Consider the following 72,089-nt stretch of genomic DNA (forward strand, 5'->3'; position numbering starts at 1 on the left):
TAGATGTTATCTCACAGAAATGTGGGAAATCTATTAAGCTGTCTAATTTTGAAAAATTATTTGGTTTTAGTGATGATAAATTTCTGACCTATTATATTTTTGCTTTTGAAATATTATATTTATACCTGCAAGCTTAAAAACGGTCTTCCCAATTTCATTGCATTCAAATGCTTTGTAAGGAAACAAAAAGATATTGAGTATTTCTCAGCTAAAAAGAGAAACAAATTACAACTTCACTTCAAGAAATGGCGATTCGATCTATGATTTTTTTTTAATGTTTCCTGACCATTCCGCATATGAAAATGAATTATTACTAAGCTGTAGATATTGATTTTGTGTTATTTATGTTCTGTATTTTCCAGTTGTCATAATTAATGTACAACACTATTGTATAGCGTACTGATGTATTTGTCATATGTTTCAGAGAGCCCAATCTCTCTCCTTGCACACTCTCAATTCACCTTTGTGCTGAAATAATTATTTTGTTCATGTCTGTGTTGGTTTACTTCTGCAACCCTCGACAATAGTTTCTTGTGCAATAACAAAGTGTATTCACGTTCACTGTGATACTGGTATTCCTCATGTTCCAGGGCGACCTCCAAGATTAACCTCTCGAACCACAACGTCGTTAACTATTCACTCTATGAAGTTTAATATAACTTCTCTGATTATTTTTCACACAGATTTTTGCTCATGGATTTGACGAGAAGAGGTTGTAGTGTGATTTTCCTCTGATGTGTTTGTGGATTCTATAGTGTTAGAGAGTGTGTGAGAGAGAGAGAGAGGGAGAGAGAGAGAGAGAGAGTGAGTTTAGGAGTTAGATAGGGGTGGGGGTGGGGGTGGGGGGGGGGGATCGATGTGGAGCTTGTTGGGTGTGCTAAGTTTGATGGTATATAATATACATGGATCGCCCAGCATCCCTGCATCGTCTTTTCCAATCTGGCAAATATATCTTAGAAAAAATGTTGTACAAAACAAAATGAAATGTATTTTGTTTTGCTTTGTTTGTTACTATCTCCAAAAACATAGCTCGGAGTGTCGTTCCTGGAGTCCTGAAGGGATCATTATTGTCTTTTTCCTGCCTCTTCCCTTTTATTATTATCATTGTCTTTTATGTCTTTGTTTTTTTTTTTTTTTGTTCCTGCATCTCAATTGTGCTCTAATTATTTGTATATACTGTGATTGTCCATGATTATTTCTCAATAAAAACAAAATTATAAAAAAAAGAGTAGTCTAGTCCTGGACCCTTTTTATCGTTTTTTTTTTTCCGCCGACTATATGCGTTACGACGTGTGATGGCGCGATTCCGAGAAGTACAGAGCCCCCCGGGGAAGGGCAGCAAGTCTTGCAGCTCTCGGTATCGCGCCATCACTCGGCTTAACGCTTATTTAAAAAAAAAAAATCGATAAAAAGGGTCCGGAACTAGAATAACATTAATGGTGAAAATGCTGATTTTCATGTATTTCTATGTTTATATTTGAATTTGTAGCAACGATAATCAATGTTGAGAAAAGCTCAACATATCCTCTTTAACACTGAACATTTTTTTACTTAAGCAGTTTTTGGCAAACACTGTTATAACACCACAAAGGTGCCCAAAGATGCAGTTTGTGTGCATTATAAGCCTTTCTAAGGAGCAAAGGAGATCTGCTACAATTACTATGTTTATGCCCACTGTTTCTACATTCTGACGAACTGTGTTTTAGCAAAGGTTTCATTCCCTTGCTTTTTGAAGATTAATACTGCTATTTGGTGGCAGCAATAGACGGGCCTACAAATTCATATTCAATTTGACTTCCCATATCATTATAATATTCCTTTGTGAACCTATGTGAAACTAACAATACGTAATTATGCATCAAAATCATTTTATCTGGAAAAGAGAGCGAGACCCGCGTAACGGACTTGAAGAGATGTGGGCCACGCATTTAAAGACACCCAGTCGCGAGGATACATGGACATATTTCAGCCGCGGGCGGCAGCACGTAAACTCGCTTCCGAAGTTGCTACGAAGCGAAATGTGTGTGTGCGCAAGACATCCCTAAAGCAATGTATCGCGCTATAGTATCTCGTTTGCTCGCTTGATTGATCTGAGCGCGGGGAGTACGTTTTGTGTAATGTGAATTGAATGTATGGTATACTGTATGTACTGTGTGATGCAATGTTCGCATGAGCTATAGTAGCTAGCTGCCTATACGTGTACTTGTACGACTACAGTGTACGCCTTCTCTTCATCGCACCGTCGATCGTCGTCAGTCGTTAACTACACTGTAATCGTCAGATCAGATTATATATAGGTAGGGTGGCCATCATGGACGATGACACATCGTCATGGGTAGCGGATATTACCGCCGACTTGTCCATTCTGAACGCGGACGATTCAAAGGTCGGAGACCCTGTGTCTTGTGTAGCCCTACTACATATCGACCACCCTTATTGAAATCGACCGCGTATAATTCGCGCACTGAACACTTAGTACGCACTTCTCAGCTCTGCGCGCAAAGCACATAAAAATGGATTGGCTTTGAATGTAGATGAGGATGGTGTGGGAAAACGCGATAATTCATTGTTCATTAATGGTTTTAATCAAGGACAACATTTCGAATGAATATTTTCACCGAATCGTAATGACAGCACAATGTAATGTCTATGGAAGTTTCTAAAAGGCTTCTAAAAAGCTTCGTACAACACGGTGTTCAATACAACTCGGTTTGCGTGCATTGTCAATGCAAAAACAGCGGTCGATCCTATTAACGCGATTTACCGCGGGGAGCTGAAACGAGGCCACGCAAGTTCGTCGGCGATATTTTTGCACTGAAACTTCGAATCGAAAACGGAACAACGGCATTTGATAGAGCTGGATTTTCTCAATCACGTAGGTCAAGTTTTTTTACGTGAATTTCAGTGTTAAATGTTCTTATCAAGCAGATAAACATTAGGCGGTCGATTAGTAGTAGGTCCAACCATACTTGCCCTGGCGTGTGTAAATTCAGGACGGGGAAGCGACTGTGCCCGTGCAGGGCCAACGGCCACAGTTGCACTGCACAGTGTAACTGTGGCCGTGATAGAAGGGGGCCGTGCACCAACCGACATACCTTCAAGTCGAAGTAGGGCCTAAACTAGAATCTATTATTGTTAGATCTATCATCTTTGAACCTTTAGTTCCCCTGTTTAAACGTTAGAGTTCTACCAGATCTATTGGGTTAGACTACATGTATGATGGAGCTTGCGATAGATCTATTCATTTATTTATTATTTTATTCATATATTTATTTATTCATTTTATTTATTTGCAAATCCTAAATCATATTCTTGGGGAATTTGCATAACATGATTGATATGAAAAAATTCTCATTTAATGGGACTAATGACATTAAACTGACCCAGCAAATGTCATTTCAATTACGGCATTATCATAATTTGACATAAATGAGAACGCGGAATTATACATAGAAAAATAGGCCTACTTGTCGATCAAACGCAAATGCCCTAAAGTTACTGATACTAGATTAGAAAAAGTCATTCCACTTCAATCACTGATTCATGTGTAGACTTCTACTTACACATCATCTGGATCTGGATTCCTTGAAGTTGTTGACTTGGCCAGCTGGGGTTGCTTGATTGGCGTAAGCCGTGGCAACACAATCCCACCGTGCATGTCGTAACACGAATTTGCACATTCTAAATAAAAATTCCTGCAAAAGTGTTCATGCAACTCCAGCAAGTGGAAAGCAAATTTTTTATCGGCACGCTGACGCTGAAGCCTCCCCCTCTGGTCTCTTACTTGTCCTCCAGCAGTCTGCTAAGAACACGTCTCTCTGCGTTCTCCACTCGTCGATAGCGTCAAACAAGTAGATACGTTGCCTCGAGTTGGACGGCTGTTTGATCTCCATTGTGAGGTTTCATTACTAAACCAAAGCCAAGGCTAAGCCGAAACAGTACAGCACTTTTTATTGCAAACAGTACTCGCATACCACACACAATATTGATACTGACATACCGGTACCGACGACTTTCTATCAACTTTGTTATGTTACGATCCGGCCCAACGTACTGTAAGCTGTACGTATTTAACACATGCAGCTGACGCAGCAGACAACATTGCACGATGAGATCATAACAACCTGCCATATGGTCATATGCATTGCAACTTGCTATACATGAAGCTTAGAGTTTTAATATTTCTTCATCAAAGCATATTTATAAATACCAAATATTAAACAACGTAATATATGAATAATTTATGATATTGTTATATAATATTTTCAGACATTTTTAAATATTATTGCCTAGATTGCTGAAATTGGCACCGTAATGCATATAAACAGAGACTGGAGCCAGATACGTACGTACGTACACCCGACAGCTCTCCACTTGTTGTGTCGCGGACCGGGAGAGATTTTCATGCGCATGGCTGTTGTGCGGTTTTGTGCATGCACCCATTCGGCCCCATTCGGTAGGTATTCGGGCGTCCATGTTGAAATTACAGTGGACAGCTCGCACGGCGCTCGTGCCCCATCAGGTTTTCGCTGGTGCGCTGCGTAGCGTCGTGTTCGGCATTCGGTACGTACGGGGGTACAATAACGGGAGGAGCAGCTTGTCGTGCTTTTCTACTGAGCTGCGAATCGCCTGCGACGACCGGCTGCCTTTAATAAGACCTACAAAAGCCAAAAATATGAAGTAATGGAATATCATACAGAAGCATATGCTCTCACACACACACACACACACACACACACACACACACACACAAACACACAGGCACACAAAACATCAAGGAATGAAAGATGTAGACAGGGCTAAACAGTAAGAGACATCAGGAAGGGTAATTGACAACAAAAACAATTAATACAAATGACTTGATAAGAAATAATTTAAATAATAGGACCTAATTCAGCAGCAAATAAAACTTTCTTTAATTTTCATTTAAAAACATCAACATTGATCAACACGTAGTGCATTTTTAGATCATCACTGAATTGATTAAAACAAAGAAACAAACAAATAAAGCTGGTCCTATATAAGCACGACAGTCTATGCAAGAATAGAGCGGAGTAAGGGTAAATGAAATTTGTTAGACCTTGGTGGGATATAAACACTGGCATTTCTGTAAAATACATCATTATGAAAATACTTTACTTAAGTAAACTCATACTTCCTATGATTTAATATACATTTTCATAATTGACGAAAATGTAAATCTTCAATCTCAGTAATGATGTTAGTGAGGCAGATTTGTGAAAAAGGTGCTCACATCCGGCAGAGAGTATGGAATTTTGCAAATTGGGTGTATAATGGGGCTCTGATTCAAAAAAAAAAAAAAAATGCCGAATCATCTGACCACTGGGTCGGCCGTCATTTTGAATTCCAATACGGTCGCCATCACAAAGCACTTAAAAATCCCTATCTTCAGTTCTGAATGACACAAGTAATCAAAACTTGGTGCATGAAATCATGGTGATATGCTGACTTCAATAAAAGATTGATTTGACATGTCTGACAAGCTACACAGCAGAAAATTTGAAATTTCCTATATGGTTTCCATGTTGGAGTGTTGAGAATCTTTATCTCAATATTGTTGATTGAGCGCGCGTTTGTAACTGATTGAGTGAATGCTGCCGTATGTACATTGTGACGTCAGTGAAAGTGCATTGTAAACGCTTTATTTGCTGCATTTCAAAATGGCGGGCATAGCGTACGTTTGTTACACACATCACGTTATTCCATTTTTTTTTTAATCCAGCATGTCGAAATACTTGTTTTCACTAAATTTCAGCGTCACTCGTCATTTAGAACTCGAGATAGAGATAGGGCAGGTTAGCAATAAATCTGTTGTCTCGTATCAACGGCGTAAGGGCGGACTCACACAGTGCGATTTTTAAGGCGATATATACGTGGCGACGCGACACTGAGCGATATCACGGCCTGTTGCCCTCTGTCGCAGGTGCTGCGATACATACCCCGCACACTGTGCGATTTCTGGTGCACTTTTAAGCATGAAAGGACGGCTGAGGCACTCCTGTTGCAAAACTGCCGTGACTATCATAATACGTGTAGTATGCTAGTGTCTGAGAAGTGCGCGTACGACGGTAACCTTGGATACAGAACATGAGTTGGAGAGGGAAATTAAAGGTGTACAAGAGAAGATTTATCACACTCGAGATGACCAAAGAAAGGAAACACAATGTATAGTACAGGACAAGGGACAAATAAGGTAGAAAACAGGGACGAACAGTATAGTGGGAATTGGACACCGATTAATTGTCTATTCCAGTTACTACAACATGCAGACGTTACCCCTTTGGTCCCGTTCAGGTTGGAGAGGACGATGCCGACAGTTGCAAAGCCAAAGGACAGAATAATAATTATCCTCCCTAACTAATCCGAACCAGTTGTGGAACCCGCTGTGGAACCACCGAGGTGATGCGCACAAAGTAGCACCCTGCAAAGGTAGCGATGGTACAAAATGCTTGCAGCAAAAGACTCCTATTAGTGCTCAGGTACTGGGGGTATTTAGTCCAATCAAAGGAGAGCGAGGAAAGGGCCAACCTGGACAGACTATTCACCTTGTTCACACACAAGCACACAAGAGCGTCCACCAAAAGGATTAAGTCAGTTAAAAGGTTTAAGTCATGTTATAGTCACTGTGTGCTCCACTTACCATGTAAGTAGATATCAGCTATTAGATTCAGTTTGTTTCATGTTAGCTTCACGATACTTGTAAGAAAGTAAATAAGTATAGTTAAGAGGGAGAGAGAGAGAGAGAGAGAGAGAGGTTTCTAGTCTCTTGTTTTGAACGCAGCTGATAGAGAGGAAGGATTATTTTAGCAGCAATACTACCTGCACGCTTTGGATTTAAGGAAGAATATCACAGCTCATCAATGAGCCGTACCTTGAGAGTTATGTAACATATTGTTAAATTCCATGAAGTGCTTCCGAGCTGGCTTTGCAAGGCCACGGGAAGAAATGTATGATTGTTGTCACATTCCTTCTCTATGAGAATACATGTAAAGCTGGACATTATAGAGTAATGCCAATTTCTGCAAGGTGCCCTCTCTGATCACTGACATGAACTTATCAGGAGCAAACTGCAACCACCTCCCCCTTGAAATATATTAAAAAGCCTGACATTCTGTCTGATACCAAAGTGAGTGGTCAGAGGAAGGGGTATTTAGAACAATTGATATTTATACTTGCCGACCCCCATCACAAGAACTTAAAGGATCTAAGTTCTTCATTAACATAAGGATTGAGAGAATGTAGCAATATTAGTAGAACACATCATTGAAAGTTTGAGGAAAATCGGACAATCCGTTCAAACGTTATGAATTTTTGAAGTTTTTGTGCAGTCACCGCTGGATGAGAAGACTACTGCAGTGTATGATGTCACATGCGTACAACAATATAAGGAAAATATAAAGAGAATTTCACAAAATTTCATCTTTTGAAAAAAGTACACATTCCCATGACTCGTTACTGACATATGGGTAATATCATTCTCATTGCCTTTAGAAAGAGGCAAGTCAAGTGGTCTTTTATTATGTGAAAAAAGAAGAAAATACGTTGAATTTTCTCTACATTTTCTTTATACCGTTGTACTTATATGACATCACGAGCCTTAGTAGTCTCCTCATCCAGCGGTTCCAACAAAAACAAAATTAAAAATTCATAACTTGCATCGATTGTCCAATTTTCCTCAAACTTTTACTAATGTGTTCTACTAATATTGCTGCATTATCTCAATCCTTATGTTAATGAAGGTGAACTTGTCCTTTAATAATACAAAAAGATCAAATTACTAGATTTGAAATTCATCAAACATTGCAAATCAAGTAAAAGTCTCCTTCACATTGCAAATTGCAACATAGAGAGATCCACTTATCTGCATGGGGTCATCCCACGAGACCGACACCCACGAGTCATACGGTCCACGAGACCGACATCAAAAATAGGTCCATGAGTCATACAACCCATGAGTTATACGGCTCACGAGTCATACAGCCCATGAGTTCGACACTACGCACAAAAGGCTCTCGAGACCGACACTAAGCAAAGAAAGCCCTCGAGACCGACACAACACGCTAGGCAAAAAGGCTCACGAGACCGACAGGATGAACAGGGCCATCTACATGTCAATTACAACTATGTACCTGTACAGGGTGTTCCATTAAGGGGAAACTTACATACTGGTTGGTGCAATTTCGTCACGCTATGGAGTTTCTACGCGTGTGGCATTTAGGGGGCAGTTCTGTCACGCTACGGGGAGCGACATTGTCACCAATTTTTCTTTTTTGAATAAGATTTTCCTCTTCATATTACCCCCCCCCCAAAAAAAAAAGGGAAAAAAGAAAATAATAGAGGACAAGAACGATGTATGGTTTAAATTTAGATGCCATCGTGCTATTTTAATAGGCTTTCCCAATATCTATCTAGACGGTGGACAGGATGTATGTTTTTTTCGCCCTTTTCCTTCTCGATTCACTAGTTAAGTCGACCTTAGATATCCTATCCGCCTGCTGATACCGGTTCAATTTGTAATTTTCTCTGTTACTATAATGTATGACATTAAAAGGATGAAAACGTTTTGTATCGCAGCCATTCGCCTCGATTTGAGGCTTGTGTTTGTAAGATCATTCTCCTCAAAACGGAACATTTTTTTTTTTCATGAAATAGAATAGCTGCTTTCATGGATGCATCTTTTTTCCCCCGAATCTTTAACGCTACCTTAATAAACGATTACATTATTTCTTTGAATTTATACTATAAAATCAACACCTTTGCAGATGACTACTCCCCCTCCATATCATTTTTTTTTCCTAAGTTGGTGTATACCATTATGTATTTTGCGGAACGGGAAATGAGGGCGTTTTGGCATTTTCGAAATTAATGTTGAAACATATCATGTGTTTTTACTGAACTTTGTTTATTTTCTTCACAAACACTCACACGCGCAAACACAATTACAGATCTTGAACCGTTCAGGGGGTGAGGGAGGGCAACTGACGGGGTAATACCCTCGCAACTCTCCTTTTCCATCTCTCACATCTTTCTTATGCCATTATCTGGACACCCTATTAATTGGTCTAAAGGTGGCGCTGTTCATCCTGTCGGTCTCGTGGACCTTCTTTGCCTAGTGTCGGTCTTGTGAGCCTCTTTTGCCTAGTGTCGAACTCATGGACTGTATAACTCGTGGGCTTATTTTACTTGATGTCGAACTCGTGGGCTGTGTAACTAGTGGGCTGTATGACTTGTGAGCTGTATGACTCGTGCGCTGTATGACTTCTGTGAGCTGTGTGACTTGTGGGCTGTATGACTCGTGGGTGTCGGTCTCGTGACGTGCACCCATCTACATGGTACGCTTTTTGATTATCAGCATGGCATTATCGGCTAATAACTCAAAACGCCCCTTTCCACTTTCTTTAGCAAGAGATCTGAAAAAAGAGGTCACTGCACTTGATATTTTGGAAGGTACGCTGCGACGAAAATATGACGTCGAGGTAAGGAAGTCGAGGAGTTTACTTCCGAACTCCGATGACTCGTCAAACATCTCAGTCACGTCTAGTGACAGGTGAATGGGAATCTTCTGGACCTCGAACCCATGTCGTTTAGCCAGCATGATGACTCTCTGAGCTGTAATCATGGACTCCTCCTTGACGCCTGCGAGGGTCTTCAGATCAAAGTTGGTGGTAATTGGTAGGTTGGAATCTGCGACGAAGAGATGGTAAAATGATGGTGCAGATGAGTTAATTTCGAAGCAGTCATTATGCTTTTCTTTATTTTGAAAATTCACCTTCGCCGTCTGAATTCTTCCGGATTTTTCCTGGCTACAACGACCAGACTGGGTCTTTTTCGTTAATCTCCTCAAATCTGACACATCGTGACTGTCACGATCATGCAAATCCCGGGGGGGATGGGGGGGATATATCCCCCCCTGAAATGGAGGAGGGGGGGATGGCCTGTACAATCATCCCCCCCTGAATTTTGAAGAAAAAAAAATGGAGGAAGCAGAAATGTGATTGTATCAATTTTGGCATATTGCATGACGTTTGTACGCCGGCCTTCAGACAGGTAACAGAGCTGAACAGTATTCTATCTTGTAGGAAATCGAATGCATAATTTTCTCAAGCGCTCGCTCGCTTCGCTCGCTCGCTTCGCTCGCTCGCGGACATGGACATACACTGTAAGGTATGGCTCAGACGTTGACAACGTCAAATAGTGTAGGCCTACATGTAAACATGCTAAGACGAGAGTAACTTGGGACCATCTGCAAAATATGTACGAAAACAAACAAACAAACAATAACAAAACTATATTGCCATAATTGAACCCCCTCCATTTCCTGAATCATTCATGAGGAACGACAGTGACTGATAATTCAGTATCAGGGGCGTCGAAAATATCTCGGGGGGGGGGGGGGGAGCAAAGGGCATTAGCCCCGCCCCTACGAAAGTGTTTAGGCAGGCAAATCATTTATCCCCCAAGCAATTTCCGAGATGAGGACAAATTTCGAACTTTCTTAATGGAATTATTGTCCAAATACCGCCAGAACTATGCACCAAATCGTTGAATTGCAATCATAAACATGCAAAAGCTCCGCTATACTGGATCCCTTTCGATAAGTACACTGTTGAGATTGACGTATATTTCCCTAATTTGTCAAAGAGTGTGCAGCATATCTTTCACTTAACAAAAGCTCCCTCATATGCAGAGGCGTCGATGGGGGGGGGGGGGATGGTTCCCCCATAAAAGTGGGACAAACCAAATCGCAAAAATATAGCTAAAAACGGCAGTTTTGGGGGTGTAAAATGTCAAAATTTTAAAGCTCGCTCGCTCCGCTCGCTCGCATTTAAGCGCTAAGCCATTCCCCTGATGTTGCTACCAGTGATTGACAGCAGTTGCGCCCGGTGCGCCCCCCCCCCCCTAATCTCCAAAGCAAAAAATATAGCTACAAATGACAGTTTTGGGGACTGTGTGTAAGATGTCAACATTTTTCAAGCTCGCTCGCTTCGCACACTCGCATTTAATCATTATGCCATTCTCATGATGTTGCTGCCATAAATTGCCAGCAGTTTTCGCCCGGTGCTCCCCCTTAATTTCCAAAGCTAAAAATAAAGCTACAAACGGCAGTTTTGGGACTGTAATAAGTCGAAATTTTGAAGCTCGCTCGCTCCGCTCGCTCGGCTTTAATCATTATGCCATTCTCCTGATGTTGCTGCCAGTAAATTGCCAGCAGTTTTCGCCCGGTGTGCCTCCCCTTAATTTCCAAAGCGAAAAAATACAGCTACAAACGACATTTTCTGGGATTGCAAAATGTCAAAATCTTAAGGCTCGCTTGCTCCGCTCGCTCGCATTTAATCGCTATGGCATTCTCCTGATGTTGCTGCCAGTGATTGACAGCAGTTGTGCCCGGTGCGTCCCCTTTAATTTCCAAAGCGAAAAATATAGCTACAAATGGCAGTTTTGGGGACTGTAAGATGTCAAAATTTTCAAGCTCGCTCGCTTCGCACACTCGGATTCTCATGATGTTGCTGCCAGTAATTGCCAGCAGTTTTCGCCCGGTGCTCCCCCCTTAATCTCCACAGCGAAAAACATAGCTACAAACGGCAGTTTTGGGACTGTAAGATGTCAAAATTTTGAAGCTCGCTTCACTCACTCGCATTTAATCGTTATGCCATTCTCCTGATGTTGCTGCCAGTTATTGCCAGCTGTTTTTGCCCGGTGCTCCCCCCCCCCTTAATTTCCAACGCGAAAAATATAGCTACAAACGGCAGTTTTGGGACTGTAATAAGTCAAAATTTTGAAGCTCGCTCGCTTCGCTCGCTCGCATTTAATCATTATGCCATTCTCCTGATGTTGCTGCCAGTAATTGCCAGCAGTTTTCGCCCGGTGCTTCCCCTTAATTTCCAAAGCGAAAAAATACAGCCACAAACGACAGTTTGGGGGACTGTAAAATGTCAAAATTTTCAAGCTCACTCGCTTCGCTCGCTCGCATTTAATCGTTATGCCATTCTCCTGATGTTACTGCCAATACGAACTGCCAGCAGTTGCGCCCTGTGCGCCCCCTTAATTTCCAAAGCGAAAAAATACAGCCCAAAACGGCAGTTTTTTTTTTTTACTGTAAAATGCCAAAATTTTCAAGCTCGCTCGCTTCGCCCGCTCGCATTTAATTGTTATGCCATTCTCTTGATGTTGCTGTCAGTAATTGCCAGCAGTTTCACCCGGTGCCCCCCCCCCTTAATTTCCAAAGCTAAAAATAAAGCTACAAACGGCAGTTTTGGGACTGTAATAAGTCAAAATTTTGAAGCTCGCTCGCTCCGCTCACTCGGCTTTAATCATTATGCCATTCTCCTGATGTTGCTGCCAGTAATTGCCAGCAGTTTTCGCTCGGTGTGCCTCCCCTTAATTTCCAAAGCGAAAAAATGCAGCTACAAACGACATTTTCTGGGATTGCAAAATGTCAAAATTTTAAGGCTCGCTTGCTCCGCTCGCTCGCATTTAATCGCTATGGCATTCTCCTGATGTTGCTGCCAGTGATTGACAGCAGTTGTGCCCGGTGCGTCCCCTTTAATTTCCAAAGCGAAAAATATAACTACAAATGGCAGTTTTGGGGACTGTAAGATGTCAAAATTTTCAAGCTCGCTCGCTTCGCACACTCGCATTTAATCATTATGCCATTCTCATGATGTTGCTGCCAGTAATTGCCACCAGTTTTCGCCCGGTGCTCCCCCTTAATTTCCAAAGCTAGAAATAAAGCTACAAACGGCAGTTTTGGGACTGTAAAATGTCAAAATTTTCAAGCTCACTCGCTTCGCTCGCTCGCATTTAATCGTTATGCCATTCTCCTGATGTTGCTGCCAGTACGAACTGCCAGCAGTTGCGCCCTGTGCGCTCCCCTTAATTTCCAAAGCGAAAAAATACAGCTCAAAACGGCAGTTTTTTTTACTGTAAAATGTCAAAATTTTCAAGCTCGCTCGCTTCGCTCGCTCGCATTTAATTGTTATGCCATTCTCTTGATGTTGCTGTCAGTAATTGCCGGCAGTTTCACCCGGTGCCCCCCCCCCCTTAATTTCCAAAGCGGACAAAATACAGTCACAAACTGCAGTTTTGGGACTGTAAAATGTCAAAATTTTCAAGCTCGCTTGTAACAGTTTGTCAGAAATATATCACTCTCCTCCCACTTTATATTTCATGCAAAAGAGTGAGACATCCGATCCCTGTAAAGTGTGTGTGTGTGTGTGTGGGGGGGGGGGGGGGTTACCAAGCTTCTCTCACCCCCCGTCCCCCTCAAGGCTGCGCCGGTTCGGTTATGGGCTTGTAATCGTGGTGATGGTGACTATCGCCGATCATCCCCCCCACTCCTCAGTATGGATTTACGCCGTTGTTCTTCCCTTTTAAAAATGCGAATTTAAGGTAACTGCATGATTTTAGCTTGGGCTGGAAGAGGAAAAGGAAATAATGGAGTAAAGAGGAGAGTGAGGAATAGTAGTAGCAATTCATTGTTTCTTGAATCTTTATCATCTCTAATATTCTCGGTATGATCTATTACCACAAAGGTTGCACTTTGAAATGCGTCTTTATCGTTCGCTCATGTTCTTCAATGGAACTTAGTCTATGTTGTTATTATCATCTGGTATGGTTACTGTGACAGCGTCAAATAATGGAAATTACTTATACTTTGAGTGAAATGGAGCAGACGAAAAGAAAATTTCCATCTTAATTTTCATCTTAAAAGGACTGTACAGTACTGGTTGAGATGAGGATTCAAGTTTATAACATTTTTTTGGTGAGATAATGAGAAACCTCTTATTATTACGAAAGAGCATGTAATTTCAAGGAGGATTAAAAGTTTATTTGGTGAAAATTGGCCTTGAAATGGCGGAGATATAAAAAAAAAGCGACCCTAATAAAATCTTCAGGCCACGACTTTTTTTTTTTTAGGATCTCTTTGTTTTTCCTTATTTTGAGATATCTCAGTCATTTCAAAACTAATTTTCATCAAATAAACTTTTGATTCCCCTAAGAATTGTATGCTCTTTAACATTAAATAATGTTTCTAAATATTTTGCAAAACATATACAAGCTGAATCCTCACCTCAACCAGTACTACACAGTCCCTTTAACTGAACAGAAAAGATTAAAGTCATAAGTCTGTTTCTTGACAATCTGTACCTGATACAACAATGATCAGCAAACCATTGTCGTGCAGTAGAGAAGTCAGCTGATGAAATGTTATCTCAAGATCGCCAGTGTAGTAGATGGAATGTATAGCGCTGATCAGCTGGAACTTTGTGCCGATATGCATTCTACTGTTGAAAAACTGCGAGAGGGTACAGGCAAGTAGCTGTAGGGTGGTCTTCCCACTTACACCGGAACTATAGCGAGGTTTCTCTCAAATGTTTGAAGCATGGCACTGCTTGGTTCGACGGCAGTAAAGCTGAGACGGTTACCGTCTTTTCCTATGTCCTCGAGGAAGTACAGTTCATGCTTCCCTAAGGCAAGGTGTATTGCACATAAGATCAATAAAGATAAATTTTAACAGTGTACTGTACAGCCTGCGAATTCCTATTTTTGGCGAAACTATATGTAGGCCCTACAATTTAAGATCCTTGATAGAATAACAACCTGTGTTCTTTCAGCTTTACCACGTCAGGAAATGCACCTCTTACAAGTGAAGGGATAGTTTAATAGATTAACGATAAGAAATCGTTTCGAGAGTAATTTGCTCTTTTTTTGAGAGAGAGAGAGAGAGAGAGAGAGAGAGAGAGAGAATGGGGGGGGGGAACGTGTTCCGGGCTTCGCTGATATATTTCCGTTTCTTAATAGAGTCGACCTATGGTTCGGGATCCATGGATAATCCCTGTGTTTACCGATAACTTCAATATTTGGCATATTCATATGGAATTTTGACAATTTTGATTCTCATATTGATGTACATATTGTAAACTGCGTACAATCATATCAGGTTTTTCTCGCATTTGTAGTCACCAAACTGCTTTCACTTGTGTGTGTGTGTGTGTACAGATCAGCTGTTATTAACACAAGAATGCATGGTCTGGAGCGGACGAATAGATACAGAACACTTCTGGGCAAAGCAAGAAGGCGAATAAGTAGAATGGACGTCTTGATTCCCTTTTGTGTTCATTTTTTGGTTAAATTCGAGTTCGCCTGATTCACGCTCTCTGAACTCTTCTACTAAACTGACCATTTAAGTCATAAGATCGTTGGCAATTGACCAGTTTGCCAAAAAGTATTTTTACAGGCGTTTGTTACGTATACATGATGTCTATTATTTCTGCAACTTAATTCTAAGAGACACAGTATCAAGTAATCGAACCCACCTTCACCGATACCAACTCCAAGCACATTAAAGACTTTCCCGGCTGGAAAGCTGTCTATAAGCTGGGACCTCACAGTGGCGTCAAAATTTTGCGTTATTACGTCGAAAAGCATTTCTTTTTCACTGATCTTAAAGAACGCTGTCAAATACACGTCTTTGTATCTCTCCACGTCGTCCTGCAAGGGAATTAGCGTCCTCAGCGTAGTTTGCCATTCGGGAGAGCTTGCAAATTGAGCCATTCTGGGTTCAATAAATGTCACTTTTAAGCACGAAAGGACGGCTGAGGCACTCTTGTTGCAGAACTGCCCTGTCTATTTACTGTACGCTTATATTATGAGTCGTAGAAGTGGTGCGACTCCAACAGTAACTTGATAATACAGAACAGAGTGAGAGAAAGAAAGAATAGATACTGTTTTTAATGAAGAAAAGGGTTGTCACACTCAATGCGGACAAAGCAAGGAAAAACAGTGTATCGTACCAGTCAAGGGACAAATTACAGCAGTGCAGTGGGACATTTACACTGATTGTGTATTCCGGTCAATTCGACGTACAGATGTTACCCAGGGTCACGTTCCGGTTGGAGAGGCGATGACAACGGTTGACATCCTCCCAAACCGCTCCAAACCAGCTATTGAATCACCGAGGCGATGCGCACAAAGTAGCACCTTGCAAAGGTGGTGATGGTGCAAAATGCAAAGGACTCCTAAATGGTACAGAGCTCACCTACTGGAGGTATTAAATCGAGGAAGTCCTACAAAGCAAAAGAGAGCGAGGTTGGGCCAATCTGGACAAGCTATACACCTTGCTCACACACAAGGGTGTCTATCAAAAGGTTCACTGGCGGAATTATGGTCACCGTCTGGTCCATTTTCATGTACATTACACTGTAAATAGATGATAGCTTTTAGATGCAGTTTGTTTTGTGCAGGCTTCAGTATACTCGTATGAAATTAAATAAGTTCGCTTAAAAAAGAGGTAGCCGTCGGGTCTCTCATTGGTTTGAACACCGCTGATAGTGGAGGGAATATAATAGCAGGAATAGTACCCGCACGATATGGATTTAAACGTGAACATCACAGCTCATGAATGCGGCGTTGAGAGTTATGTAACATTAGTAGGCCTACTTTAGATTACAGGAAGCACATCCGAGCGCTCTTTGCAAGGCCAGGGGACGTTTGTGGTCACGTTCCTCTCGTATGGCCAACTACTAGTATACCTATTGGAAGAGTAAAAAAAAAAAAAAAAAAAAAGAAATAGAAGAGAAACTCGGCAGAAAAATTCGTATCCTTTCAAGAGAACTGTGATTTTAGTGCTACGTTTTTACACTGCTGTTTTAGTCCAGTGAATACAATGGCTCAGCCAGAGAAAGAGAGAGAAATGAAATAAATAATTTGTGGAAAGAAGTGAAATATGCTTTGATTACTTTCATTTCGCTCGCATATATCTAGTGATTTTGTTACCAAAGCATGAATGCACTGAGTGACGTATTATTTCGCATCTTTTTCTGCAGGGGTCACGGGGCACGCGGGTTTTCCAGAAGGTTGTTGTTGTGTGACGAAGTTTTGTCTTTGGGGCTGAACGGACGCAAAGGTGTGTTTTGCTCTACTGGAATTAAACAATGTTTTTTTTTTTTTTTTTTTTTTTTCCCCAAGGACTCGCTCTTGTGCGTATCTTTCAGTATGGAATGTGCAAACCTTATATATTTCACTGTGCAATCAGGGAGGTGGGCCACCTCCATGGTGCGATATATCAATACACTGCCATATGAGACAGTGCTCGACATTAACTTTTTTTTTTTTTTTTTTTTTGGGTCTGGTTGCCCGTTAAGGCCACTAAAATCTTTAAATCTGAAATTTTGGTGGCCTGAAATAAAAGCAGAAGTAGCAATCCATTTGGAACCCTACTTGCCAGATTCAGCCATCACAAAACATAAATTTGGTGGCCCGACACCAATTTTTTCAGAGGCCCCAAGCAACCTGGCTGCTGCTATAACCGATTTCAGTCGAGCCATGTATTAGATAAAGAAATTAAGAGGGTTAGTTTTGTTGTTTCATACAATAGCTAATGATTGAAATGGTAGTGACGTCCTCCTTACTTTAACTTTGATCTGTTTGTCTGCGTGTCCTTTCTTGCTGTTGCTTTCGCAAAAATTGATTGTGTCCCCAAAAGAAGAAAAAATAATCTCTTTTACAGAAACCTCTTTGAATCAGCTAAATTTAGGAAAAGTAGGAAGAGCGTACATCATAAATGTTTTCAGCTGATATTGATATAGTGGTTATGACTATACTTTCTGTGGAACCGGTATTTATAAGGCAACAAGAAATATGTGGAAAAAAAGGGACCATAATGTGTAGGCAATGAGATCAGAGCTAGGTTAACTGAACACCAAGTGGAAAGAGCATTGGGTTGTAAAAGATTGTTTTGAGGGGAAAGTGGGGTGAAACAGACCCATTAATGGGAAAGACGGATCCACCCTATGATCTACAAGAATCGTCTGCACTATACCTCGATATGATGTAATTGTCAAATTCATTCAAAATTCAAAAATAAACAAAATAAAGCAAAATTTTCATCTTCAGCTGAATAGAAAATAATGTCGTTTTTACAGCATGTACAGTGACAAACTCAAAATGAAAGGTACCTGATGTTCGGTTTTTTTTTTTTTTTTTTTGTTCTTATGAATTTGTCGTAAACGATTTACCTTTCTGGCTTTTGCGGTATTCCGTAATTTTATCATACATGAATAATGACAATGATAATGACACACACTAACACACACACACACACACACACACACACACACATGCATCAATTCTGACCAGACACCCACATGGTCACACACACTAACAGAGATCACAGATACACATGGATGGATATATATATGTACATTGCATACATATGGGTACATACCGTCATAGAAAGATAGGTAGTATCTCGGTGGACAGTTAGATGAATGGAGTTCAAAGATGTGTAACTCATATCACTGAGACATGTGATAAACAAGTGATGCAATACGAAGTAATTAATAAAGGTATAGTTCTGGCGCCTTATTTTTGTTTATCAACGTATCATCGCATGACTAATTTTGTTTGTTAATCACGATAAACATATAAAAGTCAATAGCATATTTACCACAACACAAACGAATTTCTCTGTATTTTTCTAAAACAAAGTATGATTGGCAAAATAACATCGGTAAGTTACATTTTGTGAATCATATCTTTACTAGGATACATTAATTGCTTTGCAACATCGCACAACATAATTGAGCTTTTAAAGGAAGAATGAAAAGCAAAATGAGGAATACTGTCTTTCTCCTTTTTTCTGAGTAACTGTGATAAATGTATGTTCATACTTTCTGCTAGTAAGTTATAACATTTAGTTGCAACTGGAGTACACTCTAAAAATTGGGTTGGAGAAAGGGGACTGGTTGAAATACCGTGACTCTGGTGATTGAATTCACTGATGAATCAGCATTAAATCTTTAATTGATGCTAGTGCAGCCTGGCCTGGTTGGCCAAATCAACAACAACAAACTATAGTATGGAATATTATTATCAACAACGCCATTGGTTTTGTGAAACTGCCTGTCATGAGAAGGTATTCCTTACTCCTGCAAAGAAATTTATACCAACAAAAAGACATTCATTTTTCATTAGAGGGATTCTCATTATTTTAAAGAAATTTACTGCGATGTCACACAACATGCAAAACGCGCTAGCTCTCCGTACGGATTTATTTCGGCTATTTTCATATTATGGCTCATTTAAAGCTCATCCAATTATATCATACAAAGAGTGAATGAATGGTCACGAGTGCGATCGTGACGATGGTACAAGATTTCGCACGAGGTGAAAGATAGAGGCGCTCTATTCAACAAGGCGAAGCCGAATTGAATAGTGCCCCTCATTTTTCACCAAGTGCGAAATCTTGTTTCACATTATATTTATTGTACGAATAAGTTTATTTTATAAATACCTCGAACGTCAACAGATGTTAACACGGGAGTCAATGGAAACGGGTGATGTCAGCCATGCGCTATCCATTTTTGCTCAAACAAAATTGCTCAGCTCAAGGCTCAGCTGATAGTCACAGCATACAATGGAACTTTTAACTAAATGTCACTTGATTCGCAATCGACAAATCAGATAGCTACATTCTAATTAGGTGTTATATTATTCTGAATAGTGAGCATTACACCGTTAAAGCAAATCATCATCAAACGTAACGTGTCTTTTCATCAACTGACAACACAGATCATTTACGCGTATACGTGCAAGTTGCGGGCAATATTATACATGCATTAATCACGAATCGAAATTTTAGAAAGGGGAACAGAATTATTGATAGAAGTAAAAATCTATCGATATTGTAGGTAAAGCTTTATTAAAAAAACAATAAAGCAAACAAACGAACAAACAAATAAAACAAAATCCTATTCTATTTTTCTTTAATTTCTTACTGCGAAGAGAGAGCAAAAGTGTGCATCATTGAATTTAGTGCATTATGTATTCTGGGGTGGGGAGGAACAAGCGATCTGAACTGCAGCATGTGTGATTTTATCATTCATTTTCTCTCCTTGTGACAATCAAGACCATCAGACAAACTGGGACAAAGAGCACTGGTGTGCCCTTCAGACGAGAAGACTGACTGTACAAGAGCCTATTAACGGAGAACGCGTTCGGGATGGCGTCCCTCGTGGCGTCGTTAATGATCTTGTCCATAACCTGACGCGGGCTGTACGAATTGTGTTCTTGAAGTATTATGGCGGCCGCACCTACGGAGAAAGCACAGCAGTATATACTCTCGGAATGATAGCACGTGATGATGACTTATAACATCGTCCAGTACTTAGACGTAGATAATACAAATATGAGTCACATGATGATGAGAAACATTAACAATGAACAGGTTTTCAAGCAATTTGATGAAATTCTATTGACTGCAAAGTTTTAAGTCAAATTTATGTGACCACTTGGAGGTGGCATTGACCGAGCCAATGCTTGAATAGAATTTCAGTGGTAGTTTAATAAAAATACATTTTACCCCTGAAGTTTTGATCCCAAACATTCATGGTGCGATTTTTTTTTAATCAAAGTAATGAACGTTTATGATAATCCCATAATGAATCTAAATTATATTCAAGATTTCACTGTAGTTCTATTATGCACATTGATATCAGTTACAATCACATGAGCAAAATACAAGTACACGGTTAAGTGATTTTTTAGTTGTTGCAATAGTTCAACAATCATACATGTAGCTCTCCTTTGAAATATTGATGATATTTGCTGCAAGGCCATTATCATTGTAGAATGATTTAATGTTAATTAAGTTTCTACTCAGATTCAGTATGATTGGTGTGAAATGCGAGGGTACAGTTGCATGGGTACAGATACAACCTTGTCTAAATTGCACATAAATTGTGATCAGAGCCTCATTTGTACTTTAGAGTAGAGTTCATGTCATCTAATACGGCGCGGAGATAACTTTCCCTGTCCGCGAAAGCCCGTGAAACTCACCTGTGACATGGGGGCAAGCCATCGACGTGCCGCTCAACGTTTCGGTAGCATAGTTGTCTGTATACCAGGTACTGATAATGTCAACGCCGGGCGCATACAGATCCACGCAATCGCCGTAGTTGGAGAACACGGGTTCATAGTCATCATCGCTGGTAGCAGCCACAGTTAACACCTGCCATCAACAAACAAAAGAAACGAACAGTTTTAGTTTGTTTCCAGTCAGATCTGAGTTGTGATGTCATTTTGTCGGTAAAATCAAATACAAATGATTCAAACTGGTTAATACCCCAAAAGATTTCAGTTAGTGATGACTCGAGTATCCCTTTAATTTGCTGTACTGTATGATAACTGCATTTCTGGGGTCATTATCCTTGTCAAGAATTTTTCTAATGTTGATGGTCTTTAGTATTTCTGTCCAGTTTAAATTTGCTGAATTTGTGTTTTGAAGGGAAGGTGCATGTAATTCTTCAGTTTGCAAATGCATAAAATAGCACCTGCTCGTCTTTAATTTGTAGGATCATGGAATAATGTCGCATAATTATATGTTAATTTATCATTTACCTGTTTCATTTGTTAGATTGAAACAATATTGTAGCCAATTGCTGTGTTCAATTAGTTTTCCGATTATGTGTGAAAAAGAAAGAAATGCAACAACAGACTCAATAAACCTATAAGTCAAGCTGTAGGGAATCATGTATGCGACACAATTTTCTAAAGTTTTTGGTGAACAATTTTGCTCCTCTTTGTAAAAGACACGAATTATTTAGATTGGCGTCTTACATGTCTTAGGTTTAATAATGTGTCACATATCTTTAATTGTCGATATCATTTCTTTCATATTCTTTTTTTATTTTTGATGATTTGTTGGTTATTAAAGTTGTCGGTGTATCATATCGTGATTGTTCCCTTATTGGGACGGTTATTCAAATAAGCTTGCTTTGATTGAAAAGTAAAGGAATTTTGCTTATTAACTTGATTATGTTTCTCCGAAGTAACTTCTGCCCGAATTCGTGCATGGTGATGAAAAGAGAATGAGCGTAATAACGAGTCCATAGCAATACCGTGGGTGATGATAAAGGTAGTGCCCTAATGCATGAATTTAACATTCGTGTTTGTGATGATACTACCGTGGATAAGTCGTTCGTCTGTGTGTTATACTAATGCATCTTTTTTGCCAAGTCCGTGCCTGCCATCACCTCATTGATTGTTCATCTTTTTTTTTTCATTCCTAATATCAGTTAAAGTACAATCTATTTAAATTATTATTTTTCACAACACAGATATTAAAGGCTTTAAATGAATTTAAGTTAAAAGAACAATAATTATTACCTCTAAACAGACGACAGATCTAGACGAATTAGTGCATTCGATAGTTAACATCGTGGAATTAATCAAAGCAATCCCATGAACTGTGAAAAACAGAAACACGCTTGTTATGCTTGTAGTGTGTGGATGTCGTGCTAAAGAGGAAGGCGGGGGGGGGGGGGGGGCGAGGAAGAAAAGGTAATTCATACACGCATGCTGGCAAATTTATAATCAGAAGTGGGGCCTGTTTTCAGGATCCAAAAGAAAGAATTGGTGCGGAATAATAAAAAGACGGAAACGAACGAACAGTGATATAGAATTGTATAAAAAGTGAAGACTTTATATCATAACAAATATTTTTTATGGGGGGGGGGGTCAAGATTTACACTTAAGATTGATTACATTTGGATTTCTTCCAGGTGAAAAAAGGCATGCAATCGTTTCATCATTCCCCGCTGCTGCAACCACTGTAATACCATCATTGTAGACATCGTTCACGGCAGAGTCAACGGAAGCAGAGCCCCAAGAAGTCAGGGACATCGAAACGATGGCTGGTTTCCTGGCATTCTGTCTAACCCACTCCAAACCTACATAAAGAAAATACAACCACATTTCAATCTCAACGAGAGTTTTGAACTTTGAAGTTTATCAACAACAACAATTAGTAAAGGAGTACATGAATACACGAATACATGAATTGATACAAAAGTTCAATATACATAAGTCAGGGCTCCACACTTTCTTTTTTTTTGGTGGCCCGATGGGGCCACCAAAATCATCAATTTCAAATTTTTGGTGGCCCGAGAGAAAAATTTCGTGGCCCGAATAAAAAAAAAAACAACAACAACAACAAAAAAAAAAAAAAACATTAACTCACTGCATGCATTTATGCATTTCCGGGGCAAAACGTTACGAATTTATTGACATACTGTTAAAAAAATATGGGGGCCCGAGGCGGGCCACCAAATTTGCCCTTTTTTGAAATTTGGTGGCCCGACTTTCATTTTTGGTGGCCCCGGGCCACCGGGCCACTGTTAGTGTCGAACCCTGCATAAGTGAAGCTAGACAAATACACATGTGTTATCATTAAAACTAAACTGGTTTTCATTGGCAAGAACATATCAAATGTATAGAACAAATAAAAATGACCAAAAAAAAAAAGAGATAAGAAAGGGAAATGGAAGAAAGAGAAAAGAAATGAGAATAAAAGATAATGCAATGTAATATCAGGGAATGTCGTTGTCAAAAGGATCAAAGATAGCACAAATGTTGTAAAAAGGAAGAGAGAAAGTGGGAGAGAGGGGAGGAAAAATAATGAGGCGGAGGACGAAATTGATCGCTCTATCTTTAAGGTAAAAAAAGTTAAGCTAACAATTTCCAGGCACTACATAATTATCATATATATATAAACCTTGACATGCTGTTAGAAGAGTCAAAATTTCATGCTGATTCCTGTCAATTTGTGTTTCCTTCTCTATTTGTTAACGTTGCAATGGCATGCATTCCTAACTTTTGACATGTTTGATAAAGAAGCTTCAAATAGGTGCTTACTGCCTGACTAGCACTATTATTCAATAATGAACACATAGCCATCTATCCCTATACACATTTTATGATGTAATGAGTTATCTATGTAGTCACTCATATTTATCTTTGTTTTTTTTTTTCTAACTGACATACAGATCTTACCGTCTATTATTTGAGTCAGCGTTCCTTGGCCATTGCAGTCCAAAACACGTACCGCATACAGGGATGCAGCTCGGGCAATACCGAAAGAGTCTGCCCCTATCGTTCCGGCGACATGCGTTCCGTGTCCGTCACAATCAATTCCGTTCTGGAGCAAATGGACGGAATACAACAATACAGGTAATGGCAAGGGCAAAGCTACCTTGCCCATAGACACTAAAAAGACATCAGAGTGGTCAGGCTACTTGTGAGGAAATATATCTTGTCTTATAATGATTTTGGATCAAAAATTTATCTTTCAGTGGTTGGTTGAAAGAGCATCAAGTAATTATATGCATTGTTAACTACGTCAGGATGTTGGCCTGTTTGTTACTCCATTGTATACTATTCAGGTAATGATTACTGGTTATGACAATATTATCCAAACAGCGTACTATTTGTGAAATGACCTCACAAACCATTTTTTATATCAAAAGGCAAATCTTGATATAGCACGCTGCTTTAGATGGGTACTCCGTGAAATGTGACAATCTCTAACAAAGTTATTTTGACATCGCTCGCTGCTTAGTTTGGCCACTTTTTGAAGTGGCATGAATAAAAACAAACTGTCATCGTGCATAATATTATGAATACTTCATACGGTCACTGACAGACCCCTCCACAACATCGCTTCAATCACACGACTTCTTGTTTTCCATTTCCCCTTCTTCTCTCTTTTTTTTTTTTTTATACAAAACAAATATACTTTGCCTAAACTGTTAAAGCTGTCATGGGCCACAGTGTCTCCAAGAAATACTACAGTTTGTATGTACATATACTTCTGGCTGCGGCCCTTTGTGAATAGTGCTCTTTTTGGAGTCACGCCGGAGCTATCAAACATTTTAACCATGCAGGAACTCTTAAGGCAAAGTAATGTGAATAGTATGTTTAACAACAAAGCTCTGATGACCAGCCTACAGTACGGTAGTGAACCAGTTGAGGGCATCGCCATATCGTGGATAAGGCTCATGACTTGCAAAATAATCCCGAAATAAACCTCGACAAACGCGTACATCCTTGAAGAGAAAAGACAATTGTTTGGTGTTTGCTTGTTTTGTCCAACTTGACTAGGCCTACTTATGTCAATGTAAACACACAAAATATCACTACCATAGTATACCACTGCGTTATTGCCCCCTTTTCCTTTGTCCCCGTCTGTTCTATCACGTGAGTCAAACAAGTCTTATCGTTTTAACACATCGGAATATCAGAATATCAACGAGACCGCGACATCAGGCTATAGTCTGAAGAAAGAAAAAGAAATTAATGAAATAAATGAAATGGTGACACGGAGATTAAATTGCGTATGTATAGATATTTCCTTATTTCTCTCAGATGTTGGTTCTGACTTTACCTCGAACAGTTTCAGTTTTCTCTAATGCCAATTATTCCATCATAACGATAATTCGTCTCACAATCTTTCCCCACGAAATTTAACCTGTATTTTTTTTGCAAATATTTTTGCTGCGCGGTGATGTGCTTATTCCTTTGTTGATAAGATAAAATAATTCTTAAATAAGTTTTCTCCCGAATGTGGTAGTTTTGGCAACATAGGTGATGTGTCATTGCTCACAAATCTTCAACTGACTCGAACGCAATTCTTCACCAAATTTGCTTTTCAGACACAAAATCAGAGAGCACCACTAAGTTTTACACTGCCTCGTCAAATCATCACGGAAGTGTAACAATACTATTGTTAAAAGACGAGAGAGTTGGAGTTTCAAAATGAGCGAAAACATGAGTTCGATACCATGTATAAGTGTACAAACCAATGTGAGAGAGGTAACACCATGACAAACCACGTCATTTAGATTGCAAATCAATGTTGTCGTAACAGGTGAAATTATTGTGGTTGCTCGATTTTTTGAATTTTATCCTCACAATTAACTTGACTTTCACCTACCATTATATGAAAAAGTAGACAGGTCGAAAAGAAAGGAGATTTATCTAAATGTACACTCTAAAAAATCCCGGGTCAGAACTGACCCGGAACTGGGTCCATTGGGGTCACACACCGTTCAGGGTCAGAAATGACAAGGAATTGGCTCAGATATGACCCCATCCAGAGTCATGAATTGGGTCAGAGTGACCCCATTCCGGGTCTTCATGACCAAATTCCAAGTCATTTTTGACCTGGAACGGTGTGTGACCCCAACGGACCCAGTTCCGAGTCAGTTCTGACCCGGGATTTTTTTAGGGTGTAACCGATTTATTCATACTCACATGATCGAAATGTCAATGCGTCCGGTTGTATCTTGAGGGCTTTTTTTACACTTTCAAATTTTTGCTTAGTCCCGTACCAACGGTGGGGCTAAGGGGGGGGGGGGGGGGGCTTAGCCCTACCGTTGGTACCGGACTTTCCTTAGCCCACTTTCTGTTTACACTTGTTTTTGCGAAAGTGGGCTAGCCCCACCGATAATCCCGTACTATCTGGCCCTGCAAAATAGCAGGGTTAGCACCGCAGTTGCGGTGCCAAGAAAGCGAGTGTAAACAGAACGAAAAAATAATCCGGGGCTAAGCGACGGAGACGAAGTCCGACCCCCCACTGACCAATCAGAAACGAGGTAATCAAGTGCTGCCGGTGCGTGCGTGTACTTGTACAGTGCATAGCGTAATCATGACTATTCATGTGGTTTGGAAAGTACGGGGCTAAGAAATACGAGTGTAAAAAAGTTCAGTTTTCTCCTTAGCCCAGGACAAGAGCTTAGTACGGGATTTATTGGCGAGTGTAAAAAGCTGAAAAAATTGGTACGGGAGTAGCGATAGTCCTGGGTCAGAGAAAGTACGGGGTTAAGAAACACAAGTATAAAAAGGGCTTAAATTTGTCGCAAACCAACAAACAGACTTCACTGCGGAAATATGATATGTCGCACTTCTCTCTTTTGAAAAGACACACAAACAGACTCACGAGAGCTGTATTTTACCTGTCCTCCAACAGTGTCTGTTCCCACGACTGCCCTGCCACCGAAGTAGACGTTGTTCGGATTAATTCCACTGTCAAGAATATACACACTCACTCCGCTCCCATTACCTGAATGCACAGAGTATAAGGAACAGCAAGCGAAAAGACTGTGAGAAAAACCTTCTGACCAAAGGTCTGGCAAAAAAAGAAATAACAAAAAAAAATGGACACACGTGTCCTTTAAGAAGTTCTTAGAAACAAAAATAGTTGCAACGTTTGCGGTGTCATCCCATCGTCACTTTCGGATGTAAGGAAATAGAAGATAAATTAACGAGGAAATGAATAACAAGACGTGTCTAGATGAAGCATAATGATGATTGACAGGTGATTAGACATACGTGATTCATTGGGCAACCTGAATGGACCTGATTACTCAACAATCTAACTATATTTCTATATGCAATCTGAGCCTTCATGACTATCTTTATTTTTCTTTCAAACAAGCAGAGCAAAAATAATCTTCACGTTATTTTGCATGTGATTAAGATATCAATCGTGATAACGTATATGGCCCATTCTCAGTAAAAGCGTTCAATTACGGAATTTTGGTGTCGCCGACATTCCATGACAGTTTGCGGTTCCCTGAAACCTATTAGATACTATTTAAATGTTTATGATATATCACGAGGACCTTATTTGTTAAAAATAAACACGATCAAATGCGGTTGTCTGCCTTTTTGTATAAAATTTTGCTGTTAAACTTCGTTAAGACCCCCAAAACGCAGTGTCGCCGGCTATTTTAGAATTATGTTTTAGTGCTCCTCTCCGTCCACAAACACACTTTCCAAATATCATTTTCATGGACGATGAGCATATCATATGTGCTAATCACAATACTCGAAAAGTTCCAAAATTTTTATTGACTTCTTTTTTATAGCCTTTTGAAACCTGTCGCCAAGTTCACCGCCAGATACGTTACCAGTTTCTTTTGTGTTACAGCATTGCGAAAATAACAAGACTATGCAATGACCCTGTGTATATGAAACCCTGAGGATATACTTCGTACATTGCAAGTACTTAGATTTTTTGTGCAACAGCTATTTACTGAGAATACGGTACAATGTTTGAAATATAGGTTTTCTACATTTTTATTTGGACAGATACGTTACATACATTTCACGCCACCCACTGCGACAGATATTGCAATGTCAGACAAATTGTATGTTATACATTACTTCTCGGAATGACGCATCGATTCAACATTAAAGTTTAGTACAAGTGAGAAATATTTGGTAGATATCGCTCTCATAATAACATGATCGACCATATACGTTACTACAGATACGTTACCGCAGATACGTGACCGAATTTTGCTCATTGGTCTTGCTTCGTTTTGTTGGACCTCAGGATTATATTCTTACACCAAAAGGACAGAGAGATGAAAAAGAGCAACGTTTCCACATGATTTTTCTTTCTGCGTCAGTGTCTCACAACTTAATGCCAAGTTTTCCGACAGATACGTTACCACATAATCAAAATGCTGAAAAAAATTGTAAATGTTTTGACAAACAAATCGTTGTGTGCTCACAAACTCCAAAGTTCTATTCTATAAAACCCAGCCACTTTCATATTCTATGCAACAACTTTGAACGTTTATTTTACAAGACGAAGCTATGATTCAGCATATCAGTTTTTTGCTTTTCAGATTTAGCAGATACGTTACGTATAATTCAGGGCACCCACGGTGACAAATAATGTTATGTAAAACAACGTGTTCATAAAAAAAAAAAAAATCTGCATAGAATGACACTTCCATAAAAAATTAAAGTTATGTTCAAATGAAGAATATTCAGTAGAAATTGCTCTGTAACTTCACCGACAGATTCATTTACGGTACGCCAGATACGTTACCAAACTTTGAAAGAGTAAAAAGTAGTTTATGAAAAGCATCCGGGAAAAGTTTCAGTGTTCTGTTGCATATTTATTCTAGTGTTTTTCAACATATGAAGAACTACTCAAGATTCATTGATAAGTGGAACAATTATTTATTCATTTTCATTAAAAGGGGTGAGCCAAATACGTAACCATAGGCCAAACAACTTTTTAGTATATCGAGTTCATAGAGACTGTACCTACTTCCTTCTAAGTGCCTGCAAAAATATATTTTTTAAACCTTGTTTGCATTATCCATCAAAACTTAATGAATATTTATAGTCAGATGGATAAATACATTCAGACGTAAGATGAGAATATTCTGTGAATGAAGAACTCAGCGTTCACATTTAGGCCTCTTTTCCACTACATTTCATAGTTTAAATATTACGTACAATGTTTGAAATGGTTAATTTGGGCTTACGTCATTCATTTTTACATCAATTCATAAGGTAAATAATTAAACAGGTGATATTTATTAATTTATACACAACTAAAATTATTACTTATATTTTACCAGATACGTTACCAAAGGCGATTCGATGTTTTTCAATAGTTATTTCCCCAGGAAAGCAATTCATATTTGTTTCCTGTGGAAGTTCCAGATCGGATCGTTCCCTTTGCATGATTTGTGGGATTCGAAACTTAATTTGTAAGCGAAATTGTTAAAAATACAAAGTGAATCTTAATATTATATTTCATTTCAGGAAAAAACATATTTCAACCTTCCACACAGAAATAATTTCTACCAATTAGCAAGGGATGACAACATCTTTACCTCTTGAAAAACCCCAATATCTTTAGGGGGACAGATGTCTTTTCCTGAACAGAAATTGGATCAAAACAATAAATTTAATTCAAAGTTAGGAGTCCGTTACAACATGTAAATTTGCGGTAACATATCTGACTGGTGATCAAAAATCATATATGATGCTCTATTTCAATTCATTTTTACTCAATGAATGGCCATCATTTAGCATGTTCCACTTTTTGTTTCGTATTTGACCGGTTTTGAAGTTACCGAAAACACATCTTTGAATGTATTACTTTGTGGTTGATTTTTCGGTTTTACTCACATGGAATTGAACACTTAATCTGAGAATGGCCCATATATTGGAATCATCGTGGATTTTCATAGATTTTCAAAGTTTTCCTGATCATTTCATAAAACAAAATCTGGATGGCTTAATTCTGTTCAATCGTAGATACTTTACCTTTAAAGTCGACGTTACGATCTAGCGGGAGGCTGCGTTGATTGACACGGTCAATTCCCCAAGAGTATTGAGCCCGAACGATGCTGTTCTCTTCGATGTAAGAAACCTCATCCATCTCCAAGAACTTTACAGATAAGGTGCAAAGATATCGGAATATTTTACTGCAAAATACAATCACGGCATACTTCGTCAATAACTAGTGATAACACAATGAAAAATCTATTGGTGTCATTCTATTTAAATAAAAGCTGTCAAGGGTCAACAATACTAAATACGTTTTGTTTGAAACTTTGTAGTATGAAAATATTCTAATTTACGCGTCCTCCACGAGGATGTTCGTTATTCTAAAATACACACGACACGCAGAAACATTGGAAACATTGGAAACAATGGAAACATTGATAAACAAGCAATAAGATCTTAAATTCAATACGTGATCTGACAGGAAGCCAATGCAAGGCACGTAAGATAGGTGATATTGACTCATATTTCTTGGTCTTTGTCACTAGCCTTGCAGCAGCGTTCTGGATAACTTGTAGTTTCTGGAGTTGGTTGTCTGGTAAGCCATACAAAAGACTGTTGCAGTAGTCAATATAGCACATAACAAATGCATGAACTAATCTTTCAGTGGTTCCTTTATCAATATACGGTCGAATTTTGTTGATCTTATACAAAGCATATGAGGCTGACCTGCATCTAGAGGTAACGAATGCAACGTGAAGTGATTATCAAACACGACCCCAAGATTTCAATATGATATGTTGAAGCCCGACCCGAAATGCAAACAAATTTCTTTCTCTTTTGATAGAAAACTGTATTACTAATTCCCTCATATAGTATGCGCCAGATTTTCGAATTTCAATGTTAGAAATGCAAAATATCCCTCGCGCGGGAGCGAGATTTCAACACACAATTGAGATTGCAAAAGCTCCGATTATTTCATTAAATCGCGGCACCAGATCACTTCAATTACATAAAATGAATCAAAATCTCATCTTATGTGGGGGAGTGGGATGTCCTCTTTTAATTCACACCCTTCCCCATTCCTTTCCATATATCTACCCCCCCCCCACTTCTTTGATTGACAGTTTCCCCAATATGAGAAATTTTCATTTCAACTTTTGAAATGCAAAAACCCTCTCATAATAATAAAAGGGGTTGGGGGACATCCCCTTTCACACCTTCCCCCTGCTATATTCTTCTCTCCATGCATTGAGTATGGCAACAATTGGTGATTGACAATTTGTCATATAATCCAACAAAAGTGTTCACCGGATCGTTGCATGCAATAAAAAAAAAAAAAATCAAAATTTCCCTCATGTGGGAGGGGGATACCTCCTCCCATATGCTCACCGCTTTGTCTTTTTCCATAGATCACACTTATCACACTTCTCTGATACAGACTTCCGGATATTCCACCAAGTGCGTGCGCAAGATCGTGGAATTTCGACGCTTTTAATGCGAAAACTCCCTCGAATGGGAGGGGGATTCCCCCCCCCCCCCTTATCTCCTTCCAAATAAACTCGGTACAATTTGGGGATTGTCAAGTTTCCGAATATTTCACACACACACACACACGCACACACACACACACATACACACACACACACAAAATATTTCAACTTTAAACATGCAAAAGCTTCTTTTCTCCTTCCACCCACCCCGTCAGCGAAATTATTTTTCCCGCATAAGTTCCGGACCCCAAGTCTCAAAACTTCAATTTATTGACGGAATAAACGGCAATATAATGTGAGATACTATTTGTATTACATGCAATACTTTCGGTGTGTTTGAAAATTTTAAAAGTTCAATAATTTAATTAAGAAATGTAGTACCCCCCCCCCAAAAAAAAAAAAAAAAAAAAACCAACAACAACAACAACAACAAAAAGTGGGATTTGAAGCAAAAAGTGGGACTCGAACCTGAGACCTCTAGTGTATGTGTCTGAACGTACACCATTTGCCACACGAGATATCGCTGCAAGCAGACGTTCTTTTTCCATTTTTAGAGCGTCTTGTTAATGATTATGTCATACGGTCTAATGAATATTCATACATTCTCTCACGGGGTCCGGAACTTATGTGGGAAAGATAATTTAGCACCCCGTCAACTTCGAAAAAAAATCGACAAATTTCCCCAAAAGTGTGCACCAGACACCTGCCAGATCGCCGAATTTGTTAACCAATCACATTGCAATGCACTTCATAAATATAGCCCCCTTTCGTCGTGGGTTAAACCATGCATTAAGAACATAACATCTAGTCCGCTCTACAGTTGTTCCTCAGAGTTTTTGAAAGTTATGAACCTTGTCATCGATTTAAAGTCATCGCTTGTGCCATCAGGCGAAAATTCTTGAAGATTAATGACTTTATAATCACAGTAAAACCCTAATCGATAATCCTTTTAACACACACTGCGTTGGGGTAATTACATTTCATTTGACCCCGTACACATTTTCATGTTTCTCCCGTGGAAAATGATTGCATTAATTCGGAAGAATATGGGGGAAATTGAAACCATTAGAGAAATGGGTTCCGATAAACATATCATGCTACAAACTTATACAGTGAGAACATTACTCACTGCCCAGTCAGTGTGTGTTGTATATGATCAACTATTCAGTTTGGTTTGGTTTAAGGTTTGGCCTATAGTTACCCCTTTTCTCCCCAAAAATAGATAAAGAAAATATGCAAACGTAGATTACAAATGACTGAATGACGGGTAAGTAGGCGATTTCATTTTGTCGACATGACAGTAAGAAAGCAGACTTGCATTAGTGTTGAACTTTATTGTTATGTCCTCTCTTATAAATAATTTCCACATGTCTTTATTTCTTTTTGTCACAAAGTGAAACTGTGAAAGAGATAAGGCTAACAACGCCTCGAGAATATGACTTTCTAACATGGATGATTGTGACACTGTGTGTGTTGAGAAATTTATATCGGATTAATGTTTGAATGGTAGATAACTTCAGAATAATGCTCATCGACAACACACTTAAGTCAGAGTCAAAGAGGCAGTGAAGTCGAATAGTTCTGTTCTCATTGTTATAGAATTCAAACTGCATACTAGTCACGTGAAAGAGGGAAGCCCATTGCAACGGAGGGATTATAAATCTGTAATGAATGTTCCATTTGGAGTATCAACGCGATAAGGGTTATAACGAGGAAAAGACGATACTATCCATGTGAGGGGGAGGGGGTGAGGGCAATGATAGTGGTTCACACAAAGAGAAATAGCTTCAATATCTTTGGACAAATGGTAATAGTATCAGTACCAAATACAGAAACGTTAAAATATAATCTGTAGAAATCTTTCGTGTGATTGACGAGACTAATTCGAACGGAAATTTTGCGATATTACCAAGATTTAAGCCTTCTCGATGAAAGAGATCTACAGAACGATAATGATGTTATGCAGTTTTCTGGTGAGTGGAATTCCCTTACTTTTTGAAGCAATTCAGGAGACAAACGAGCAGAGAAGCCGTTGACAACTGAAGTGAAGACGGATAGAACTGCAGAATTCACTCCGGACGCCTGAACTGTGGCTGAATGCGTGTCAGTGAAACTCTGTACGTCATACTCCGGCTAGGAACCAACATTTTGATTAAGAAATATTTAAACAAATATTGAGAAAGTACAACAACAAACGCCGATAGACTATCATGCTTCGCAAAGACATTTTGGGCAACATAACCTAGACTAAACAGGTACTAACTGAAAAGCGTATCACTTGTCAAGTCAATGAGACTATTGGTTGAACATGCAGGGAGAGACTATGTCTAACCATTTTAATACTTTGTATAACATTTAAACGGTCGCGGTCCTCGAGATTAATATTTGATTGTTTGTGGAATCAACATACATTGTACCACTTCCACGAGATTGGAATTTTCGCGATCGAGCACATATTCAGAAATTAAATCAACTATACATATACTGAAGGACAGAATACAGCTTTCCAGGCCAGTCGACTCATTCTCGTATATCATGAGCTATGCTTCTATTAAGGAGAGCAGGACAAGTATGGGGATAGTTTATATATTACTTTCTGCAATAGCAGAGAAAAGGAGCTAAAATTCCTCTTAAAATAAAAAGTAAATCTGACAGAAATTAGATGTGATTTCCATTTTATTTCTACGTTGTCTTTGAAAACTGTCTAAAAATTTGGGAATTCCAATGTGGGGTCCAGACTGATTAACATTGATCTAAACATGAGGGAACACACAAATCTTAAATGTCATCTTATCATTTCATTTGTTTTACTGCATTTGGTATACAATCACCTTAAGCCCTTCAGTGACCGCCAATAATCAATGATTAATCTTCAACATAATTTTGTTCCGGCATCCTCACCTCTTTTCAGAGCAGTTTACCGAATAAAACTTATCTTGAGCCAATATACTGTTCCACTCCGAATTAAACATAATTTTGTATACAAAACAATGATTGATTGGCTTACTTTTTTTTTCATTAGGGGAACAATAAGTTGATCAGAATTGCCAAGGATTCACATCAGAGTATGTGCATCTCTGACGAATGTATATCATAAGCAGAATAGGCAATCTATTGGCTCAAAGGAAGCAACTGCAACATTTCAAGCTTTGGTTTGCTTACTTTCAGAACAACAATGTATTCTCCTGGAACCCTGTGATTTTCTGCTTTCGTCCTGAGCTTTGAAGTCGGTCCACTATCACTCGGGATAGGAGGCCGTGACGGTGTCGGAGACGCGTTTTCTCTGACGGGCTTTGGTTCGATTGATAGTTTTCTGCTAGTCCAGCTCCTCGCCACTTTGTTCTCCACAGTTTCACCTTCCCGTAGAAGTGCTATTCCCAAGACGACGAGCGTCCAAAAGCTGCTGAACCGGGGCATGGTTTGGGCTTACTTTGAACCAAGTTAATCTGGAAGGAACACAGATATTCAGCGACGGAATAAGTGAAGGAATATTCACAGGAGAAACTAAATTCTAAATATGAAATAAGTTTTTTCCCCTTATCAAAAATCAAATCAAACAAAGTTACAGTACCTTTCAAGTTGTTCAGTGAAATCATGAATTTTGAAGATTGGCCCACCTTTGGCGGTAACAAAGTGCCAAAATGAACACGCGATCGCTTGCTAACATCATACTACCTTATTTTAGCAGCTACAAATAAGCACTTTGAACCTAGAAGCATATACCACAGACGTAGGACACTGTCAAGAATTTACCTTTATTTGCGTCAACCAAGTTGTTTCACATTCTGTCCATACAAGGAGGTCATATCTTATCTGCAGAGATGAACTTCCTTGCAGTGTGATGGTGTGAGCCAACGAGTGATCATTACAAAAACAGTAAATGAAAAAAAAAAATCAAAGATAGTCTTTGGCGGAGACTTTTTCATTAAAAAACACCAAAACTTAATTTCAAATAAAATTCTTTACATTTCATTCATTCTTTACATTTCATTTCATTTACATAAAATTCTTTACATAAAATTTCTTAATTTCCTAACAACAGAAGAATTATAAAAACTTCATGCCACATATTTACACTCTATCTTTGCAGCTCTGCCTGCCGTGGAAAGGATTTACGTCGATTTCAGGAAAATCACGATAGATTTTCTGTCCTCAGCACAGATTTAAAACACAACGGATACTGCTATGAGTACTCGTTCGTAACTTTTCAACTCGCGCCTCAAGACGGAGAGATACGACCCGACATGCACTCGGACAAGAAAAATAGCAGAGTCATTCACGAAATCATTTTCAGATGAGGAAGGAGATGTTTTGAATAATGTATTGCTCTTCTCTTCGCATATTGGATTCCATCTGAGACAATGCTAACAATCAGTTTCCATGATTACATCCTATGTTTTGCCCAGAAGACAAACTGTGTAGAAGCGGAGTTGCGAGGGAAAGACTTCAGTGGGTCTCTCTCAAAATTATTCTCTTACCAGTGGAGTCCCTTCTCTAGATACTTAGCAAATGAAGAGTAAGAAACAAAGCTGTGTTTTTTTGTTCCTTGATGTCGATCTCTTGGGTTTAATACAGAGCACTTAACAGAAGAAAAAGGAGGGAAACATTACTTGACAATCTACTGTTTAAGCACGATCAAGTGGCAATCATCTTGATTTCTGTTTCGAAGTTGTCGGTATAATAATAATAATAATAATAATAATAATAATAATAATAATAATAATAATAATAATAAGTTCTTATTTACCCAGGGTAGCCTCTTCAGTGTTACCACTGTTCTACCAGAGGGCCCTGCAATTATTATTACCCTAGCATTGCCAGGTACCCACTTATACACCTGGGTCGAGAGGGACATGGTGGGTAAAACATCTTGTCCAAGGACGTAAGCACTGGGCGGGATTCGAACTCGGGTCCTCCGACCGGGAGTCGGGAGTCTTATCCACTATGCCACAGTGCATTGATAATCATAATCATATCATAGCATGGATAATCGATATTTCATGTTGAAACATAACAGATTTCGTTTCATTTCGTTCTTTTGATCTTAGTAGTTCAGCAAATCGAATGTCTATATTTTAATGGTGTCAATGTGGTAGACGCAATTTTATTATAGGAATATATTATACGATAATACACGAAATAATTCAGGCACGTTCTACACGGTTTCATCCGTAGATCGATTATTCAAAATAAGCACAAAATAATGGGTTCTTTTTGATAGGAGGGACAACCAAGGGTTTAGTTGATAGTCTAGAGTTCAGCCTTGTGATAATTTCAAGAGACGAAATGAGGAAGAGACAGTGTACGAGTACACTATAAAAGACTGCGCGTGTTTGAGCACATAATATATTATAAACGCGCCGTCAGAGCGATAATAATATGCATTGTGCAAATATGCACGGTGCAGTGATATTATGTTAAGAGGTGCAAGCTACAAGTCAACACTCGATTATCAGGAACTTTTCAGATAAGCTAATGATCACATTTTTTGTCATCTTTATTTTTAGAATAATCTTGACGAGACATTAAACAAAACTTCAATGAGTTGACTGAAAACAAAGACGATAAAAAGCAAGTAAATTGCTACAGTTTTCATGTGAATACGCAGGCCACAAAACTAAAATACTTTGAGTGCACTAACTGACTCGTTGAAATCGAAATTAGGCCAGAGTATTTTTCTTATATTACTCCTACAGTGCAGTTACAGATACAATATACATGTATACAGATCAGTTACAAATATTACCCACAATGTCCTCTCTCCTTTCTCTCTCTCTCTCTCTCTCTCCCTCTCTCTCTCTCTCTCTCTCTCTCTCTCTCTCTCTCTCTATATATATATATATATATATACATATAATATATATATATATATATATATATATATATATATATATATATATACACATATATATAAAGGCCCCCGAAAATGCAGATTTTAATCTGAATCAAGGCAATTGGCATTTAATGCATTCCTCTATTGTGACATTCTAGTATTGCTATTTCCAGTACTGTCAATCGCGGAGCAAATACAATGTTTTATACATACAAACATAATACATATCCAAGAATATTTCTTACAGAGGTCAAAAATAATAGATTGCTCTTCAGAACTCAGCTTCTACTCTAGCCGGGCGCTGTCAGCTGACTATTGAGTTCAAATTACAGAAATTATTGCACCTCTTAATGTTCCTCCTGTACAAAGGTTCCAATCGGCCAATGTGCCCCATAACATAGTGTCAATAATGTTCCAACGAAGTTAGTCTTTTCAGTCGATTTTTAATTCAGGACACTTATATAGGTAAGATTGCGTTGAATTTCAACCATTAATTTCAGTGTCACCAAGTATGTGGGCTCCTTCGTTTCTAAAGATGGAAACACATGGCACATGTTATAGCTGTCACGTAACGATCTGATTTTATTACAGCCATAGGCGCCGGAAGTGGGGGGGGGGGGGGGGGGGGGCAGGGGGGGGGGCGGCCGCCCCCCCAATCCAAAAAGTGGGGGGGGGGGCAAAACGCATTTTTGCCCCCCCCAAAAAGCCCCCCCCAAAAAAAAAAAAAAAATAATAATAATGATAATGATAATAAAAATAAATGAATAAACAAAGAAAATAAAATAAATATGTATATATATGAATAAAAGGGAAAAAATATGGCTATAAACGGCAGCTTTTGGACTGTAAAATGTCAAAATTTTCAAGCTCGCTCGCTGCGCTCGCTCGCATCCAGCAGTTGAGCCCGGTGCGCCTCCCCCTTAATTTCTAAAGCGAAAAACATAGCTACGACGGCAGTTGTTGGACTCTAGAATGTCAAAATTTTCAAGCTCGCTCGCTTCGCTCCCTCGCATTGAATCGTTATGCCATTCTCCTAATGTTGCTGACAGTAATTGCCAGTAGTTGCGCCCGATGCCCCCACCCCTTAATTTCCAAAGCGAAAGATATGCGTCGTATAGCTACAAACGGGAGTTTTGGGACTGTAAAATGTCAAAATTTTCAAGCTCGCTCGCCTCGCTCGCTCGCATTGAATCGTTATGCCACTCTCCTAATGTTGCTGCCAGTAATTGCCAGCAGTTGCGTCCGATGCCCCCCCCCTTAATTTCCAAAGCGAAAGATATACCTACAAACGGGAGTTTGGGGACTGTAAAATGTCAAAATTCTCAAGCTCGCTCGCATTGAATCGTTATGCCATTCTCCTAATGTTGCTGCCAGTAATTGCCAGCAGTTGCGCCCGATGCCCCCTTAATTTCCAAAGTGAAAGATAAAGCTACAAACCCCAGTTTTGGGACTGTAGAATGTCAAAATTTTCAAGCTTGCTCGCTTCGCTCGCTCGCATTGAATCGTTATGCCATTCTCCTAATGTTGCTGCCAATAATTGCCAGCAGTTGCGCTCGATGCGCCCCCATTTATTTCAAAGCGAAATATGTAGCTACAATTAAAACTCCAGTTTTGGAACTGTAGAATATCAAAATTTTCAAGCTCGCTCGCATTTTATTGTTATGCCATTCACCTTATGTTGCTGACAGTATATAATTTGTCGATCGTTTCACACCGTCATTCCATAATCCATGTAAGGAAAACTTACAACGTTCCTCAATGACTGCGTTGTTTAATGTATCACATTCCGTAATGTATTGCAGTCCCATTATTGCTCACGCACACACGCACAAGCATACAGACCGTCAAAATTACTTTATGGTTCCCCCCATGTTTCGACCCACTGTACGCCACTTTACATATATATATATATATATATATATATATATATATATATATAATAGATGTGTGTGTGTGCGTGTGTGTGTGTGTGTGTGTATTGTGTAATATGCATGGTCTAATCTTGAGCCCCCTCCAATGTTTGCCCCCCCCCCCAATCCAAAACTGCTTCCGGCTCGCCTGATTACAACACATAGTGTGTATGGGGTATATAGGATTTTTCATTCATTTCATTTATCTTCACTTAATAAAACATGCATACATAAAAAAATGTGACAATAGCATAACAAATATAACATGAAAAGTGACAAAATAGACAAACAAGCAGACAAACAACCAAAGTTATCAAGTGAAGGGGTTAATGAGAAGGCGCTGGGCCTTATTAAAAACTAACCCCGGGAAAGTGAATACAGTGTATTGTCTCTTCTTTCTACAAACTATAACCAGTAACTGAAAAAAAAAAAGTCAGCAACACGCGCGCATATTCGCATACATACACACACACAAACAAAACATACACGAGCACATTAACAATACACAAGATGCCATTTACACAAACACACCCCTGTCATGCTCCTCTACTATTAATTCAGAATGATATTGAGTAATTCCAGAATACTTTTCAAGTAAAATACGCTTGAATGATTTCTTAAAACTTGTTACTGTCTTTTTACATTTCACATCAGAGTGTATAGAATTCCAGATTTGTGGACCTTGAAAGAATATCGACTTTTTGTAAGAGGATGTACGAATCATAGGCAAGTAAAAATTTGTACAATTTCTTGTGCCATAGTTATGATTATCTTTGTTTAATTTGAAATACCCAAGTTGTGATACAGGTAAAATATTATAACATAAGTACATATATATTGCACTCTGTAATAAATACATGTCATACACAGTTAAAATAGACAAAGAAGAAAAAATTGGCAAGGAGGGCGCCCTATACAATGAATGCGAGACTATTCTAATAGCTCGCTTTTGTAATTTAAACAGTCTCTGCATATTATGCACGCTAGATTTCCCCCATGCTAAAATAAAATAATTCAAATGTGGTATAATGAGGGTGTTATACAATAATAATAACAAAGATCTGGAGTAGGACCGTAGTCGGTTTAGAATCCCAATAGTTTGTGATATCTTTTTGCAGATGACACCAGTGTGTTCCTTCCATGACAGACAGTCATCAATTTCAACCCCAAGAAATTTTACATGAGAGGCACGTAATATTCTATTTTCATTTTCAGGAATTACTCTGAGGTTGGGTGGCAGGGCGGTCGGGTGGTTGGGCGGTCGGGCTGTTGGTTGGTAGGGCTGTCGGTTGGTCGGTCGGTCGGTCGGTTGGTCAGTTCGTTGCAAAATCTTGTAGATCGATCTACTCTCTTTTTTGAGCAATTACCCCAGATTTGGCATGTGTGAACGCTATCAAAAGTCAATGCGCTTGACATCTCTTTTTATCCGTTGGTATCGAATGATGCATTGCCATGATGACAACGGCAAATTTTCATAAAAATCTTACACAATGTTGTGCAGCAATTCAGTTGAAATTCAGCATAATAAGCAATGTAATGTGTAGTTGTGTTAAAACATATTCGTGTATCTGTGAAGAAATCTGCTGCCATGGCAACAATATTTTTTTCTATACCAATCATACAAAAATATGTGGATTGACCAAACTCCCTTAGTTTTTTAGTATTTGCCATGAATTTTGGTATTTGGATTTTCAAAATTCATTTTTCGTCAGTGTGTTACCACGGCAGTAACAGTATACTTTTTACGAAAATCATGCAAAAGTATTGTGAATTCGACTAACTTCCTCATTTTTTATTATTTGGTTTGAAATTTGGCACATGTCACCGCAATAGAACTAAATGTGCAAATTTCTTCTTTGGTCTTTATCAAACAATGTGTTGCCATAGCAACAACATATTTTGTAAGAAGGCCATTTAAAAACATTGTGGATTCAGCTGACGCCCTCAGCTTTTTAGTATTAAGCTTGAAATTTGGTACAATTTTGACAGCTATGACATGTAGTTGTGCAAGCTTCATCGTTTGTACGAAAATTGTGTCGCCATGGTAACCACATTTTTTGGTGAAACTCATAGAAACTAACATTTTTACATTCATCTAACTCACTCAGTTTTTAAGCAGTTGACTTGAGATTGGCACATGTGACTAATACAATTTGTTTTAGATGAGCAAGACACATCTTTAGTCAATGTTGAACGATGCATTGCCATGGTAACATTTCTTTCAATAAAAATCATACAAAATAATTGCTGCTTGAGCCACCTCCCTTAGTTTTAGTTGGGGTATTAGTGATAGTTCTAGCTAATCGAGAAGTTAAGATACGGGAACAACACTTCCTGATTTGGCATACGTGACGAAACATTTTACTCGTTGTAAAAATGTGGCCCCAATAGTCAGAAAAAAAGGAGAAATGAACTGAAAGCTTCTTGATTCAGTGACCTGACAACGATGCTATTTCAGTCCGGTGTAGATGATGTCATTGTACCTTTGAACGTAATTTATTGATGTTTGTCAAGCTTGAGGTCAGTTTTTGCTTGCATTCATAGGTATATTGAATTGAAGAGCAACGCCGTTCTGAGAAAAGAGAAAGAAAAAGGGAATGTGTTCAAAATCCTCAAGCCTCGCTCCCCTCCATAAAGTTAATCGCCTGCGGTTACATATTACAAGTCCTCCGTACGATGAACGACTTTTTATGATTTTTTGAAACCACAATATTCTTTTCATAGTCTCATCAGACGTTATCAGATATTAGTTCCATGACGTAGAACCGTGCACCTCAGATTTACAACATCAAACATGGCTTCAACAGTACCTTTAATCTTGAATTCAACTAGTCTTGAACCTTATGAAAAGTTGCCTTTGGATTCGCTCTTGGATCATGTGGAATATCTCATATTGAATTTCATGCGTGTGTATAATTATGCGTGTGAGTGTTTGTATATTTTTCAATTTAGAATTTTAGAAATATGTAAGAGATTCGTTGTGACATGAATATGACAATATCAGTAACGGCGACTTAAATTTTGTACATTTTTCTCGTAAAGATCTATCATGCAGAGCTCTTTTGGCACTGCAAGCTAGTATTGGTCTAAAACATTACGTATCATAGCTGAAATAAATGTAGGTCGCAGCATTATGATAACAACATGATAAAGACATGCATATGAACATATCCCTAGCCTTTCTGCCATTGGTTAGCCTGTCCTTCTAGTCTCTTCCAGCGCGGAAAACATGTATAATTTCTAAAGTCTTTAGCCGTATGATTACTGCTCTTGATAGCAAAGCAGGTAAGCCCTCATCATCTACTGATAAGAACTGAAATAAATGTGAAAAGTTGATATGATTTGTAATATGTTTTGATGAAGTTTGTTCGATTAAATTCTTTGGTGTGATAATTGATAACAAACTTAATTGAAACGGAAATACTGGTGTCGTCTGCAATAGATTGTCAAAAATGTAGGGTTATTTTATAAATTGCGATTTCTGTCAAGAAAGGTGTTGCTTCTTCTTTATAGTCCTCCCGTATTACCTCATTTAAACTACTGTGCAATAGCATCGGCAAAATCAGGTATGATCAATGCCCGGAGATTGTTTTTATTGCAGAAAAAACTGGTCCGTAGTATTCATCTCTGTCATTTTCTTGCCCATACATCCCCTATATTTTTTAATCTGAACATGTTAAAATTTAATGATATATTCTATTTTCAAGATGCAATTTTTATGTACTTATGTTTTAGGAAGATTCTTCCAAAATGTTTGATTAACTATTTCTAAATGAGTGATAACAGAAGATATGACATGAGAATCAAAGACAAATTTACACTGCCTTATGCCAGAACCATGCATATAATCATACATTTGAAATGCTATTCAGGTTGAAATAAGACAGTGTTCATCGCTGAATGTGTTGAAAAGAAAATTGAAATAAACTCCTTATGGTAACAAAATACGGTGTTTGATTAAATATGGTCGGATTAAGAATTGAAAGAAAACACTCACACACATAAACACCCACACCCACACACATATGCTCAAACTGACATGTATAAACACACACACAAAAAACAAACAAACACGATACCCACTCACTGGCGAGCTTGAACGCAATTTTGGTAGTTTGTGTATTTGTGTCAGTGGTTTAAATGGTTTATTGATTCCGCTCTTTACATAACAGTCTTATCATTCAGTTGATATGTTACACCACATGTGAGGGAATGTACCTACAAGCATTCCTTTTCACCATGCCTCCCCATTTCCTTCAATTACGTTTACTTTCAGTACTTTGCAAACTCATGAATTCCGTTTATAACCAAAAGCCAAAAGCTAAAAACCAAAAGCCAAAAGCTAAAAACAGAGGTCGAGTTGCACTCTCTCTACAAACTAAGTAGACCGTGCTTATTTTCAAGATTTTATTGTAACAAACAACATTCCACTGGTCTACCTCAAAAAATTTGTTGCGAAAGCCTCCAAATCCAAGACGGCGTCCAAGATGGCCGCCATATTTACTGAATTTGTTATTTGAATGATAGAATTCGATAGAAACATCAGATTCCAACAAATGTGATATCATATGAAAGAAAATAAAATTTTCTACAAGTTAATACCATTTTTGTGGGTTGTTGTGAAAACTGGATTGAGATTTTAAGGAAAAAACACTAATTTTCTTATATTTTTCTGAAAAAAGGAAAATCATGAAAATGCTTGATTAAGCATAAATCAGAGAATAACTGAGGGATTATCTTGAAACGTTTCAGGGATTTTGTTTGACATATAGTTAATATTTGGAGAAAATAAGAGGTCAGTGCCATTTTTGGTTCAGGAGTAATAATGTCTCAAACTTGAAAACTCACTATGTAAAAATGGGCACTTTAGTTGTGACCAAGACCTTGTTGGTCATAAGAAAGTCTGCGCGCGTCAAGACTACTACACGCACCACGGGCACTGGCTTGTGTAGCAGTGCCAGTGGTGCGTGTAGTAGTCTTGGCAAAGGCAGACTCTTTCTTTGACGAACAAGGGTTTGTGCCTGCAAACTAACTTTTCATACCAAGTGGTAGCTTAGGTGACGCTGATTGCAATTATTTCAAAGAAGATTGTTCTGAAGCAGATGAGATGAAACAAAAATATCTTTCAAATAGAGGAAGAAGCTTGAAACAACCTTGGTATAGAAAGTTTCTAACAAAATTTGAATCAATCACTCAAAAAAAAAAAAGATTGCTGGCCATCAAAACTGACATAGTGTATTGCGCCAAATTAAATGTATTATCACGATTTTGATACAATTTTGTCTGTTTTGCTGTCTGTTTGTATGGTTTTAATATATTCTGAACATTGTAATGGTATTTCAAACCATCTTAGGTTTTTATGGAGACATTGTTCAGAATGCATCGTGAATATTTTTCTAAAAAGTAAAGATAATAAAATTGAATTAATTTTTTTTTTAATGAAAACCATGTAGAAATTAACACCTTTCCCATATAATCAATATTTGGAGCAAATTAGAGGTCAGTATTGTATTTGGTTCAGGATTGTTCCAAAGATGTCACAGAGCGTCAAATCCAAGTTTGAGCTTACTTTTCGACTTCCACTCTCTCTATAAATAAGATCATATATAATAATTATTAAACATATTAAGCAATGTTTCGTAAGTACACCTTAGTAGATTTGTTACAAAACCTCCAAAGTATAGATGCGGTCCAATAGGGTCGCCATTTTTATTGAATTTAACATTTCAAATATGAAATTTGATAGAGACATTGGATTGCAGAAAATTTGATGTCATATGAAGGAGAGTAAAACTTCCTAAAAGTTGATACCACTTTAGCTGTGTATTGTGATACATAGGGGGGGGGGGGAGGGGTTGTTTGCTTCTCTTTTTTTAGGGGGGATTCATATTTTATATTGTTTTGAAGAAAGGAGGAAATGTAAAAATTCATAATTTAGTATTTATCAAAGAAGAACCAAAGAATTATTTTGAAACCTGCGATTGAGATTGAGATTTACTGAGATGAGACATAATTCATATTTATGGAATTACAGGCAATATCATACACTTTAACAAGTTAACATCTAAAACTTGAAAAAAAAAATATATTCATGCATTATAAATTTTGAATACAATGTGTTTACATAGTCATATGTAATACTGTAATGGTCTAGTGACTTACAAGTGCCTGCAAACTAACTTTTCATGCCAAGTGGTAGGTGAAGCTGGTCGCTATTACTGTAACATTTCACAGTAGAGTGGTCTGAGGCAGATAAGATTGAACAAAAAGTATTTTCCAAAAAGAGATAGGAGCTTGGAATTTGGCACAAATTTTGCCAATGTGTCAAATTTAGCAACAAAAATAGTATCCACACAAAATTCAAGATGGCAGTAATTAATTGAGGTTGTCGTTCAAGGCATTATTTACCATTAGCGCATGTAAAACAAAAATCCACCTTTAGTTAATTCCTCAAACTAGTTCTAAACTGTGAGTTAGGGATAGAACAACTAATGTACAGACTTAAATCAGTATAATCAATGCTAAATATTATTAGATATACTGAATAGATCTGATAAGAACTTTTTTATACTAAGCTGTCAACAGTTATCATGGTTATGGTTTCTTGAAAAGAAATGGTGATATCTCTGCATGTTTTAGGATTTGTTATAATTGTTTTTTTTTTACATGGTATGATGTTTTGTGATACAACCAACTTGCTCATATAAATCGAATGTGATATCTCTCCCAATAGTAAACAATACCATTGTGTGTTGCGTCAAAGGTAAATCTCAACTTATAATTTAATCTTCTTATATTGCTGTCTGTTATATGTTTCTATACATCCGAACGATATTGTACTAGTGTAAACCATACTAAAAGTGTGTTCCTCTGAATCACACGAAGTTAAAGATTAAATAGGAACAACCACATTTTTTGGGGGGTGGAACTCATTCCATTGTTTGGGTAAGGCCAATCTTTGATAAAAAAAGAAATGCTTCTGTTTCAAAGATAAGTTGTTGTTGTTTTTTTTTACTTGTATGTTACTCTGCTGTTGTAGAAACGTGAATGATGATGGTACTATGTATAATAATGTCCATAGATCCGTATCAATAGATGTCCTTGAAAGCACTTCTGATCCCAACTCCCTCCCCCCGAAAAATCCGACATGGTGGCAATTTCTCAAATTTGCTTTTAAATGTGTTGTGTGAAATTACTTTTCAGTATTTTCTTCGAATAAAACTGTCCAAATTGATTTTTCGTGCTGTATATTCACATTTACAAATAAGCATGCTGAAACTGTATTTACTGTTATTAGATTTTTCTTACATTGTTTTTAGGCTGATTTCATGTGGGTTATAGTGTCACAATTGATCTGAACTTATGTCACTGTTAAATGCTTTCCCATATTAGATATCAGGATCATTCGAGAATGAAAATGTTCATTTTCATTCATTTTAGAGTGACCTCAGGGATCACTTGAAGAGTGACGAGTGATCCCTAAGGTCACTCTAAAATGAGTGAAAATGAACATTTTCACTCAAAATTCACTCCAATTTCACTCTAAATTCACTGTTTTCTGTTATTCACTCCTTCAAAAGTGAATACTTCCACTCGATTTTTTTTTTCTTTTTCGGAGAGTAGAATATCACTGGTCTTAAAAATGTCTCCATAAAAACCTAAGACGGTTTGTAATAGCATTACAATGTTTAAAACATGTAAAAACATATATAAATAGATAGCATAACAGACAAAATTGTATCAAAATCGTGATAATACATTTAATTTGGCGCAATAAACTATGTCAACTTTGATGGCTGTCATCTTGATTTTTTTTTTTTTTTTTAGTGGTTGATCTAAATTCTGCCTTAAAAGAAAACTGTACTGACATTTTCTAATTGTCTGATAATTCTAATCTACATTTTTTGATGCCTACTACTGGAAAGAGAGGATTGTAAAACCCAGGATAAGCCTGTAATGATTTTTTGAAAAAAACGAAAACGAGCAAGCCATGGAACGATCCACACAATTTGACCTACGTCACAGGTGCTCTTGGTGCACAACTCCGACATTAGCAAGACGAACTACATAATGCCAATTTACTGATGAAATCTCACACGAAGTACTGCAAAAGCTGTTATTTAGTATGATTGCAATATGGAGCTATAATAAACATGTTAAACAATATCTATTAATCTTTAAAAGCAATCTCTTCAACAGCTTTTTATTTAGATAAAACTTGTGGGGAAATTCCAGATATGCACAATGAAATTGGCATCGTTATCCTAACGTGCTGCCCATAGAAGACTGTGTGTAAGTAACGTTACGCATTGATGATCATGATCGAGCGATGGTTCGCCATTTCAAACTATCTAACGTAGATGAGGGCTGAGTGAATCTAAATCCAAATGTAGATAGACTCTCTTCAACGGCACGCACGATTTACGCTTAGTAAGATGAAAACGGTACCCAGTACACATAGACTCTGAAATACTAGAACTATATAGCACTAGGACTACTGAGCAATCAAGGAGTAGGTTCTACGTGGCAGTCCCAAGTTTTGATGAGTAGGCCCTACACTCACTCACCGTCGACATTGCAGCTGTAGGCCCTATGTGCACAGCGCTAATAAGGCACAGCGTAACGTTACATACCCCTGCTGCCAGAACTTGAAGAAAGTCCAGACGAAAGTCCAGACTCCAGATCTAGATCTGGACCCTTGTCCTGCAGACACTGTTGTTCCTGTGCTGGATTTTTCAGGTAAGGTATCTGCTTTATGGATTTCCGATGTTTTGTAGTCGAGATAAATCTCATAGTGGTGTTATTTACACCAAGGACTAATGTTAGATCTAACAGTTTGTTTCAGTAGGCCTACTAGGTCGCTAGGACCCATATCTCGGAAGAGTGGCCTGACCACGTAGATTCTAACACAGTGTCGCCGCTTCGCGATCCCAGCGCAGGTGTAGGTATAGTGCTAGCGTACTTTCGTATCCATGTAGTATATCTCAAAATTCACCTTGCCAAATGGCACCAAACTCACAGGAAATACTTTATGATTCATATCCAATAGCTCACGTTAATTGGAAACAAATCACATGTCGGGAAGCGTAAGTGTAGATGTCGACTTTCCTGTCGGCTTCACTAAAAATAATCTGCTCTACGACTAACACGAGTGATTGCGGCCAGGCCCTACCTACATGCTGCGCACGCACAAACTGAAGTTAGCCATTTAATATCATGAGACAAATCTTTCGAGTAATCGGGGGGCAATAAATAAATTTACAAACTATTTGTGGTAAGTTGAATGAAAAATGTAGTTCCTACGTATATCACACAAGTCGCAAAAATCATGACACTTTTGAGTTTAGTTCTCGCGTAAATTCCCCGTTCGCACAGTACTAGTCGGCTAACTTCAGTTCTAGATTGTGCATCTTGCTTTCGCCAAGATCAGGCGCGGTGGAGCACCCCAATTTGCATCTCATTATCGCCCCGTTCTATTTGAATTTCCAACGGGCATCCACGGCTGCCCGAAACTGTGTGCATGAAAAAGTCAAATCTTTACCTTCTCCTTGTGCCGCTATGCGTGCCGCTAGTAAACTCAAACTTCCCACACTATCTAAGTTTTTAAAAACCTTCCTTTTGATGAAAAAATTATGAAATTTGCTGCACTAGAACTTGAGATATTAAAGCGTTTTGAAAATCACCTCTCGCAAAACATGCTCTCTGTTTTTTTTCCGACTGGACTATGGCCGGGCTCCAATGTGTCCGAAACTGGCAACAGAAGTTCATCAGGCCTCAATCCATATATGGTGAAAGTTTTCGCTTTGTACCACCTGTACTTTTTGAGAAATCAACTTGTTTCTACAGGGTTTGGAATAGAAAATTGTAGTCGGCGAAACAATTGAAAATGACGTCATTTCTTTTCCCGTAATATTGGGCATGCGTGGTACGTGAGATTCAGGATTTCGTGCTCATTGTTGGTTTGCATGTGACGCAGTCAATTTTGCTGAGTGTCGCACGGCGGTGATTGCTGAGCTGCTGCCGCGCACGCTGCATGCAGCAATGCGTTGTGTGTGCTGTGACATGCAACGCCACAGTGACGCGATTAATTATACATGGGACCGACCTGTACGCTTTGCGTTCGTGTCATTTTTGACATCACCTTCTGTTTTTTTCCGACACAACCATGGCCGGGAATATTATGGTATGAAATTTAAAATGCAAGCAGATAAATAAATTTCGGTGTACTTTGTTTGAATGGCGCTTTTGTTCCGCAATCACACTTCGTGAATTTTAGGATGATTTTCGAGGCATATTTTTGGTAATTTTGCTTGCCAGGTTTTCGCTAAAATTTCACATTTTATCATTGTCAAATCCTTTAATATGTTATATGTGCATATTCGGACATGTTTTCAAATTCAAACTAACTCAATTTTAATCCGAAAATAGGTTTCCTGAAATTGTTATTAGCTTGAGAAGTTGTTTACTTTTTCTCAACTACGCGAGTACATGTTGTTTACTTTATGCAAATGAGGCTCGGCTGCCGATGGATTTCTGCAAGATAATTGGGGTGCTCCACCGCGCCTGAGATCTCTCGCGAAGAGTGAGGTTTTTTTTTTGAGTGACGACTTGAAAGTCGACGTCAATATTGATACTTCTCGATTACTGATTTCGTTCAAATATAAGAGAATACTTTGAAATATGCTATGAAGTATATCCTGTAATTTTGGTGCGATTTGGTTTCGTGAAATTTGAGATATCTACATGGATAGAACAGTACACAAGCGCCGCCTGCTAGCTAAATTAGGCCTAAGCGTCGTCTGCTACTCGATACGAATTAACGCACGCGTATGCGAGCACTTGTAATCAGTAATAGTGAGAGCACCTGTGACATCATAACATCCGGGCTCGTCAGCTCATTAGCATAATTCTCACCTAAAAAGTTCCATTTTTAACATTAAATTACGGACTTAATCGTTATGAAATTTTGATTCTGTTTGCACCGCTGGGTCTTTTAGAATTAAAAGAACAACATATAACAAATAAAAAACCGGTACAATGCCCTTTTAAAGGTAGGGAATCCCATTTGCATGCCTTAAATGAAGAGTTGTATAAATACAGTGGTATGTTGAAGAGAGTATCATTTTAGAAACTCCCATAAAGTATTGAAAGTGGAAGGTAACATTTAGTACATTTTTTTGACCGTTAGATTTTGAATTCAATTTTTTTCGGGGCTCACCGTAAATTCCAGTACATTACTAGGCTACCTTTGCAGACCCATGCACTGCATGTGTGTCCATCATGTATATTTTGTGAAGAAAGTTCAACACTTACAAACAGTTCTATATACATTCTTGCCACACACTCTATATGTTATTACATCAGCTCTTGTACTACTACGACTGCATGTGTGTCCATCATGTATATTTTGTGAAGAAAGTTCATCAACACTTACAAACAGTTCTATATACATTCTTGCCACACACTCTATATGTTATTACATCAGCTCTTGTACTTTTAGATGTGTGTTTATAGATAACAAATACAGAAGACTGCAATAAAAAGGCTTAAGTGTGGCTGACACACAGAACTACTGAGTAGTTGAGTTTTGTGCATCATTCAAATTTCAGATAACTGTTGACTTCCAAATTTCTAAGCAGTGGCCTAAACAAGTCCCCTGAGGTTCATATTTAATGTTTTGCTGCATTTTGGGATGTCTGTAAAAGGTATCCCCTACCTTTAAGCTATATAACAAGATTGGTGCCAAGTTTCAAGCTACTACCTCTATTTGAAAAAAAAAATGCGTCATCTCATCTGCTTCAGAACAATCTACTTTGAAATAACAGCGAGCAGCGTCACCTAAGCTACCACTTGGTATGAAAAGTTAGTTTGCAGGCACAAACCCTTGTTCGTCAAAGAAAGAGTCTGCCTTTGCCAAGACTACTACACGCACCACTGGCACTGCTACACAAGCCAGTGCCCGTGGTGCGTGTAGTAGTCTTGACGCGCGCAGACTTTCTTAAGACCAACAAGGTCTTGGTCACAACTAAAGTGCCCATTTTTACATAGTGAGTTTTCAAGTTTGAGACATTATTACTCCTGAACCAAAAATGGCACTGACCTCTTATTTTCTCCAAATATTAATTATATGTCAAACAAAATTCCTGAAACGTTTCAAGATAATCCCTCAGTTATTCTCTGATTTATGCTTAAAGGGATCGTACAGTTCTAGTTGAGACCTAATTTCAGGTTTCTAACATTTTTTGTTGAGATCATGAAAAACTTCTTATGAAATATGGAAGGGCATGTAATTCTATGAGGAATTCAACGTTTATTTGATGAAAATTGGTTTTGAAATGGCTGAGATATCCAAAAAGGATCGATTCTAATAAAGTGTGGGACCCACACTTTATTACGATCGCTTTGTTTTACTTTGTTTTTGGATGTTTCAGATATTCCAAACCCGATTTTCATCAAATAAACTTTGAATTCCTCTTAAAATGGTATGCTCTGTACTATATCATAAGTGTCTTCTTGGTATCTCGCAAAAAATTTAGAGCCCAATTCTCATCTCCACCAATACTGTACTATCACTTTAATCAAGCATTTTCATGATTTTCCTTTTTTCAGAAAAATATTTAAAAAAATTAGTGTTTTTTCCTTAAAATCTCAATCCAGTTTTTACAACAACCCCAAAAATGGTATCAACTTGTAGAAAATTGTATTCTCTTTCATATGATATCACATTTGTTGGAATCTGATGTTTCTATCGAATTATATCATTCAAATAACAAATTCAGTAAATATGGCGGCCATCTTGGACGCCATCTTGGATTTGGAGGCTTTCGCAACAATTTTTTTTTTGAGGTAGACCAGTGGAATGTTGTTTGTTACAATAAAAGCTTGAAAATAAGCATGGTCTACTTAGTTTGTAGAGAGAGTGCAACTAACTCGTTAAATAAGCGAGTTTTTGGGGTTTGGCCCTCCGGTTATTATTGTGCATTGTATTCAACCCATGCATTCATTCATGCATGCAACTCTTAATGATAATAATACTGGTGTATCATATATAATATATATATATATATATATATATATATATATATATATATATATATATATATAATTATATAAATATATATGTTTCTGTGGGAAATAGAATAATGTTTGAACAAATCAATGTATAACTGAAGGAATGAATTATTCATTGATAACAACATCGTCGCTGCGGCAGCCACTGACACTGACATCGGATGAATAACCTTCAAAATAATACCAATAATATTCAGATTCTGATGAGCTACGCTGGCCGGTGTGATAGTCGACTTCACTATAGTCAATCGATTACCACATTGGCCAGCAGCTCGTTAGAATAGCGCCATCTATGAACGGCTTGTCAAAGAATGAAAAAAAAAAAAAAAAAACCACAGGCTTATCTTGTCTCAACTACCATGCTAGACTAAAACTGCTCTGAATGAGCTAGTGAATGAACAACGTAGCGCACACAAAGTAACAACTTGCAAAGGTAGCGATGGTGCAAAATATTCGAAGTCAAATGACTAATATGCGCCATGGCGTAAACCCGCTTTATGCCAAATTATTCTGAGATTGCAACGCAATATTGGAAAACATTGTGTGTTTGAAAGACTGCATGCATTTTTTTTTTAAACATAAATTCTTACACCAGAAGTACAGCGAGGAAAATTTGAGAAAAGATTCCAAACTAATAGCCGTAATGGAAGTTTGATGATAAAGATATGATTGTTTTTCTGGTACATGGCCAGTAGCCGTATTATTGTCAATGTCTCGGAGGCATGATATTTTTGCAGACACAACCGCGACAGAAAATTCGAATTAACTCACAAAACTCGTACAGAACACCGCTATTCAGTCTCCACGCAATGCAAGCTGCATGTGTTGGGAATGGAATCGCTAGTGAAGCGTTCATTGTACTGTGGCATTTGGCTATTAATCCATCAGTTGGGGGGGGGGGGGGTGTGCGTTTGATCAAAATATGCTACCTTGGCACACCATCAACTGAGTTCGGACATGTGAACATGACACATACAAGTCCCAGGAATAAAAAGAGAGCGACGTTGAAAAAGTATGCAAAAAAGTATGCAAGGAAAGTATCGTAAAGGTAGTATTACAGTAGCCGAGTAGGTTACCTCCTTGGTTTGAACACGTAGCCTGCGAGTAAAGGCGCATAACAGCAGCTATTGTGCCAGAATGCCAGCACACTATTGATTGGTACAGTCAAGTATCCCCACGGTTTGTGCATCGTAAAATAAAAATAGAAAATATTTTGAAGGTTCGTAGATTCGCAAACGAAATAAGATTCCTAATTCCGAATTTTCGCCAATTATGCACAACCTTCTTTGTATTTTTGGATTAACGAACCTTCAGAATAAGAAACCATATTTCATGCTTACAATGTCGCGACAGAGTATAGTTCATGTGGCCCTTCCCTAACCCACCAACACCCCCTCGCACCACGTTCACATCCATAGATTTAGTAAACAGGGATGACGCAAACGCGGAACAAGAGGTGAGCTACTCATTCTATTGCTGTTCGATAGAAAAAAATTCTAAACAATTTACAAAAAGGTTTCCACAAGATTTGCTAAATTTCAGGTCTTAAAATGCAAAATTTCCCTTGTGTGTGGTGTGTGTGTGTGTGTGTCGGGGGGGGGGGGGGTACTCCCTCTTCTTCACCATATTCCTGCTCTGCTGGCTCTCTCACACATAAATAGTTATCCAAGTCTTATTCAGGTTATTCAGTTTATTCACTTAATTTTCTCATATTTGTCAAAGAAGAAATACATCAAATAAAACAAAGTAGTGAAAAGAAAATAATATCCGGCTAGGATTCACAATAGATAATTTCAAACATATCGTAGAATATAGTGGTCGATCTATGAAAATTTGGATCTACGTATAAATGCTATGGAAGAATGACGGAACCCACTGGAAAGCAAGCATAGAATTGAATCCAGTGTAAAGATCGAGATAAGGAGCACGGACACAACAGAGGATCAAAGTATTGAAAACAAAAACAAAAGACAAAAATACTCGGGGATAAAGCACATTTTTCTCAAATACAGATGAGGTAAATAAATGAATGACAATAAACTGCAGATGGATTAATACTTTTTCTATCAATGTTACCAATAAAGTGTAATAACGCGATTCGAAGAAAAACTACACTTTTGGGTCCTCGGAAGGCTTGGTAAAGGAAAACATATACTAACAACATAATCGTGAGCACAACCCAGCCAGCCGTCACCATTTTGTTTGTCCTCTTCCACTCCGCCCCCCCCCCCCCGTGACATAAATCGACGGCACTGATGGATGAATTTGATATATTGAGAAACAGACAGGTAAGTAGATAAGTAGATAGGTACACACGTATATAGTAGTTCGCAGATATGTATGAAGTTCGTATAGAGATAAACGAGGTGATGAAATACGATAGGCTTTGTCATGCACCAACAAAATCACGTCATGCACCGACAAACAATCTGGAACCAACATCGAGACTTGAACCCTCTGAGAGCCAAAATGACCACAACTGTTCACTCCATTTTTGCAACCAACTCTCTCTAGTGTCCCGGATGGACACTTTTTATTCCCCTCCCTGGGTTCTCATTGATGTTCTCCATCACAGGCTTATGTAAAGTTTTATTTCTGGTGCCGTGTACCGTGGTGTCATCAGCAAGTGATTTGACTAATTGATTCTATTTTTGGACATGACTTATTGTAGGCAAAACATATTTTAGCTAATAACATATTCACCACAACACAAGTGAATTGCATGATATTTGATATGATTATCTAGTTCTCAAAATACAGTATGATTGCAAATGAAAATAACATAGGTAATCCACAAAGTATCATGAATCTTATCTTCATAAGTGTATAATTGTATTACAACATAACACAGCTATAATTATGATGAAACATGAAGACGATGATTTTTTTTTTCTTTTTTCTGAGTAACTGTGATAAACGCATTTATAACAATCACACTGACAACATCCCTAAATCCAATCGTAAGTGATTTAAAAATGACTTTCAACTTCAGTTATTGACCTACTGTAATTTTCAAACAATGAAGGAGAAGTTTGATGACGTCATCGCATGATAGTCTTTTTTTATTTCTTACTCGAATGCTTAGAATGGTCTGAAACGGGTGCGAAATAATTTGTACTTCACATAGAAAGTTTAAAACTATAATTAGAAATTTCATATATTATAAAGTATAACAAGTTAGGTGGTCAATTCAAGTCATGATTGCGGGCGATTGGAATAGCCAGGCAATTTTCGAGATTTTCATCAGAGAACAGATTTCAAGGAAATACAGTATTGCATATGAAACGTAACGTCATTGTGATTAATACATACAATAAGATAACAAAAGACACGCCATGACAGACAGAAGGGACACAAGAGTCAGATAACATACGAATTCTGGAAGAAAACCAGCTGAGGATAAAAGGGAGCTATACTGTTCAATGAGTAATGTAATGTCAAGTGGTATTTCGAGAGAAAAAAAAATGGACTGAAATAGATATAACACGTAAAAAATAGTTGCAATTTAGAAGTTAAAATTCAATTCGTGTTCTCGCCTTTACTACGTCATCAAATCTATAATGACACCGTAATTAAAAGTTCCAAAAAAGAATTTTGATGAACTACAACATTGTAAAATATGTTCACAAACTGGTCAAGGATAAGTGACTTATTATGCTCAAAGGAATTCCGATATGTTGCTGCACTCATTATCTACTGTAATGTCAAACAATCTGTTGTAAGCGATTTATTTTGGTAATTTCCAGATCTTATTCTCGTCATATTATGTTTTCAAATATCTAACATGATATAAAAACAAACTACGATCAAAGGTAATCTTTCAGCAACGGACGTTAAAGATCAAACTCAAGTTGCGGGCGATGAGTTTAATCTCAAGGTTAACTCTTTACGTGCCATGGTGGAAACCCCATGTGTGCCATGTTATTCTGAGACACGAAGGTAGTCATGCTTTGAGAAAGAATTCTGTTTTTTTTTTTTTTTCGATTTGTATACTTCTACACATTTCTGTTAAGATGGGCATAATAGTAGGCAAAGTCAAAGAGGAATGCCAGGCTTTGTTAAGATATAAATTGTACGACGAATCTATTTTCAATTCTTCTTTTGAATGACCAGTTTCTACATTACTGTAAAGGCATGACTTTTGCACATAAAACCGTGACAGAAACTTAGAATGTACAAGCACATCTAGTTGGGAACATCGCTTGATAGTCGACGACCACATATAATGCGAGTCGTATATGAGAGGAACAAAAGCGCGTGAAACGCTTTCATTGTGCCGCGGGATTAGCAGTAATTAGCGGTTTATCGATCGGTCTTGGCGGCTTTGTTTGTTGAGCAGAATATGCGAAGTTGGCACGCCGTCGACTGAGCCGGACGTGCGAACGTGGCACATAAAGAGTTAATATCTAGCAGCAATGACCAGAACTTGTCATGAATTGATAAAAATCTAATTATCGCTTTTAGGGCATGCACTGAAGACTCAAAATCCACTTATTCTCTCTCTCTCTCTCTCTCTGTCCCTCTCTCTTTATTTCTTTCTGGCTGCCAAGTTTCACAAGTTTAACACTGCAGAAACAAACTCCACCCATTATCGTTCTTTTCTTTTTAATTTCCTATTGTCAATAGAGAAGAAAAGCTGTACTTGTTGGAACTATACTGTATACATACAGTACTTTTGTAGGCATGACAGGGGGTGAGGTGGATAATGTAATATTGGTCTGCAATGTGATTCTATCATTAGTTTTCTCTCATTGTGACGATCAAAACCATGAGACAAAGTGGGAAAAAGAGCACAGGTGTGCTCTTTAGACACGAAGACTGGCCGTGGGTTGTGTACCCTACGGTGTCTTGTACTCCATGGGTTGTGAGCCCCTCAGTGACTTCGCGGGTTGTGTACCCTTCAGTGCTGTTTACGCGGGGTGTGTACAGGAGCCTGTTGATGGAATACGCGTTTGGGATGGCGTCTCTCGTGGCGTCGCGAAGGATCTTGTTCATAACCTGACGCGGGCTGTACGAATTGTGTTCTCCAAGTATTATGGCTGCCGCACCTAGGGAAATAATATGCATGCACGCAGTGCCTCAGCGATACACTCAGAATGATTGACACTTTATGAGGACTCGCAACGTGGTCCGCTATTACAATGACTTGAAGAAGTGTAGGATACATAACTTGTTAATCACAAATGAAAAACAGTTACAAATTACACGTTTTAAACCTGTTCTGAGCGTCTTACGTAGTTATGGCGTAGAAGTACAAAGTAACCATTTCATTTCAAGGCCTATCATTATCATTACGTGAACTTTCTTTTGATAGATATCAACAAAGTCATAGCAGCCGATTTTATTTATCGCTACAGTCCTTACTAATGTCATCACAATTTGCAGCAACATTGGAAACGTAACATAATGACAGCATTTTAAAGACCAGGGCACCGTTTCTTAAAAGTTGTTAGCCCTGACAGGTGAATTGTCAGTTTCTGACAATTTCAGCAAAATCCCTTGCTTTTGATTGGCTGAGAAGCTCTGGTCACTGACTGTTACTATGGTGATTGTAACAGTACATTGTAATTGTAGAGACTTTCATGAAACCGCGGGGATACCGTGGAGTAGGAAAGGCTGGCTCGGCTCGGATACATTTGATAATCTCCCTTAGTGTACCGCCTTATCACTGATCTAGTGTACAGTGTAGGCATACACACACCCAGCCGATGAATCTTGACTGGGGTCGACCGTTATCGATAAACGCATGCTTCATGTATGTATTCGCTGGCATCACGAGGCTTAAGCCCCCGTCACACTTTGCCGGATAGGCCGGACAGGCCCGCCGTACAAGAAACGGGCGATATTTTGCTCACCCGTTGTTCAAATCGTCAATCCAGTGGACGAAGTGTAAAGTTTCCGTTTTAGAGGAGCGTACATGCACGGTCTAGGGGCCGAACAAAACGAAGAAACAACGCACCTAGGGCGATTGTGTACAGGACAGTGGACCATGTGCAACGCAGGAGAAGCCATTATGAACTGCAGTTCACGTGACGGCTATCGGGTCATAAATAGTATTATTACGTGCATCATCTTGGAACGTCCACCACTCGGCCATGCAGTTCTTGCCTCTACTACCTCTACACTTCACCTCACATCTCATCAGCTTCCATCAATATGCCAAAGGGATCGAAGGCCAAGACTATTTTTTTTCTTCAATATGGTGGCTACATTTGCTAGACCTCTGACACCAATTTCTTTATTTGGGCTCCAAATATCACTTAGATGTAGATTTAGTTAAAATTGTCTCACTTTACACAAATTCTCTTTCATACGTGCCCGGTGTTACTTCACAAATTTAGCGTTCTCTTTTTTTTCTGATTTTTTTTCAGATGCTTTTTATCGTAATTAACAGCTGGATCAACATTGATTTCCACAAGTAAAGGCACATATTCTTCTTTAAAATCATCCATTGTATTTGAAGGTACTGAAGTCAAATTAACATTTGACTGCATCCAGAATATCAATGAGAAGAGTACATTTATCAAGTTGGGACATGTTTCTGTGAAACATCAAATCAAATGCAACGCAGTAAGATGGCTCGTTTAGATTTCCTACTGCTATTCGAACCTTGTCATCACGGGTTTTAATTTTGATGACATAAATCGTCTACTCATTGTCTCACTTTCAACTCGCAGTTCACCACTTTTTGCACCTGTGAATATCCAACAGTTTATCTCTTCCGAAGCCCAGTCACATTGTATGTGCTTCATCGCCCCATGATAGCGAATCTAATCAGGGCTACCCTTTTTTGTGGTACAACCAGTGTGACAATGATGTTTTCCTAAATTTGTTCAGATCTCTGCAGTTCCTCATTATTTCCAACATTTTTATAACAGCCATGATAGTAAAGTGACTCTAAATCTTGCTCTTTCGAAAGACTTGTTTTCCTGTCACAGAGGGGTGAGAAGGTTGTTATCCCATATGATAGTCCTTCCGACCTTGAAGCATATAAATACATGTATATGTATGGTGCATTTTGCTTTCTATTTGATGTGCATCTCACCTTTTCACCTGAAACACAACATTTGCATGGTTAATTCGGGAAAACTTAGCAAAGCCTCCTAATTTGTTTTACCTTTATCAAATCTTGTGTCTATGACAATTGGTCATACGATCCTAATTGCCTGCGTCTCTCAGGACCATTTCATCACGACAGAGACGTATTAAATGAGAAGGGAGAGGTCTGTACGACGTTTTTATATGCCCCTGCTGGAGTCAATTGCAGCAAACATCAGCTTCATGTCCTGTTCATATTCTGTGGATATGCTGTAGATTTCCTGCAGATATGCTGTAATTATTACTAATGGCCGTCCTGTCCGTTTGTCATCCGTAGCTACATACTTTTTGCCGGTTAGTCGTCCTGTGGCTACGCCATGGGTATGCGTTTGATGTGCTGTACATAGCCGTTCCATCTCTTGCAGCAACGGATTTTAAAGGAGGCCTAGCGGATGGAAACGGCGAAGTACAGTACAGGTACAGGAGCCTAAACGTGCAACTATCGGACAAGAGTCCGATAGTTTTTGGCGAGAAAAAAAAAAAAAACCCTTTGTGCGTGCACAAAATTTTCTTGCCGCTCTGACGGAAATCACCGGAAGATACATGTCCATCCAAAGAATAAAAAGGACATGAAACGCGTTTTAACGGATATCAACGGATGCCAAAAATCAACATTTGTTTTTCAAACGTTTGCCTTATCCGGCAAAGTGTGACAGGGGCATTACGGGTGCTATTACTCGGCGTGCAGCAAATAAAGATTGATTTAATCGGTCTCCCACGCTAAAGGGTCTCTGATAATTTGTCAACGATAATCATGATTAATAATCATGGGAATCGCCATCATATATTATGTACAATAAATTGTTAGCAATTTCAATGAAAGTGAAAAAAGCTATATATGACAACGATGACAGCGATGACAACGAAAGTACATGAATGCTCAAAAGTATATAGGCGAAAAAAGTAATGGGATACCAATTACTTATAAAACAAGGATATACCTCTGATTATGTATCTAGAATGCGCGTCAAGAATCTATTCCTTCATGGAAATCTACAAAGCACTGTTAAATAGACATTTAACTGTATTCTGCAGGTATCAAAATGTATCAACAACCAGCATGAAAGCTATAACAAAGGTCAAAACAAATTTAAGTCGTGTTTGAGCGGTGTTATCATTTGCATATCTTTTTTAGTGGTCTCGTGAAAATGCCTCATTTCTATGCACGTTGGGATTGGCTATTGTTTTTTTTTCGCATGAAGAAATGTTGCATTGTTAAAATGCAACAAAATGTTACAGATTTATACGCGTAAATCAAAATGCCTTTTTGATTGGTCAAAATGAAAGAACAACTACCATGGTATATTCTTTCATTTTTTTAAAAAAAACAAGTATAACTGATTTTAAATCTTTTCCACTAGAAGCAAAAGATATAAAATTATGACCCCAGTGAGTGCTTACTGATTAATGTGTTATGCGTTAAGAAACAATGAAGCAGGTTTATCTATTATCTCTAATACTGGTAGTATATCTCACACCTCGTATTTCGATCATGAATTTCCCTGTCTGTCGCATTGTATCTCATTTTACGTGCGTTTCTTCTTTTTTTTTCACAAATTGCAACATGTGTCAGCACTCCATGTTTATGTGGACCTTATAAGTCGAAGGTACCAAACTCCACTGTAGTTCATAATATTGCACATCAATGTCGGTTGAAAATACATGTGCGAAGGAAAGGCGATGATGTTATTTCTCCCTTTAGATTGTAGAGAAATAGAAATCAGTGAATATTTGGTAATAATTCAGCAATTATAGCTCCCCCTTGAAAATTCATAACAGCTGCATGATCATTATGATTATAAAATGATTTCATAAGCAAAATCATTTAGTGAAGACTGTGTTCAATACTGAGTCTGTGGAACAGTTGCGCAAATATGCCTGTATACCACGTCGTCTAATTTGCGCATGTGATGAGGGCCACATTTGCATTTGGAGGACATTTTCATGTTTTCTAGAACGTGCGGTCGATCCTCATTTCCCGTGCAAATCCGTAAAACTCACCTGTGACGTGGGGACAAGACATAGACGTCCCGCTGATCGTTGCGGTAGCATTGTCGCTGGTGTACCAGGTACTGGTGATATAAACCCCAGGAGCGTACAGATCCACACAATCGCCAAAGTTAGAAAATACGGGCTCATAGTCATTACTAGCGGTTGCAGCCACAGTCAATACCTGCCATTAAGAAGAAATGAAAAAAATAAGCGTCCAATCAAGTCTGGGTTGTGATGTTATGTGAAGGTCATTCATTCTATAGGTTTAATTTCGGGGCCAGTGCTTGCATGGGACGGGGGAGTGTAGCCACCTAGTCCCTTTTTGTGTATATCAAATATCCCTTTCATATGAAATCTCAAATACGTGGATTATTATCAGCATTATTTGGTAGTAAAATCGGAGCAGGACTAGACAAATCCGAGCTTTTTAATTATCCGCTTGATATCCATATGACGACCAGATTTTGAGTTTGTAGACGCACTTCCAAAATAATGGCGATTATTTCCAAGGTGCTGTCTACAGGTCACCATTTTTTTTTTCCAAAAAGGCCGGGAAGCATAATCGTATCATGGGAGAGGCTTTTACGGTTTTATCATGACTATATCCCGTCTTTTCCAATCTTTTGAAGTTCTGATTATTTTCAGAGATTTAGAATACAGTATTTCTTGAATTGTCTGCAATGTTCTTATGCAAAAAATTTAAATGATATCATTTCTAGTGAAAAGTAGAGAAAACACCTCCCAACAAATTAAGTTAATGAATAAGTGCCTGCATTCGATCAAAGCTTTCCATGAACTTTAAAAAACGGCGACCCACATTGATGACATGAATTGTTGTATGTAGTTCATTTTGGGTGTCATAAATATCAAGTTTGATTTTTTTTCTTGATGATAATTTAGTGTGTATAATTCCACGTTTATTGTTTACTAGACTCATTTATACATCTATGGAAGCCATATATTAGGCGGCAATAAATTGTGTACACTTCAGTTTTAAAGTATTAAATCTAAAAACAAAACAATTCGACCGCAACTGTACAAGTGATATGAGTATATCATTCTCAATCATCACTAATCTTAATGTACTGGTTTTTTGTGTGGAATGGGGCGACGGGTCCCATGGCTTCCTATCATATTGCAGTGAACATGACCATTGTGTAACTTTTATTTATTTATTTATTTTTATTTATTTATTCTCCACTCATGGGATGGATTGCCCTGGTCAGCTAAAAGCTGGTTTTCACAGGGGTCCAACCAAAATACAAAACATGCCATCAGTACAAACAACAAATAAATCAATAATATACAACTGAAATTACATAAAAAAGCCAGAATGGCATAAGCTATACAATTTAACTAAGGAAAAAAGGGGAAAAAAAAACCCTACACACTAAGAAATTAGAAACCATATAATATAATCAACATCAAAAATCGAGGAATGGGGGTGGGGGATGGGTGAGAAAAATCGTTCTTGTACAATCTCAAATAATCTACTAATTTCGTTGACTCATTATCCTGCAAAAATATGTATGTCGGGGCTGTGATTTACGTAGCGTTTGAATGCTTCAATTGATACAATATTGTTGAAGAGGGATAATTAAGATCATTCCAAAGTTTGGCCCCTCGATAAGATAGGGACCGTTTACCATAGTTGGTCTTCGGTTGAATGAGTTTCAATTTGGATGGGCCGGACCTTGTGCTATATGCAGTCTGTCGAAAACAAAACATTTGATTTAAATAGGGAGGGTATAATTCATGTAATGAACGGTACATTGTACATGCTAGTTGTTTAGCCCATCTCACATGTAGCCGATCTAATTTCAATGTATCATATAAATTATCAGAAGGATGCATATAATCAACATTCATAACAATACGAAGTGATCTATTTTGTAGTATTTGTAATTGCGAAAGGTAAGATTTGGAGGCATTTGCCCAAACCGGACTACAATAATCAAAGTGACATTGCAAAACTGATTTATAGAATAACAAGGCAGTGTCATTACTAATATACGGCCGCAATCTCTTAAGAAGATACATACATTTAATAACTTTTTTCTTAACATGATCGACCTGATTATGCCATAAAAGGTTTTGGTCAATAACAACCCCTAAATACTTACAAGCTTCAACCTTTCTAATTTCACTGTCATCTATATAAACATGGCAATCATTAAAGAGGTTATTAACTCTTTGTAGCCTTTGGCGTGAACCAATAAACATCACTTCGCATTTCTTTGGATTAACCATAGCTTATCTTTTAACCAATTTGACAGACTCAACAAATCTTCATTCAATTTTCTTGTAATGTCCTTTGGATCTTTGGCTGAGGTGAATAAACAAGTATCGTCAGCGTATAAAGCTAGATCACAACAGTGTGCATTATTCGGCATATCATTAACAAAAATAGAGAAAAGTAGGGGGCCCAATAAAGAACCCTGGGGTACTCCGCATACTATATCTTCTTCATCAGAAATGTAGCCATTTACAGAAGTGAATTGTTTCCTATCAACAAAATAATTCTTAAACCACTCCAAAGTTATTTCACTGAAACCATACATTTCTAATTTTTCTAATAATGTTTTATGATCTACCGTATCGAACGCCTTTTTTAGATCAATCATTACCACCCCAACTATATTACCGTTATCAATTGCAACCAACCATTTATCACAAACATTTAGAAGGGCACTCTGAGTCGAATACATTGGCCTAAAACCCGATTGACAATCAGATAAAATATTGTTCTCCGTTACATAATGAAATAATTGCTTATAAACAATCTTCTCCATTATCTTAGCTAGGATAGGAATGACAGAAATCGGACGATAATTCTCCATGCATGTCTTATCACCTCCTTTAAAAATTGGGGTTACACGTGCACATTTCCATTGACTGGGAATTATACCCGTACGTAAAGATTGATTAATGATGTGTGTTACTGGAGGGGAAATAATAAGAGCTACATGTCTAAGGAGCTTGGCTGGGAGATTATCCGGTCCAGTTGCTTTATTCAGCGGCAACGTGTTAATTATATTTTCAATCTCATCCACTGTAACATCATTAAAAACAAATTGAGCCTTATAAAAACTGGGGGATTCAGTATGACGCCTCTTTACATTACCATCAAAATTATCATGCAAAACTTTACCAATTGTTACGAAATATTCATTAAAGGCATTCGACACGTCTTGACCATGAATGTAATTATCATTCACCTTGATAGAAGAAGCACCGCTGTCAGCTTTCTTTTCAGGCGCTAAGTAGCGAAGAGTTTTCCATACCTTTTTAACATCTCCTACGGCAGATTCAATATTAGTGGAAATGAAATTACGTTTTGCTTGACGAATATGGCTTGTAACTATATTTCGAGTTTTTTTATATTTTTCCCAATCATCTATGCTTTTAGATTTTTTGGCTTTATATTTCAAACGATCTCTTTTGCGAATTAATTGTAATATGTCGATTGTCATCCAGGGAGATTCTTTTTGTTTAATTCGTGTATTCCTGAGTGGGGCGTGTTTATCAACAATTGGCATTATTAATGAGAAGAAAGCAGAACAAGCTGCTTCTGGATCTTCAATTTGATAAAGTGAATCAAAATCAATACCTTTCATATCCTTCCTAAAGACCTCCTCATCGAATCTCTTTAAACTTCTACCTTTTTTGTATTTATGACTTACATTATCACTGCAACTTAGCTTTCCTAAGACACAATATATCATGTAATGATCACTCATCGATACTTCGACCACTCCGCTTTTGCTTATCTTTGATTTACTATTACCAAATATCAAATCAACTGTTGTCGACGAGTTGCTTGTGATTCGAGTATAATCATTAATATACTGAGTGCAATTATAACACTCCATAATATCAACAAGCCTTTTAGTATGCCAAGCCATACACTTATTACTCACATCACAATTCATATCCCTTAGTATATAATAAGGAAGTTGCATATCATCAATATTTTGTATTACATGTTCAAAAGCATTAAAAATCTCAAGTTTCGAGTTTGGTGGTCTATACCAACATATTACAAGAAAAGACTTTTGTTTTTGAAGTTTAATTTCAGTAACAATTATTTCCAAATCCATATTTTGACAGAATTCATCCTTCCGTACAAATATGATATCATTTTTAATAAACATAGCAACTCCTCCTCCGTTCCTGTTTCGGTCGCGTCGTAAACATGTATAACCAGGAATAGACACCTCATTATCATCAGTGCTTGAGCATAAGTGAGTTTCACTGATAGTCATTATGTCTATATCACTTTGAGTAACTATAGATCTTAATTCATCAATATACTTTAATAACGACAAACAATTTAAATGGGCAATTTTCAGTCCCTTATATGATTGCAGTCTATTCAACTCAATTTGAACAGGGTCATCAAACACGTGATCAGAATTAATTGACCGATTTAAAACAGGGTGGTTTACGTCATCAAATGATTCATTAGAAATGGATGTGTTTGAACAATCAACTTGTGGTAAACCCTTCCAAAGACAGGCATCACATGTCCATCACATGTCCAGTCATCATTTGATCGAAAGAACGATTCTGATTCACTTGAGCATTTCAGATGACCCCATTCATTACAAACAATACACAGCATAGCATTTTGGTTATTTCTCACCGTTTTTTTACAGAAGGTACAGGGATATTTGGGAGGCATTAACTAAGTTGAATTTACGTGTAGCTAGATTAATACAAAATATACATATTTTTTCTTGCTCAGGTTTCGGTTCAAGTAGTTACTGCTCACTTAGGTTATACGGTTGTACCTGCGCTCTTCAGTTGTTGCTAGGTGAGGTTATGAAATGTTTTTGTATGCTTGTAGGAGTAGCTAGGCGTGTCTGTCTGCTTGCATGCCGATTGCCACGAATCGTATTAATTACAAATTCTTCTGCTTTGCATGATTATGATATGTTTTTAAACTTGTACCTTGAAACCGATTTTTGATCTTTTATACTTTATAATCAAATCAGCGTGTAATTTCGGGAAAAACAGAAAACAAAAAGAAAAAAAAATCATGAAGTATACAATCGGGTTCTCGTTTGAACCTCTCACACATGGAACGTCTTTCTCATCACAGTCAAAATGCTCTGTATTGCCCTCTACAGATGCCTTCATGGACTCAAGTAATGGACATCACGTTCACCCTTTAACACACAATAGACACAGCGTTCAATTTAATAAATGATGATGACTTTCTTGATTTGGTACAAATTACATATTGTACGAAAGGGATTTGAGGACAAACAGATGTTTCTTAGAATGAACTTACATTTGGATTTCTTCCAGGTGAATAATAGCATGCATCCGTTTCATCGTTCCCCGCTGCTGCAACAACTGTAATACCATCATTGTAGACATCGTTTACCGCATCGTCGATGACATCAGAAGCCGTGGCACCCAGGGACATCGAAACGATGGCTGGTTTTCTGACATTATTTCTGACCCAATCCAAACCTGCTCATTAGTAGGATGACAACCACACGTTTGATTATATATATATATATATATATATATATATATATATAACACGCTATTTCCAGTCATACGGGGAAATGCGGAATAAATGATAGTTTGGGGAATTTTGATAACAAAAAGCATGATGATATTCACAAAAATGGAAATATCGTCCTTTTTGCAAAATTAGCCACTTATATATGGTCTCAATGAAGTATTAAATGGACAGGAGCACAAGATGCATCTTATACCACTAAATTATGTATGTTAATGATAAAATACAACTTTTTGAGAAAAAAACAAACAGATTTACCTATGCTTACATTCCCCCAATGATCCGTTTTCTATATGCCCATCCAATATATACACCCATTTTTTTTTTTTTGCATCGCTGGCAATCTCCCTTTTAAATTGAAATTGAAATTGAAATTTATTCATATTCCACATAGTGGACATTATATGTTAAGATATACAGGGTATAACACATAGTGGACATTATGTCAATACGATACAGAGTATATTACACACATACAAAATATCGTGATATTCTGAGATAAAATCACACCATGTACAAATGTGGAGGGGACTACTTAGAAGCACTGCTTGTTAAATGTAGTCCCCCTACAGATTATAGACAAAATAATATCAAAGATAAGGCTGAGTGGAATAACAAAAACACCATATATACACTATTTACAAGGGCACAATTATGAACCGTACTATGGATATACAACAAGTCAGGTATATGTTACAAAGCACAGGTTTATGTATAAAGTGTTTACAGTGTACATTATATACCATTAGAATAATGAATGAAACAGAAGATAACCTTCCGAGTATACTTAATGAAAGTACTTCTAGAAAACATTGATTGAAATATACATACGTTTTATTGCCATAAAACTGTTTATCAATACTTATCAAGAAACAAAGTTTTGAGCTTATACTTAGAGCTATTCAAGCTCTGAGCTTGTTTTAGTGAACGATCAAAGGAATTCCAAAGCTTAGGACCAGTAAACATGAAATTTCTGTTACCAAAACTAGTTCTATTTTTAGGAAGATGATAATCATTCGCATTCCTTGTTGAGTAATTATGTATAACATTATTTTTTCGAAACATTTCCTTAAATACAGCAGGGGTAGCGTTAATTTATACATTGTACATAAAACAACCCAGCTGAAGACGATATAAATCAGTAATCTTAAGAATACGGTTTTCTTTAAACAAGACATCAGTGTGTGATCTATAAGCGGTATTGCATATCAAACGCATCGCTCTTTTATGCAAGAGAAGTACCCTGTCCATTTTTGTTTGTATTGCATTTCCCCATGCCATTACGCCATAATTAAGGTAAGGAAGAATAAGAGTTGAATATAACATAAGAAGCACTGACTTGGGGAGAATCCGTTTAATGTAAGACAGACAGATCCGTTTAATGTAAGACAGATTTTAAGGTTCGCACCTTAGCAGTTACCGGAGCAATACTGTTCAACAAACTACCGTTATTCGTTCAAAACTCTAAATCTTTGCAGTGTTTTAAACAGCAACTTCGGATTTTATTATTTTTGCTTTAAAGACTCTTTAAGGTTCAGGGTAAGGTGACATGGAAATCACACATACCATATAGGTTATTTCTGTGACCCTGCACGGGAAGGAGTGCGGGTACCTCTTTTGTTTGTTTGTTTGTTTGTTTGTTTGTTTGTTTGTTTGTTTATTTTGTCTATAGCGGTGCCTTGATCATTTTGTTTTACCCGTATTTGCATGTTGAAGGTGATTTCCCCATACCACTTTGTTCTATGAAGGTTTTAATTACAGATCGTAGACGTGTGACATTTTTGTTTTGTTTTTTAATCATGCTATTTTATACACGCACATGAATGTTATCGTACTGTATGTATAGAAAATTATTGTGTATAACACGCGAGCACGTGTACGTATGTGTGTACGTACAGTGTACGGGTACTCACGGAGGTCTCACCTTCCCGCTTGTGTGTGTGCATCCCCCATACAGGTACACTATGTATCATGCATGAGTTCGCTATGCATTTGGAAGTGGAGTGTAAGAAAGTATGGGACGATGTATGAGTGAGTGAGTGTGTGTTGTGTGTGTGTGTGTGTGTGTGTGCGCGCGCATGTGCGTGTGCGTGTGTGTATGTGTGCATGTGTGTGTGTGTGTGTACATGTGTGTGTGCGCGCGGATGTGTGTGTGTGTGTGTACATGTGTGTGTGCGCGCGGATGTGTGTGTGCGTGTGTGTGTGTGTGTGTGTGTGTGTATGTGTGTGTGTGTGTGTGTGTGTGTGTGTGTAACGGTATACATGTGTGCGTGTGTGCGTGCGTGCGCGGGAGTAATGGCAGGGTTAGAGTAACTACGGCAGTATGCGGCCGTGCAGCCGTTCGCGGCTGGTACAGCATACACGGTAATATACCGCTAAACACAGCACTGCACTGTTACATGCACACTACACATATACTAACACACTAGCAATCAACAAAAACCAACCGATAAAATGGGCACGATCTCTGACGAAAGTGAAAATTTTTCACCTAAATGACAACATATCGCATCCAAAATGAAATTTTCCGTACTTCTTAACATAACAGTTAAGAAACAATGGTCCAAGAAACTGGATTTTTTGTCGTTTTCTCGATGTTCATGGATTTTGAAAACATATCCTCAAGTAAAATAGAACTTTCGCGAGCCGATGTGGGCCGCCATTTTTTTCGGAAAGTGGATGTTGCCATCGGAAAAAAAAATGAGAAAAACACGAGAAAGACATCAACAACACCGCCAGAATTGCGATCTTGTTTGCGGCCAATGCATGTGCGCCCGCTATTTTCACGTGCTTTCGCAATGGGAATTGGCGCTTACGCAATGTTCGCGAGACATGTGAAGGCGTTCAGCTAAAGATCGCGGAGCACGCGCGTATTGCATAGGGATTGTACATCGTGCCGCAAGCAGAAATACTACATCGCATATCGCCCTTATCGGCGAAAATTGTGCCGGGCTTTGCCCTGGTAAATCATGAAAACTGCGTTGGTCAATGGTAAATTTCTTTTATGAAAACAATTGCGTTAATGAATAATCTTGTCTATGATATATGAAATGGTTGAAAATAATTTGCCTGATTTGTTTACAAGTTGGAAAAACCCTTAAACAATGCTTAAACTGCCGCAAACGGGATATTTTACTCTAGATTTTCGGGTTGGTGCACCAACGTGTCTGCGCCAAGTGGCCTGCATTGTGTGTGCGTACGTAGGCGTGAGGGTTTGTAATTATTAGTTTTTGTGGGGGGGGGGGAAGGGGGATGGGTTATTTCACTTTTATTCTATGTAAAGAAATATATCTATTGAGATGATTTTATTTCATTTTGATTGTCTGTATTATGATAAGTATTCATGTGTGTAGATTTTAATGTTTTACTGTTCAATAATGTATGAAGGTTAACTTTGTGTTTCGATGAATGTTTATGTATTTTTATCATGGGCAGGGCTCTCTGGAAGAGCAGGACCTGCTGGTCTTGATGAGACTACCCTGTGGAAATAAAACTGAAATAGTAAATAGTAAATAATAATAATAATAACGTGATTAATAATGCCAATATTTCTTGAAACTATCTTACAAATATTATCAATATGACAATTCCCAGTTAGCTTATTGTCAATTGTAATACCGAGAAATTTTGTAGTCTTGACTTCTTTAATGACAGAATTATCAAATATCACTTGGTCAGGAAGTTGTTTAACAGAGTTACTAAATAACATGTAATTGGTTTTTTGCTTATTTAAAGATAATTTATTTGCTTTTATCCAATTTGTTACATGTGTAAGTTCTACGTTTAAAACTTCTACTAACTTATTAGGATCACTGTGAGTATAGAATAAGTTTGAATCATCAGCAAAAAGGATAAAAGAGAGAACACTCGAAGAACATCGAATGTCATTTACATAAACAGAGAATAACAGTGGACCAAGAAGGCTTCCTTGGGGAACTCCACACGTGATTGGTACCGTAGACGAATTATATCCATCAATGGTAACAAATTGCTTTGTTCCAGAAAGATAACTTTCGAACCATTCCAGAGCCTTACCTCTAATACCATAGTGCGCAAGTTTGTATAACAGAATGTCGTGATTTATAGTATCGAATGCTTTAGACAAATCTAAGAACAACCGATAGTATGACAGGATTTTTCGATTGAAGCTGAAATGGTATTTTTTAAACTTATAATGGCATGAGTTGTGTTATGTTTTTCTCTAAAGCCAAATTGGGAGTCAGATGTGATGTTGTGAGATTCAAGGAAGGTAGTAGTCCTTGAATGAACAATTTTCTCTAAGATTTTTGATAACGAAGTTAACAAAGATATTGGGCGATAGTTGCTGATACATAATTTGTCTCCTTTCTTGAATATTGGAGTCACCTTTGCGAGTTTCATTTTAGATGGTACTTGACCAGATTGTAGTGAAAGGTTATATAAAAACAATAAAGGATCTGCTATACAATGTATAATGTCTTTGATAAGGACATTGCCAATGTCATCATAGCCAGGGGCTTTGTTTGCTTTGTTTGCTGTCAATTGGCTTGAAAAAAATTGAGTGGTCGTTTGGTGAGGAAAGAAATTCGTAAAATGATTTATCACTTGGAGTAATAGTTTGTGCTAAGTTTGAACCTATTTTTGAAAAGTATGAGTTAAAAATCTCGGCAATTTCAGACTTGTCTTCAATGATAGTATTATCAACTTGAACTTTAGAAATGAGATTTACAGCCTTCCCTCTATTTAAAACGGTATTTATCACTTTCCAAGTGTTCTTGATATCACATTTGAATTGACTCAATTGGTCCCCAAAATATTTCTTTTTAGCTAATCTGAGTGTATTGGTAAGAATATTTTTGTATGAAATATGTTTCATTCGAGAGGTTTCGTCACGGTTTTTGATAAAATTAACATAAAAGTACTCTTGCGATTTATTGAGCGTAAGAGTGTTTTGGAAACCCATGGTTGCTTGGGGATTCGTTTGTAATCCTGTGTACGACATTTCCTTAAGGGAATGCATGCATCTAGGCAATTATTCAAAAGATAAGAAAATTATCATATCCTTGGTCAATATTTTCATTTGCGTCATACACAATTGACCAGTCCACAGATTGAAGTTTTTCTTGAACTAGAGCGATATTTTCAGGGGTGAATTTACGACGAAATACATGCCTTCGAATTGTACTTTGACTCCTTGGTCCAATATCAAAGTGACAAAATATCATAAAATGGTGTGATATATCGCTCACCACTATGCCAGATTTTGGAAAAGGTTTAAG

General features: G+C 38.0%; 2 protein-coding genes across 2 annotated transcripts; both read right to left on the minus strand.

The window, feature by feature from the left end:
• Positions 1-9,346: 9,346 nt before the first annotated feature.
• On the minus strand, positions 9,347-15,576 carry LOC140241415 (histamine N-methyltransferase-like). The gene is made up of 4 exons (XM_072321145.1): positions 15,339-15,576; positions 14,366-14,489; positions 14,170-14,306; positions 9,347-9,705 (listed from the first exon to the last, which is right to left on the minus strand). The coding sequence occupies exons 1-4, from the start codon at positions 15,574-15,576 to the stop codon at positions 9,347-9,349; spliced, it is 858 nt and encodes a 285-aa protein (XP_072177246.1).
• Positions 15,577-19,899: 4,323 nt separating this feature from the next.
• LOC140241416 (extracellular serine proteinase-like) lies at positions 19,900-34,808 on the minus strand. The gene is made up of 8 exons (XM_072321147.1): positions 34,554-34,808; positions 33,384-33,524; positions 29,938-30,061; positions 26,814-26,920; positions 23,854-23,998; positions 22,567-22,751; positions 20,860-21,031; positions 19,900-20,114 (listed from the first exon to the last, which is right to left on the minus strand). The coding sequence occupies exons 1-8, from the start codon at positions 34,806-34,808 to the stop codon at positions 19,900-19,902; spliced, it is 1,344 nt and encodes a 447-aa protein (XP_072177248.1).
• Between the last annotated feature and the right edge of the window lie 37,281 nt (positions 34,809-72,089).

Source organism: Diadema setosum, chromosome 18 (genome assembly GCF_964275005.1).
Source record: "Diadema setosum chromosome 18, eeDiaSeto1, whole genome shotgun sequence".
NCBI lineage: Eukaryota > Metazoa > Echinodermata > Echinoidea > Diadematoida > Diadematidae > Diadema > Diadema setosum.

What these genes read in the sequence shown, in the direction of transcription:
- LOC140241416 (XM_072321147.1), bottom strand. Translation starts at nt 34,808, where the DNA reads ATGCCCCGGTTCAGCAGCTTTTGGACGCTCGTCGTCTTGGGAATAGCA. An exon ending in CAGACACTGTTGGAGGACAG is followed by an intron (nt 23,999 to 26,813) that starts GTAAAATACAGC and finishes CATTTGCTCCAG; the next exon opens with AACGGAATTGATTGTGACGG. An exon ending in GGCTTGCCCCCATGTCACAG is followed by an intron (nt 20,115 to 20,859) that starts GTGAGTTTCACG and finishes CTTTCTCCGTAG; the next exon opens with GTGCGGCCGCCATAATACTT.
- LOC140241415 (XM_072321145.1), bottom strand. Translation starts at nt 15,576, where the DNA reads ATGGCTCAATTTGCAAGCTCTCCCGAATGGCAAACTACGCTGAGGACG. An exon ending in TGGAGTTGGTATCGGTGAAG is followed by an intron (nt 14,490 to 15,338) that starts GTGGGTTCGATT and finishes ACCTTGCCTTAG; the next exon opens with GGAAGCATGAACTGTACTTC. An exon ending in AACCTCGCTATAGTTCCGGT is followed by an intron (nt 14,307 to 14,365) that starts GTAAGTGGGAAG and finishes GTTTTTCAACAG; the next exon opens with TAGAATGCATATCGGCACAA.